Source organism: Dermacentor andersoni, chromosome 5 (assembly GCF_023375885.2).
Source record: "Dermacentor andersoni chromosome 5, qqDerAnde1_hic_scaffold, whole genome shotgun sequence".
NCBI lineage: Eukaryota > Metazoa > Arthropoda > Arachnida > Ixodida > Ixodidae > Dermacentor > Dermacentor andersoni.
The window spans coordinates 93,595,190-93,667,278 of NC_092818.1; the positions used below are offsets into that span (position 1 = coordinate 93,595,190).

General features: G+C 47.0%; 1 protein-coding gene and 1 long non-coding RNA gene across 2 annotated transcripts in view; both read left to right on the forward strand.

Annotated features, from left to right (window-relative positions):
• The window catches only part of LOC140218492 (uncharacterized), a 9,407-nt gene extending 2,111 nt beyond the window's left edge, over positions 1 to 7,296 (forward strand). Inside the window, exons 3-4 of the long non-coding RNA XR_011894768.1 lie at positions 4,293 to 4,437; positions 7,187 to 7,296. This is a non-coding gene — a long non-coding RNA (uncharacterized lncRNA). The remainder of the gene's footprint in view (positions 1 to 4,292; positions 4,438 to 7,186) is intronic.
• A 35,490-nt stretch (positions 7,297 to 42,786) lies between these two features.
• Positions 42,787 to 44,014, forward strand: Hexim (Hexamethylene bisacetamide inducible). The gene has a single exon (XM_050178207.3). The coding sequence runs from the start codon at positions 42,957 to 42,959 to the stop codon at positions 43,860 to 43,862; it is 906 nt and encodes a 301-aa protein (XP_050034164.2). The 5' UTR covers positions 42,787 to 42,956; the 3' UTR covers positions 43,863 to 44,014.
• Positions 44,015 to 72,089: the final 28,075 nt, after the last annotated feature.

Genomic DNA, 72,089 nt, shown 5'->3' on the forward strand with positions numbered 1-72,089 from the left:
AAAGCTCTGTAATCTAAAAAAAATGTTGTCAGTTACTGGTTTCAAGTTCGCTGCTGCTTTTCGTGCTGCACGACAAGTTAAATAATGGTTGATAATGTGTGTGTGACGTAATAGTTCTGCGCAAACACACGAGGTGTAGAGAAGTAATTAATAAAGGGAAAATCAGACATCCACCCGCTCGTACCATTTGCAACAAAGGAAACCTGTATGTGTTCCTCAAAAGGAAAGCCGCACAGTTGAAGAAAAATTCGTCCTGGTCCGGGACTCGAACCCGGGACTACCGCCTTTCCGAGGCAGCCACTCTACCATCTGAGATAACCAGCTGGCTAGCACATGGCAGGGTGAAGTCGAATTACTTGACAACGCGAAGCAAAAGCAAGGGTTTGACATAATATTTTTTTCTCCTTTATTAATTACTTCTCTACACCTTGCGCATTTCCGCAGAACTATTACGTCAGACCCTTGCCTTTGCTTCATGTTGTCGACAAATTCGACTTGGCCCGGCCATCTGCTAGCCGCCTTGTTATCTTAGATGGTAAAGCGGCTGTCCCGGAAAGGCGGTGGTCCCGGGTTTGAGTCCCAGACCTGGACGGTTTCTTTTTTTCAATTGTGAGGCTTTCCTTTCGAGGAATCCGTACGGGTTTCTTTTGTAGCAATTGCTACGAGCGGGTAGATGTGCGATTTTCCCTTTATTAATAATGTGTGTGTAGGTATGCAACAATGGGGGTGCTGAGAGCAAGCTTTAAAATAATGTGTGCTATGTCCCCAACAAAGAATTTAGTGTCTGCAGCATTTTTACAAAATATTATGTTCACAGGTTGGCAGGTATGACATAATGTACAACAATAATGTACAACACTTTTGCTGTAGATGCATTTTCATAACGTCCATTTTCTGTCTACTTGAATCGTATATTTAGAATTTGGCTCACCTTCAGTTTGATCAAGTTACATAGGTAGCCCCCTCTGAGTTAAATATAATTAGGAGCTATTGTAGATATGCATGATATACCTACTCACTGTATTGTGACAGATATTTTTAGGGACTGTGTTGTGAGGCATGCTTTACCTGTATGTCTTGCTGCAGCTTGCCCGACAAAAGCATAAATGCTTTGCCCACCTTTATTATTATGCTTTCATGTAGACTTCTAACATCTGTGCCCACATAGACTCCATGTTCTTAATTACATTTTTCTAAGTATTCACTGTTGTGCATTACATTATTGTGTTACATTACTGTGCATCACATGTTTTTCTTTGTTTTATTTTGGAGGGGGTATTCATTTCTATAATAGTACAGAGAATAGGAGTTCAAAACAAAAAGCCACGTAAGGTGGCTTAAAAGTGTATGAAGCTTGGAATTCTACATTCCATCCCCTAAAGCGCTACCAGTAGTAAAAGATTCCTAATTGTCTTTTTTAGAAGCTAGCTGCCAGATACATAGTCCCATTAGGAGAGTATGTTATTTTTTCTTCTTTGGTCTGACTTGTTTTGTTGAATGTTCTCCTTGTTCAGAATTTGTTTTCTTGCCACCTCATGCAATACTCCAACTGGAGCCTATGAGCTATGTGTATAATAAACAAGTAAATTCCTAAAGCATGCAACAAACCATGCAGCATAGCATTTAAATGTTGCCAGTTTATAATGCTTCTTGAGTGCAGCGCATCATGGAGCTTGAGGCTGATCTCTTCAGATGTAAAACAAATTGCAGGGTATGAAAATGTGGTCCTACAAACTGCTGGTTACGCATGTCAGTCAGCCTGTTGCAGTGGTCACAAGTGAGAATGTAACCAGAAGCTGGGCGTGCTCGGCCATTTTGCATATGGCACAGGATAAAGCTTCACCTCTGCCATTGCTTGTCTTATAATAATGGCCTCCGAGTATACATGCCGAGTTATGCTTCTGGGGACACCTATTAGTTAACCTTATCAGGTAATACCATTAGCCTTATGGGTGCTATAATGTTGCAGTGCCTGCAGGATGGCCAGCATTACAACACATTAAAATTATTGTACAAGTCATGCAATGGTATCGGGATTGGCCCACCAAGTGACAACCTTTAATTACACTATACCTGGGATCAGCTCACTCAGTCAGGGAGACATCCATGCATAAGGGGAGGGGTATGGCAAATAGAGGGCGTTCGATTAATATTTCTCTCATAGATAGCTGATACATATAATCTTTCTTAAATTGGATGCTTTGTTGCTCAAAGTGAAGTTACTTATGGGCATAATGTCAGCATTTCGATCCTATTTATGCTTAAGGGGGGAGGAGGGGATCAGAATTAACTTTTTTGTTTCTTGACAGAAAGGGCTGAAATTTGGCACACACACTGCACATTGCAATAAAGAGACAAATCTAAAATTTCATTAGGATATCTTAATTAGTTTTTGTTTTATAAGAATTTATAAGTTCCTTGCTTGTGGAAAGCCTGGCACAGTAACGAAACATGATAGGGAGCTCGGAATACTTTGCATGTTTGCCCAGATGTCTAATCTACATCAAGACAGTGTTCGATTTTTTTTTTAGTGCGCTAATAATTTTTTGCTCACCATAACATGCACATGACTGTGCTTCACTGCATGGAGCCATGTAGTAATTGTGAAATAATAAAATAATGGAAAGATAAAGAAACATTTCAGGACTGTCTTTAAGTGCAGCACAGCTTGTGGATCACAGCAAAACAAACTGGGCCAAAATCGGTCCAGCCATTGTTGTGCTACGCTTTCCACGAGCGAGGTGATTGACAAAAAAATGCAATTGAGAAAACTGGCTGCAAAGTTTTAAAAGCACTGCAAATTTATTAAAAAGCACCAGGGCTGTAATATTTTGAATCATTGCTGTCAGGCATCTTCTTACACCTTTGCCTCATTGTTTGGTGGGCTTTGGATGCCTTCTTCAGGCGTTCTTTATCCTTTTCTTGCGCCGTCTGGAGTAGTGCATGACCACCATTTTCACTGCCAGACCGAGCCTGGTATCGCACTGCACACCCACAGAACGCTGTTGGCATCTTGGGCACAGAGTTTTAGCGATCAAAGAGTTCATCGCGGAAACAGGCATAATAATGAATTCAGTCACAAGGGGCCGAAATTTGTTCTTGGCATTGCTGCTTCCGCTCAGTCGCGGACACTGCGCGAAGGGAGTCGCGAACACTGCATGCCTGCGCTTCTGCAGTCACCGCTGACACAAAACGCGGCTCGAGGCGCGTCTGAATCGTGCGACGATTCGTCTGGTGAGCCTTGAGTCACCATACAGTATGTAGCTCGTCGACGGTTGAAGCTTACTCGCAGGCTGCGTGTCCCTGTCGCACGATGCATCGGAAACGCACACCGTCTCTGCCGGCGATGGAGACCTTCGACCCGCGTCGCCTCCAACAACGCGATCTCGGTTGCTGACTCGCGCGGCCGTACGCACAGGTGCGAGAGCCTCCGTTGGCACGTCTTCCGGTGGCTTGGTTATCAGTATCGATGTCACAGGGCGATTGTCGGTATCGCTGCTGGAATCGCACGGTGCAAGATAACGCGGCACGTTATTCGCGTGTTCAGTCGGGTTCTCCAGCTTCCCCCGCTGGCCGCCGCCTTTTCTCGCCGTAGGAGGCTTGCGCTTCCGTTTTCCGAAGGCATGCTTCATTTAAAAGTTCTTTTCGAATGAGCGACGATCCATCACTGACCTGGGAGCTTTCATAAATCCGAATTCTGGAGTTCAAACGAAGAACGACGCCGGCGTGGTTTTCAAAGCAGACAACTGCGGTCCGCTGTGGTTGCCAGCTTGCCCGCTGCTGCAGCAGCAACCAATGGCGTGACGCCTTTCAGTACGGCAACCAATCGGAGGCCCGCTTTCATCGCAGGGCCCGTGTGACCGCCTCTAGCAGACCCGCGCTTCTTTTGTGTTTGTGTGTTTGTTACAAGATGGCGACGACCGAAGAATTCAGAAACGGAATGGCGAAACTTCGAGCTTTCGAACGATACCAAGATGGCGGCGTTCGGTGGCGGGAAAGACGAGTTAGGGCTCCGCGAACTGCGGTGATTTTACGCGATTTAAAGCTGTTTTCTCGCCCTACGCACTGATAAATTAATTTTTTTCGGGCACTTTTAGCGCGTTTTCAGTCAAACCATTTTGATACAATGTAGATTAGGCATTGCAGATACCGAAATGCGTCGTTGCCAAAAATCGATCTTTTTTGCGATTTTCGCGATCTGATCCCCGCGTCCCCCCTTAACGAAAGTTGCTTTGTTCAGTGTCACTTTTTATATTGTTTCGCTTGTGATTCTAAGCTCACTTGTTTTATAGCTGCTGTAGGTATGGCTGGACCTGGAGAAGAAGTGTAAGCAGACCATGCTATGTTGCTGATCTGCGCTGATCTCCACATCCAAGTTGGTCCCGCGACAGTTGGGCACCATTGTGCCTTGCTTCATTGACAAGGTGATATAATATGGTGAGCTTGTACTTCAATATCGGTATTGAAAATTATGTTAAGGAAAAAAGACAAGGATTGGTCTTTATGATAGATACACTCATGTTCTTTCTTTAAGGTGTTCTTTTGACACTGTTCTGCATGGACAAATTTTTAGAGAATTATAACAGTCCTTTATTGCAAAGTGCCATGGCGCTAGTTTATGCGTTAAACTAGCACTCTTTCACCAAAAAAAGCCTTATTTAGCACACAATTCACAAGGAAAGAAAGGAGGCAACAGGACAGAGTGCTACTAACAGTTCAGTATTATTGCTCGCACAGTGATATTGTGCAAAAGGTGAAAGGGGGAGAATAGGTCTGAATACATGCTGTTCGCACAGAAACATGGTGAGCGTGACACTTGTTTTACAATGATAAGAAGCAGTCTCACTGTCTAGTAATTCTCTGCATGGGGAGCTAGCGCTAGGTTCCTCGTCATACATATAAGAAAAGCCTCAGATATCTCTCCAGCGCTTTTGTCTTTATATTTTGTCACGATCAAGCAGCTTTCAAACATAGGTGCATGTGCGCCGAGAGCAGTGCACTACCACTGCTAACTGACCCTTGCATCAAGTTTGCTTGGTCACGCTGCCAGTCATTTATACATTGGCCGGTTTATCCGATGTAGCCTCTACTGCACGAAATGGTATGTGATAGACACTGCACCTGTGTACTGTACGTGCTTTGTTACATGATTTTTTTTTTCAGAGATAGTGATGCAGGCCTTTTCATTATTTACATGCCTACACAACAAACCAAGCCAGCATGAGGCAACTGTTCTCGGCACGAAACAAACTTGATTCGTTAGTTTTCGTTCATTGGTGCGATCACACTAAGGCAGACAAGCTTGTAGGCTGTGCTTCTGCAATTTGTACAGCACACTGACAGCACTGGTGTGGGCCTCATCTGTGGGCTGACTTATGGCACCTTCTACAGCGCAGACCACTTGTGTTGGGCGAGGCACCAATGTTGACGTTTGTTCCCTTGTGCAAAACAGCAGTCCTAGGTTTTGAGTAGTTGTAGGAAGACAAGGTAAACACAACTTCCATGGCTTGAGTGGGCTCATTTCTCTTGGGGCATCTAGCTTTTTTTCTTGCAACTGTGCAGAGGTGCTTCCCTAGAGCCTGTGTGAAAATGGCATAGAGTTGTGCATTCGGGAACTCCTGAACAATGATCTGCTATAGTTAGGGCTTTGCGAAAATGCACTGTCTACCAATTGGTAGAAGGTGCATTATTCAGCCACTGATTTCCTGTTGGCATGCTTGCACTTGTGCTGTCAGTAATTTCTTGGCTTGCCGAATTATCTTGAGGCCCCACGCTGATGATGCTACCGATGTCGTCATGTGCAGACTTTTCAGGATGAGGTTTTTTGCTTTGCAAATGTTGTTGAAAGGTAGGTGGTGCTTACAGGTAGCTATTCTAGATATTAGTGGAATGAATTGGCCCATCTTGCTTCATCAAACATCGTCACGCCGACATCAGTTGCACAAACAAAAAACCTGGCCTACTCGCAGCGTCATGCACGAAGAAACAAACAAATCAGCTGCTGGATTGTCTTGACATGGCATACTAAGCTGAGACCGGAACTGCTGTAGCTACAAACCAGGCAGAGACGATGATGATGAGCAGGGATTTGCAGTAGCGCCACTTCGTGGGGCAGCAAGGAGGCTCCGTTCAAAACAAAAATGTCGTTCAGCAAGTAGAACCATGCAACGGTCAGAGTCGTTGCATGGTGCTCTCGATCAAGTTGGCTCAAGGAGTGTCCGAAAAATCAGACGAGAGGTTGCAAGGCAACCTAACTTTCGGAAGTTGTTATACATTATGGTCCATGGGGAGAATGGCGGTGCCGTGAAACAGACCGAGTAATCAAGTCCGAATTTTCGGAGTCCGGAAAATCAGTCGGCGACTGTACCTATACCTATGTGTCTATGTATACCTAGGTGCAACAGTGTTTGCTATGATCTGTGCAAGAATTGCTGTTGCCCGTAGATGCCCAACATGTCGGGTGTCAAGTTGTAAAATACCTTGCAAAAGTGATCTACGGAAAAATACCGCTTCTGCTATATTTCGCTTTTGCAAGAAATTTTGCGGCTGCTGGCACCTACCTTAAAAGGCTTTATATGGTCTTCGCATGGCCAGGGCCTTCTACTTTTGTGAGTTTGCTTATCTCGAAATTTACCCCGGTTTTTATAACTTCAAGTTGGCGGGATCCCTAGTCTCCTTTAACGTGTACCCAATAGACCTTACATAGGGGTTTTGGCATTTCCCTGCCATCTAAATGCATCCATTGTGGCCGGGATTCAATCCCACGCCCTCTGCCTGAGCAGCGCAATGTCAAAGCCAGTACACTACGGTATTTTGCTGGCAGAAGGGTTTAGTTTCTGAATAATTTATTATCTCAACCTGTCGGTGTTGTTTTTAAAGGTATTTCATGTTTGTATTCAGTTGCTTCAATACTAGTAATTATTGCTAATCAAACGATGTGTCCATCTTTTTCCTATAACACTTGCTTCAATCGCCTGCTAATTATGACAGCTTATTCTCCCACAGTACTCCATGTTCCCTTGAAACATAGGCATTGCACGAAACCACATATTTTTCAATAAGATTTATTCATTATCTCCTATGACCGGAATGCTGAACCTTTCTTATCTGTGGGAACATAGGCGAATTTGCCTATGTGCCAACCTGTTGCATGAGTCAAGATAAATTATTGGCTTTACTTTTTCAGGTGCCCTGCTCGCTCTCACCCAAGCAACCCACTCCAGCGGTCTTCTCTCGGCAGACTGGATGCATCGAAATACCGTTAGAAGGTCCAATAAACAGTGCTTGGGACATTTATGACATGCTTTTTTTTAAGCCGGATGACTTCAGGCTTAATGAAAGCTCAAGTTGGTGTACAGAAATACCTACGTAAAGTATACTTGTCTTTTTCACTTACAAGTACATGCCAATACTTTGCCTGACATTTTTCACCCCAAAATTACGCTTTACTGTGGATTTGTGAACAAACCATTACAACAAAAAGCACTGCATTAAAACGAGTACAAGTAATCGAACAAATACTAAATCTGCAAGAATTACATTTGCATACTAGTAGTAAATATGAAAATGAGGTACAGTCTTCTTCAGGGTGCATTTTCTTGTAGGTCATACATAGAGAACGTACTCGTGGGTCATACATAACTTGTTCATGATGTATCACATCAGTGTTGGTAGTGCTAATCGATTTATGCCGAAAATTGTGTTTATCTTCGTATCAAGCAATGTACCAGGCAAACCTACATGTGAAAGTGGCATTCTTGTTGCAAACATAATGCGGATCTACTTCTCTTCAATGCTGATCGCAAATACACAAATGTACAAAATAGGTTTAAGAGTAAATTATATTAAGCAACATCAATCCATTCTGAAAGGACCAGGTATGAATGCAGCAAAATATAGGTCTGAACAGGGGCAAACAGGTCTGGGTTAGATAGGACGGGATTAAACGGGTCAGGATTAAACAGGATTTAAACGGGTCAGGATCAAACAGGATTTAAACGGGTCAGGTTTAAACAGGATTTAAACGGGTCAGGTTTAAACAGGAATAAACAGGATTTAAACAGGTCAGGACTGAACAGGATCAAACGGGGTCCCGTTCCATAACCCTATTTGATGAAACCCGTTTGAAAACAAATAGGATTTTCTAGTAGGGGAGGGCTTCATCGATTGGCAACGAGCCGCGCGTGCCAGAGAAGGGGCCGGCTACGCTAGGCCAGCTCTCTCCTCGCAACTACTCGGCTCCGCTGTACTCTCCCTTTCCCCTCCCCAAGCCCGCGAACGCCTCCCTCTCTCTCGCTCACGCATAGCAGAAACACCCGCAACGCGGAGAGGACCATCTCCCTTTGTGCATGTACGTGCATTACTACACACGACTTGGAGAACTCCGCATGGCTGGCATGCGTGCAGTCTGGCCCAGGACACGCAACCGTAATCTAGCGCCTACCCGGCGGGACACCCTTTTCCTTCCCGCTGAACAGCCGCGAGACCGCCGATTAGACTGCGATGTTGGCTGCGCTTGGCTCGCGTCTTCGCGGGCAGCGAACGCGCGTTCCGAGGGTTTGAGACTCCAGGCGGCCGCCCGCTGTAGCCTACCGCTGTAGCCTACCGCGCGCACCCAGTCCTGTCTACAAGGAGTTTCATTGGATTCGCCCGAACTTCCAGGACATTCCCGCGCTTTCGTCCGTGCGTTCTGTCTCCGTATTCCTTTCTGTGGCCCCCTCCCCCTACTTAGGGTAGCAAACTGGATGTTTCTCTTCCGGTTAACATACTTGCTTTCACCATCTCTCTCTCTCTCTCTCTCTCTCTCTCTCTCTCTCTCTCACTCACGAAGTTGAAGGGGCTCAAAGGGGTGGTGGGAGGGGTCAGTTCAAGGGGCTGTTGCACGTCGATATTTCGCTTCGCCGGTGCAGGTTGCCGTTGCTTCTCCTTTCGCACGCGGTGCAGACTTCAAGCTGGAGGAGCACGCCGGGGGCTCGTCTGGCACGACTACACGCAACCGGTGCTGAAATGGCGTGAACCAAGTCACGAAGCTCGTAGCGAATCGAGTGGAGCGATGCCAAGATCAAAGCGAGAAATCGTGCGTTGCGTGTTTCGTATCGCGCTACCTGAACTTGGAACGACCCTGATTTCTCGCGGAATGAAACGACTGCAATCGGCTGGGTGCTACGGCCGAAAGGCTTTTATACACGGGCTTAATTTTCCTGCCACTTCAGCATTGTAGGAAACAAAAAAGGAAGTTTTGTATATATGCAACAGTAAAGAGGTGGCACAGGTGCAGCTGCACTTCAGCATTCTGGGTGTGGGACCCAGAATATGGTCCCACACATTTACAAAAATTACGAGCGTTCAATAATATTACAATGTACAAACACATTGATCGATCAGCACCCAAACAAGCAATACAGAAAACTATTTCTTAAATAAAGGAAGAAAAAAAAGAGGAGGAGTAGCTAAAGCAATTACAGTGTTACCAATACGTTAAGTCACATGCACACGTGAGCAAAACTTTACACACCATGATATCGGCAAAAAACATATTTTTAATTTCGTCTAGTATAGCCGCGCAGCGTGGAACTGTGTCAATACATCGCATTGGGCGGACAAGCGCTCATGGATTGTGTACCACTTGGTTTCAGCCGGCGTGCCTGGGCTGCAATGAAAAAAAGAAAAGTTTTCCTGGCGCCTCTATTGGTATCCACGCTTTTAACTCGCGAGATTGCAGTTTGGTACAGCAGGTAGATGCACCATCATATACTTACGGCGTAACAGAGTGCACGGGTGACGTTTGTATTTCAACATATATAATATGTTCACAAATTGAACGACTCTATAAAGGACGCACTATGTTGACAACTTCTGTAAATGCGTGAAGTTGCGAATCCTACTGGCTTTGCACCGCCAATACCAGCGTTTACTGGCGCTTCTCGTGCAGTTGGTCCTGCGGTTCAGCTGAATTCCAGACGGTTCATGTCAAACAGCAAGGACAATTTGACATATTTGACCACTAATATTCCCGGAAATACCGCGACCGATGCAGCAGCAAAACGGGACCTTGGGGTACGACGAAATGAGAAGGTCACGCCTCCTTTCGTGCAGTGAAGTACGTCTGCTTCTGACAAAGACTTCCTTTTCACTTAGCGTCTGCTTAGTTAAGCACTCCCGATGTCCCGAATTATTTTCTACTGGCCCCTCTTTAGGAAGCGAAATGGCTGTGGTACGACCGACCACTCAATATTTCCGTCTGTGATCCTATTGGCCCCACCCTGGTACCACGAGGTGCCAAGTGACGAAGTGCTTCCATGCACCCTGAACATAACTCGAGAATCATGTTCTGCCTCCCTAAAAGGAGAACCTTGGTGCCGCCCCTGTCGCCACAACGTGATAAGCTTCATGGCAGAGAATGAGAGAATACCCAATGAATACGCGTTTGTACGCTGCTTCATACACGCCCGGAAAGATACTGTAGGTCACGGTGTAAGAAAAATAAGTTCTGTAGGTCCATGGCCAGCCGACAGTTTTCCAAACGAGAGATGAGAGGGCGTGCTAGTGTCTTTGCGCGCGCGTGTGTGTGTGCGGTGGGGGGGGGGGGGGGGGGGGGGGCGTACGAGAGGAAGGACCACGCTTCGTTAAAATGCCGATCAATATGTGTGACCAGTGCAAACGGCGCAATTCCTCAGCTTACAGGTTACCCAAGGCTCGTCCATTTTGACTCATAAGAGGGCCACAATGTCGAGATATGCCCGCTACAAATGTGTCGCGAAATACATCGTATACATCCGTGTTCCACTGGCCGAACGCGTGCGGCACACAGCTCATACAAACGCACGAACACGGGTTAGTGTACACACGTATACAAGCAATGAAGTGATGTCGTGTCTTCGTCAAACAGCACACGCGAAAACAAAATTGAGTGGGCGAAAAGAATAAAACGTAGCAGCGTGGACGGATCGGTAACTGAGCGATTGGTTCGTTCTTTACTGCGTCGCTGTCTTGACGAAGCGACTAGTTTGGGCAGATCAAGAAAAAAGAACCCACAGTTGCGTATTCTGCGAATAGCATTCAGTTGACGTTCTGAAACCAAAACGTGAGGTTCGGCTACGAGGTGGCTTAAAATTAATTATGGGATTTTACGTTTTGCCTATACATCTAAGTACACGGGCACTTTCGCATTTCGGCCCCATCGATGTGCGCCCACCGTGGCCGGGATTCGATCCTGCGACCTCGAGCTTATATGACAGCCTAACACCATAACCACTATAAGCAACCACGGCGGGTACGAGGCGTGTCGGCGAAGGAATTGCAGGCGACTATACAAGGTGTCCCTGCTAACTTCAGCCAGAGTTTAAAAATATGCAGATACCATGTAGCTGGACATAACAAAAGTAATGTTGTTTGCCGTTGCTTGCAGAAACTCAAACTGTATTTTTTTTCCATTACACCTAATTGGATAATCCATCTTAGTTAATTAATTATTTCACCAACTTCTCAAACATTATAATTTGATTAAAGGTGTCAATGAGAAAATTGTATACTTACTGTTCAGCTGGATCTGCATCCGTGACAGCCCTCTCCTCCTCCCTATGGCGCTGCCCTCTCCTCATTTTGTCGACGGAGAAAGTGCGGCCACCGACCACGAAATTATTCTGTCGCCGGCCAACGAAGGCGCTCGAGTTGTAACATTTTGCGAAACATTTCGTCATGGTACGATTATGCTTGTAAGCGGCGTGTTGCGGTGTTCTATGTATAGGATAAGTGTCTTTGGTGTACCGCGTTGAGTGAGTATCATTTTCATTTATATCTATCATCTGACGTAGAATGATATTGGGGGCGAGCTCCACCACTGGAAAAGCTGGCGCCACCGTCGGCGTGACGTAGCATGAGGGATCATGAGGACACAGCGGCCGCGTCGGCTGCTTCGGAAGCGCCGAAGCGAACTGAACACGAAAGTTTAAAGTCCCACCTGAGCTGCGGTTCTGATTAGATTGTGAAGTTTTCCCACCTTGGGTATCTTCTTTATAGCATTTGAAAGCACTACAATAGGTAGTGGCTGCTTTTGTAGGCGTGCACGCAGCATGATATGCTACTGCTCGGTGCCGCAGTGCCGGACGTTTGCAATGGAGCCTGGCGTCAGCCTTATTCACGAGCTTGGCCCGCGAAACTTAGAACCGACAAACAGCCATCGGCTAGAACTCGGGTATCCAGCAAGGACACACGCGAGGAAAATTTCTGCTACGGCGCCGGGACTGCGATGTTCGGTGAGTATAGCCGAAAACGCGCACTGAGACGCTCGCTTGCGCCCGGCTGCCCGGTTAGTCATGACGCTTTATTTGGCCTATGAAGTTGTTGATGCTAGATTCTGGCGAATGGAAAGGGAGCAGTAAGAAGCACATTAAAAAAAGGCATGGCACGTGGTCATGTTTGTGTTATGAGTTAATGTACTGGATTAAGAAGAAGAAGAAGAAGCGGTAAATCGCACGCTGAGAAGACCGATAAACATACAGTGCGACGCGACTTGAGAAATAATATCGAAACTTCCAAGAATTTAGAAAATAAAAAGATTGAATCGTCGCGACGGCACATATCACAGTGGCCGTGGCCGTCGAAGTCTCTATAACGAAATGATTTTCTAACAACTCTGATAGCGTCCACGCAGCAGTGGCTGCTTGTGTACTGACTGTCACATGCTCATATTCCGCGGCCTAATAAGCTCACGGCACGGTGCTAAAACGCGCTCGCAGCGAAAGCAAAACATTGTGCACGGACATGCATGCAGACGCGCAGTCGGTCGCAGCGAACCCGTGAGATCGCGGCATTGAGGCTTCATTCTGTTATGCCCCATTCGGGTATACAGGCAGCCCACTATAAGAACATATTTCACATAGTTTGCTCTCAGCGTTTGCCTACCTTTCACGCAAGAAGCCGGTTCGGGAGACTCCATCGCGGCGACCGAGCACAGTGGCGTTCGTTGTACATATTCGGTAAAGAGATAGCGTCTGTGAACGATTCTGTGCTTTCAGTTTGCCCAAGATTATTATTTTGACAGTAATAAACTTCCCTCGTTTTGCGAGTACTTACAGAAATCTCCAGGAGGGCCGCCGGGTGGTGTTTTTATTCAGCGCCGTAAGCCAAACCTATGAGGAGTGCGCCGCGTTATCCCTCATACTACGCAAGGGGGGCGCTTCCGACAGATGGCGACTCCGTAAGTCCTCGTCCCCAATAGGCTTGTCGCGATGCAAACCTATCTAGGTTTCTCTAAGGAACCGCTATCTCCTTCTCTTGATTATGAGACAGACCAGCTTGCGAAATACAGAGGGCATACTTGTTGCGAACGACTTCGCAGGCACACGACTTAACTTCAGATCTCAAAATTTGGTGATTGCAACATCACATTCGCAATTATTATTATTATTATTATTATTATTATTATTATTATTGATGTTGTTGTTGTTGTTGTTGTTGTTGCTACCGTTTCTTTCGCGAGGATATTTCTTTTTATTTATATTGTGTGCCGCGGCTAAAAGATGAGGGGAATTGCTTTCATTACCTGCCCAAACTCAGTGGCAATTAATTCGCTTATGCAGCTTCCACCGACAGCGCAGCTTAACTAATCTGTAGTGGTCACTTTGTGCAGGCTTCTCCTCTTTCTATCTCTTGCTTTCTTTCTTTCGTGTGCATTATTCAATACTTCATTTTTTAGTCAGCGCCCTCCTTCGCGTACTTTCTTTCTTCCTTTTTTTTTTCGTGCGCATCCGTCTTCCTTGCGGTGCTCTCGAAACGAACGTAGCGATCTTTCACCACGTTGAAAAGGAGAGAGAGAGAGAGAGAGAGAGAGAGAGAGAGAGAGAGAGAGAGAGAGGCTGCATGCGGAGGTGTTGGAGGCGTCGCAAGCTTATTTTGGGACACGGATCCCACTAAGGAGAGAGCTATATACCCGTGACGCAACCGAAGACGACGAGTCATCTCGTGAAGCTGACGAGTCGAGTTCGGACTGTCTCACTCGCGGCGCACACCTTGCGTGAAGAGAAATAATAAGCGGGGACGGTCGGTTAAGTTAACGCGGAGTTGGGCGACAGGTTTGCTTCTTTGAAAGACACGTCTCCGTCTGTATCAGGGTTGTAAGGGACAATATTTAAGCTCTTTAGTGAATTACGCTCCCATGTTGAAAAAGAAAGACCATTCTTGCCACCAGAAGAGGCTCGACAAGCCAGAAAAGATGCCAAAAAAAAAAAAAGAAAGAAAAGAGAGGAAGGACGGATGGCGGCGCTATCTTGACGTTTCCGCTACAGCTTGCGTGATGTCATGGATTTTTTGATGGCGTCTCCCCGGCACTATGTAAATTTTTATTGACTTCTTTAAATAATACTAAAAATAATATTACTTCTATTGGTAGTAATAATATTAATACATGTACACTCAGTATTCCTGATTAGTGTATACGTCCCTTATTTAACTGACGTACACTAGAATGGGAGGCGGGCATCAGCAAGTACCAAACAAGTACGTGTTGCTTATAGCTTATAGGTGATGCATCAGAACTGGGTCCGTGCATCAAAGGGGGGAAGGCTACGGTACCCATTTTCAGCCGCTAATAGATTTGTGATTCTGCCATTGCACTGGTATTGCTTTTCTTATGCGCTTTATTCTTCGATTTGTCCAAGATTCTTTTGTGTGTTTGTTTGTTTTTCTTGCCGTTCTTTAGATATTGTTCCGTATAGCACGCTGCGATTTGACATTCGCATGCCACCTGTACACCGCGCTCTGATATGGATGTCGTCCTCCACTCCTTAATTCCGTCTGTTTCCTTGCTTTTTTTTTCTTTTACTTGATTCGTTTTTTTTTCTATGTTCCTTAGCCGCCGGAGCTTATCCTTGATCATTAGGATAGCTGGCTCCTCGATGGCTTATTTTTCAGCTGTCTCATCCTTCAATAAAAAGAAAGAACATCGATGTAGGCAACCGGTCCTCTTCCTGATTAGCCGAAGTGACCCGGAGCTATATAACCCTTTTACATCACCATACCCAGGGGCGCCGCCATATTTGGTCACATGACAGTGCCTGCCATTGAGCGTCTTCTTACGGTGTTTGCTTGCTTGTCTACAATAACCGCAGCGGCCACATGACCAGTGAGCGTGACCACGGTGAGCAGTGAGTGTAGACGACACAAAACTTCTGCACAAGCGGCAGAGGTAGTGCAAGTGTACCGTTTATTTATCCGTTCCGTCTGTACTGCAATCTTATCGTGCACAAGTTACGCACGTTTTACCGGATGAAGGCGACGAATGTAGCAGCCTGGTGCTTACATTTACCCTTATGTTCTAGTCTTTAAAGCGGTTAATTTGTAAGGCTGTTACGGCCGCCCGCCTGCTGGCGTTAACTGTACGTGCAACAACTTCTTTAGGAATATATACGTGAGTGCGCGCGCTGAAAAGGCGTTTGCGACCTGCTTCGACTACGTGGTAGTTGGTTCCGACCACGTCATTCTTGTCGCCAGCGCGGATCAGATAAGTTAATTCCGGAAAGGTTTTCTGATTATCTACAGCGCACATTAAAATGTATTCGCATACGGGTGGACAAAAATGTTGCTGAAATATTTCTTTTTGTTTTTATTGTGGGGTTTTACGTGCCAAAACCACTTTCTGATGATGAGGCACGCCGTAGTGGAGGACTCCGGAAATTTCGACCACCTGGGGTTCTTTAACGTGCACCTAAATCTAAGTACACGGGTGTTTTCGCATTTCGCCCCCATCGAAATGCGGCCGCCGTGGCCGGGATTCGATCCCGCGACCTCGTGCTCAGCAGCCCAACATCATAGCCACTGAGCAACCACGGCGGGCACTGAGATATTGCTAGCCTGCTGTTTGATTCACGTCGCTAGAAAGAAACTGCTAACTTACTCGCTCTTAACTGTTCGTCCTCCTCGCGGATGGGGAAGTGGGACATCTCAGGGTGGTAGGGGGGCGATGGAAGAAGTGCGAATTGTCTGATGTTGTCCCGATCGTGACAGGGCTCTCCTTCCCAAATCCCGGAAAAATACCAACACGGGAATTATGATCCTGGATCCACCTGAGGAAGCTTTGCAGAGTACATACATACATACATACTTGACGATGGAATTCGCCCGGTTTCACCAATTCCGGAGTATTCGCATGATCCCGACTTGCGAAAACAGATGCCGACCGGACACTCCCGTCGTGAAACAATTCTTTAGTGGCCCGCGTGAGGTGAGCGTCGCATTCACGAGCGCCTTTTTCGTGCCTCATCACCGACGACTTCTTTCGCCAATGGTCAACAGCACCACAAGTCACTCTTGCGAGGATATGATGAAACTATAACGGCCGCGCCACTGTCCATTCTTCGATGAGCTCTCAACGAGATGCGCTGCGTACTATAGTCTCAGCCGCTTACTATGGCCTCCGAGATGGGGCGCCGCGCGACGCCCGATCTTGAATGTCATAGTATACTCAGCAATCTTGGAGGCCATGCGCTTACACGACAGACCGGTCTCGGAAGCAAACATCCACCAAAGGGCGCTAATGCGCTTCTTGAACGCAGTGAGTGAACATTCATTTGCACACTGACATTACCTGTTTCTTACCTTTCTTTCCACTCGAACCCTTTCTCACGTATTGGCGGCGAGGAGTTACGGAGTCGCCATCTATCGGAAGCGCCTCGCTGGCGTAGTATGAGGGATCGCGCGGCGCGCTCCTCATAGGTTTTGCTGTCAGCGATCACTGAAAACACCACGCGCGAGCTCTCCCGGACATTTTTGTAAGTACTTTCGAAACGAGAGAAGTTTTTTACTGTCTAAATAATAATCTTGGGCAAAGTGAAAGCACAGAATCGTTTACAGACGCTATCTCTTGACCGAATACGTACAGTGAACGCCGCTGCGCGCGGTCGCCGCGATGGTGTCTCCCGAACCGGCTTCTTGCGTGAAAGGTAAGTAAACGCTGAGAGCAGACTATGTGAAATATGTTCTTGTAGTGTTGGTATAACTAAATGGAACGTAATAGAATGAAGCCTCAGTGCAGCGATCGCCCAGATTCGCATCGACCGACTGCGCGTCTGCATGCTTGTCCGCGCACAATGTTTTGCTTTCGCTGCGTGGCGCGTTTTCGCACCGTGCCATGAGCTTTAGGCCTCAGAATATGGGCATTTGACAGTATACAAGCAATCATTGTTGCGTGGATGCTATCAGAGCTGTTCAAAAATAATTTCATCGTAGAGATTTCGACGCCTACGGGGACTGTGATGTGCCTTCGCGACGATTCAATCTTCTTTTTTTTTCTTCTAAATTCTTGGACGTTTCAATAATATTTCTCGAGTTGCGTTGCACTGTGTGTTTATCGGTGTTCTCAGCGTGCCATTTCCCGCTGCTTCTTTTTTGTAATCCATTGCATTAATTCATAACACAAACATGACCATATGCCATGCTTTTTTTTTAATGTGCTTCTTACCGCTCCCTTTCCACTCCAGTGAACTTGCCAGTATCTATAGCATCGACAAGTTCATAGACCAAACCGTCATGACATTAGTCGGGCAGCGGACTCGGGCGAGCGTCTCAGTGCACGTTTTCCGAACATCGCAGACCCGGCGCCGTAGCAGAAATCTTCCTCGCGTCTGTGCTTCCTGCATACCCGACTTGTAGCCGATGACTGTTTGCCGGTTTTATGTTTCGCGAGCCAAGCTTCACGCAGCTTCTTATCCTGCGGCTACGTGTGAATAAGGCTGACACCGGGCTCCGTTGCGTACGTCCGGCACTGCGGCACCGAGCAGTAGCCTACCATGTTGCGCGCCTTCAAAGGCAGCCACTACCTATTGTACTACTTTCAAGCGTTGTAAAGGAGACACTCGAAGCGGGAAAATCTCGCCACTAAATGAGGACCGCAGCGTACGAGGGAATTTAAACTCACGTTTTCAGCTCGCTTCGGCGCTCCCGAAGCAGCCGACGCGGCCGCTATGTCCACGTGATCCCTAATAGCACGTCATGCCGACGGTGGCGCCAGCTTTTCTAGTGGTGGAGCTCGAGGCCAATATGTAGTATAGCCAACCGGACGTGACTATACCATGGTTAACCTCCTTGTCTTTCATTCTTTATATATATATATATATATATATATATATATATATATATATATATATATATATATATATATATATATAGTCATTTGTGGAGATGGCACACACTCACTCTGGGGATTGGCCAACAAACGGGTTATTATACCAGTGATTACAGTATAAGCGCAAATTAAACACGAATGATTCGATAACTGACTGCCAATTCGTCTTACGTTTTTTTGTTTTTGTTTTTCTGCTTTTTTTTCCCCCTCGCTTCCGTCTGTGTCGAGCGGGCCCCGCGTAGCGCGTGCCAAGTTTCTGAAGCGGAACAAGGCCGAAAGTTGTAAAAATAGAATAATCTATTCTGTTCGCCCCCGACTACTAACCCGACGCGTTCTTAACGCGGCGTCGCTGAAGCGTTGTTGTAGTACGACGTGTCAGATGTTTACGTACGTCGAAGGGTTTGGTGCATTCCGTCAACCTAACTTAGAAAAAAAAAAAAAAAACTTTGCAGCAAGTCATTCTCGGGCACAAGCGTCACACGAGTGAGCGAAAAAAAAAATTATGGGGCTTTACGTGCCAAAACCACTTTCTGATTATGAGGCACGCCGTAGTGGAGGACTCCGGAAATTTAGACCACCTGGGGTTCTTTAACGTGCACCTAAATCTAAGCACACGGGTGTTTTCGCATTTCGCCCCCATCGAAATGCGGCCGCCGTGGCCGGGATTCGATCCCGCGACCTCGTGCTCAGCAGCCTAACACCATAGCCACTGAGCAACCGCGGCGGGTGCGAGTGAGCGAGCGAGCGTGGGAGTGAGCGAGCATAATTTACGCTAATATATACATCCTGCGAAGGTACCTAAAATATTTTTCATCATAATAAAAGAGTTAATCAAACAGTCAATCAAATCAAAACACAAATAGGCTAATGTAGGTATGGCTCAAACATCTCTCGCTTGACTTAAAGCATACACCACGTTGCTGGAATGTAAGTTTCGCGCACAACTGCGTATGTAGGTCAACCAGCTTGCGGGTGTTGGCGCCACAAGAGTGACGCCTCTCACGCGTAGTCACCCTGCGTGAGTGAGAAAGGAGTGCTCGGGACGTGTTCACTTCCACAGCCAGCGAGGCCTTGGCTATCAGCATTCACGCGCACAGCAGCTTTTTATCAGTCCGGTTATCTCGGTCCAACACTCGTGCTTTTTCACCGATAGAGCTGTTATTACTTAGGCAGCGTAACCGACGCTGAAGCCACATTCAAGGGCTGACAGGAGTTATATACGCCTCGCTGCGCGGCAAAAGAAAGAAGGAAAAAGAAATCCCATGGCGATTTAACGGGAAAGTCGAATGAGATGCGTTAGCATTACGTCGCACCTCATTGGGGTTCCCTGATCCATAATTTAAACCGCGTTCACAACATTACAAAGTGTTGCTCAGGGGCTTACTCGACACTTCAGATACACTCTTTTCAACTATGGCACTCATAATGCTAACGAATTAAAAAAAAAAAAGAAGAAGAAGAAACGCACATCGTGTGCAACAATCATAGTTAGCACATAGCTGGCCTGCAAGTTTCCGGAACCGACCACGCGCTACTCTATATATCTTGTCTCAACGCTGCATCGCGAGGCTTCCCGACGCTGAATATATCCTCGCCGGAGTTAATAAGAGACTGCGAAGTGACTGAGTAGGGTGTCTTCGCTTGTCACGAATATGAATTTCACTGACGCACTCACGACAACTGCTACGTGGGAGAGCAGCAGGAAAGTTTCTTCCTTTCCTTTTTCCCTTCGTTCTTCGTGTGTACATTGTTCATGCTATCATCTGTTATCGCTCTGTTTTGCTTCCTTTCTTTTTCTGAGCGTAGCCGTCCTCCAAGACAGAAAAGCCTCATTAGGGGGAGGAGGCGCACTATTCTGCCGCCCTACAGGAGGACGCACGGCGATGCACTTCTTTCCCATCTCTCTCTCTCTCTCTCTCTCTCTCTCTCTCTCTCTCTCTCTCTCTCTCTCTCTCTCTCTCTCTCTCTCTCTATCTATCTATCTATCTATCTATCTATCTATCTATCTATCTATCTATCTATCTATGTATCTATCTCTAATTCCACTTCCTCAAGCGTAGGGTAGCCAACAGAGCGCGTGAACTTCTTCCACTCTCTCTCGAAGCCTCAGAGGAAGAAGTTCGCCTGGCCGTGTTCGCTGACTGCTTTGTCATGGCTTTCAGGCTGCGACTTTCCAACAGCTGTAACGTTTCTAAATGCGTTTAATGACTTCGGATCAACCGCGTACACTTATGACACAGAGATGAAAATGTAAATCTCAAACGTGGCGTCGACCTCGATCAGGCACTCCAAATGCAAATGCCAGATGTTCCTAGAAACGTGTATGCACATGGGCTCGCGTAGTGATATTTCTGACATATTGCACACAAGCGCCTCTTTGAAAAGACTTGGCCCGATGACAATTGTGTGCTGCATTTTCGGCGATAAAGTGCTCCGAAATCCTTAATTGTCCAAAATCTCATTTGTGGACGCATATATTCTTTGCGCAAATCACGTAGGGCCTTTATTTATACACGAAACTAAATGCGCGTTTTCTGCGATTCATGCTTTTAGAACAATCATGTACGGGCGGAATACGTAATTCGCCGAAAATAAAATTTCGCTTAAACGGAACAAAATTTTGCTATTTTCTTTTACATCTGCACGCGATCGGCCTGGTGATCGGCATCAAGGTTTCACCTAGCAAAGTTAAGGCTTGTACGTGACGAATTATATGTAATTAATTACTTGAAATCAATTACGTTTTTAGGTATAATTTTGTAATTTGACGTTTATTTATTTATTTTTTTTACTCGGTAGCTCACTATAATTCAATAACTTTTTTTTTTCAATAACCAACTAGATGTAACCAGTTACAGTTACCATACATAGTAACGGAGAAATCGTTTTTCTCGGAAAACACTGCACCAAATGTGATGACGATTGTTGCATTTAGACGAAAAAGGTAAACCTAGCGACTGTAGGAAGCGTATTTTCATTTTATTGTGGCGATATTTTTATAAAGATTGTCGAAGAGTGCTGATCCTTAGAAAATAATATTGTCGAACTTGGAACTCCGCAACTCAGCAAGGAAACTCGATATCACCGTTTTTTAAACCGCATCTAATAGTATATCTAAAGCGGATAATATTAGTCTATTATATATGGCTTTCAAATACTAAATGTGAGTATGACTTTTGTAGAACCCTCGTAAGCACTGCAACAAATTCACGTAAGATGTAAATTGGTATATCGCATATGTCCGCTTCAGACGCTCTAACGGATACAATTTACAGAACTGTTATATCTGGTTTGGTGCAGAGTTACGGATTTGAAAACCTCGTGGTTTTCTTTTTTTCTTTAGCTTACCGATTTTCTCAAATCTTTCTCAAATCTTTCTAAACAAACTCCAAGCTATAAATAAAAATTCCGCTACCAACAGTCACTATACCAATCACTGGCCCTATCGGGAGCGCCTTCCCTACGGCGCCAGCAACATTGAAGCGCTGCGCTTCATAGAGGATTCAAACCAAACCATCGCGGCATTGGGTATAACCACAACCTTGCGCGCAACCTGTTCGTACGTTACACAACACAACCCTTCTCTCGAGCGCTGACAAAGAGTGAGTTTTCGTTGTCGCTGCACATGTCTTCGCAAGCAAGCGAGGGAAGATTACCGAAGGAACTTCTTGAAAAGCAATTGTGTTATCGAAGACAAACGACGTTTGAAGGGCTGCAGAGGACGCAGCTGATAGTGCCAGCGGCTACACCTCGTTCTGTTTGCTGCATTTGTGCAATGTCAATAAAAGTAGGGATGAAAGTAACGGGAAAGTAATCGATAGCCTCTTTACTATCTGTTAAATTGCTTTCGTGTGACCGCGATTGGTGACTATAATCAACTATATATTTTTGAAAGAAGTAATTGTAATCCGTTCGTATTTTTTTCTGTAACATGCCGACTTTAAGCATTTTCTGCCTGCTATACAATTATAGTATACTCAGGATCAATAAGCGCCGCGACTCCTTAACCGTACAAGAAAGGGGGTTAACCGAAAGCACGATATTTATTATTCATATCATAAGAAGCCAACAAACAATGACACCGAGGACAACATAGGGGAAATTACCCGTACTCACTAACTGATTTAAAGAAATTATAAATTAATGGAAATGAAAGCCAATGAAAAAACAACTTGCCGCAGGTGGGTAACGAACCCACGTCTTCGCATTACGCGTACGTGCGATGCTGTACCAATCGAGCTACCGCGGCGCCGTTTCCCCATCCACGCTAACACTCCCAGGATTAGTTCTAGTAGTAAAACACAAATACCCAAGAAAGTGGATGGGGAAACGGCGCCGCGGTCAATTGGTTAGAGCATCGCACGCGTAATGCGAAGACGTGGGATCGTTCCCCACCTGAGGCAAGTTGTTTTTTCATCCACTTTCATGTCCATTAATTTATCATTTCTTTATTTCAGTTAGCGAGTACGAGTAGTTTCCCGTATGTTGTCCTTATATCCATATATATATATATATATATATATATATATATATATATATATATATATATATATATATATATATATATATATATATATATATATATATATATATATGCTGTGGCTGCAAAGCCGCCTTCGATAACTGTAAGATTATTTCTATAGAAGCAAATCAGCGCTTACTAGGTTGAAACAGCACGTGCGGGTGAATATTGCATGTGACGTGCTTCGATCCGTAGCCTTGCGCAAGCGAGAGCCGACTTTTTTTATTATTATTGTTATTTTTTAGAAAGCCACCTTCGACATGTGCGATAACGACATGAGAAGCACCGTGTGTGCATGGTTATCTCGTTTTGTTCTGGCGATCAGCATAACGAAAACTGACGTTTTGCGAAAAGTGCAGTGCTGCGTGTGCCTTCTTTTTGGCTCTCTTCGCCAGATTCCTGCGTTGTTCCCCTGTAACGAAGAGAAACCAACGCGCCCGCAATAATGCTCATTGTATCATATATGCTATACACGGAGAGCTTGATGCCTCAATATGCTGAATTACGCGCGGGAAGCTTAACGCACAAAGCCCAAAGTTATGCTTTTGATATACGCATGGAGTGAAGTTGCACCTGTGGATAGTATACAGTAAATCAACTAATCACTGATTAATTACTACACTAATTAGGTTAAAACTTAAATAACGTTTCATTACTTTTTTTCTCTCTCGCACAAATGTGCTCTCCATGGCCAGAAATAAAGCTAAAAAGATTTTTTTCTATTTTACTTTACGTGGCACGGTGGTTGGGCATTGCAGGGATTAAAACACAGTTAAAAAAAAAAGAGGCTCAAACTTAATGCGTTCGCGAGTAATGAAAATTCAGCCGTGCAGGCAATAATTGCTGACGCGAAACCGTCTTTGCACTGAGATGACCTTCAGTGCAGGGAAGCAGCCTGGAATTTCAATCCCGAACCTTATATTCCACTGCTGCGCCTGCTGCAGTCGCAGGAACGCAAATCGCGATCAGTCAACCCGTTCGAACATTCCTTGAAATCGACATGCTTCAACCCTTACACCCTTAAGGTTGCATAAGGGTGTAAATCGGCCTATAACTCGCATCGTTAACATGCCTTTTTGAGTGTAGCGGTGTTAGTTATAGACCAATTTGCACCCTTATTCACTTTTTTGAAGGGTGTAAATTACTTTACAGTGCAGAAGCCGGATGTATTCCGTTTCCATGTAAATCGGCGCGCACGGGCCCGTGAGGGCGTGTGCTTACAAGTGTGAGAAAGACATTAATGAGATACGAGGATGTTAGCCTATGGCGAAATGTCTGGCATGGTACCTCCGGGTGGCTATGAGCTCTTAGATGAAATAAAAGCTAAAGATAAAACCCGCAGAAACATCAATTTAATGGAAAAGAAAAAAAAAGAAAGGAAAAAGAAAACACGAGTCAACAGCGGTTGATCGACATCGAAGAAAGACGACGTCTTTCTTCTCGGCCTAATTGGTGAAGCAAGTTGTAAGTTTGTTGTTTATACTGCACTATCTCCGGGATCGGCCCACATTCTTTTTTTTCTGTTGAGTAAAGTCACACTTCCGACACCGGTTACATATAGGCGCGCGCACTTTGAGCGATCGCATGCTATATAGGTTTCGTGTAGAGCTCTTTTTTTTTGCGCTAATTATATTGATTATTCCTGCTACGTGTATAGCTTTAAGCTAACTTGGTTTTATGTATAAGGCTTCAAATCGTCTTAACTTGGAGAGACGAGAGTAGCCAGATATATAGCCATATCGATCTGAAGTCGCTAAAGAAGCCCTTAACTTCTAAAAAAACGGTTAAAAGAATCTGATTAAAGGTATACGTGAACGGATTAAGGCCATACTTAAAGCGTGTCGCGTAAAAAGAAAAAGCAAGAATAGGCGCTTTGGTCGCTCGCAAAGCAGTACGTGTCGGCGTATAAGTGAGAGAGTCATAGACCGGTGTAATTCGCACGCAAGCATTTGTAGTGTTTACTATTGAGGCGAGAGCGCAATTAACTCCCAGTCACACCAGTTGCGCGAATACACGCCCAATTATTGCGGCGCGACTGGGCCGCTCGATCGAGCCACCTTTCGTGCATTCACGGGCTGCTTTAATGCTCGGAATAAAACACTTTTACGTAGCACGTATTGAGCAACAGAAAGCTGTATCGATCGGGATATTTTTTGTCCATGTTGCCCTACAATTTTCTCATTGACAGTTTTTGCATCTAACTATAATATTTGAGAAGATTATTGTTAATTAAGACTAGTTATGTAATTAGGCGTAATGCAAAAAAAAAACTCGGAGTATCTCCAAGCGACGGCAAAGAACATTACCTTTGGTTCTGTTCAGCTACGTGGCATTTGCACACACACACACACACACACACACACACACACACACACACACACACACACACACACACACACACACACATATATATATATATATATATATATATATATATATATATATATATATATATATTAAGTTTGCCTCAAGTCACGTGGGACACCCATGTATGCTGTATGCACCGCCGGTGTGGTTAGCGCACAGCTGCTCAGTATAGGAACGCTAATGTGTACTATATATATATATATAGTGGATGCCAGAGCACCCTTTTTATGCTTACACACTTCCCAGAAGACTTCCGGTTAAGCCCTATATATAGAACACCGCAAGTTACAATAGCCTATACACATATACAGAAACCTCATTAAAACTTCTTTCTGGGCGAGTTGGTGCATACTTGACATGAAAACTGTTTACAGCGCAAACACATGCAACCACAAAGCGCTTGTGTCCTGTCCCTTATACTTTGTGGTTGCATGTGTTTGCGCTGTAAACAGTTTTCATGTCAAATACAGAAACCTCCACATGGCAGCAGTTTTGCTGTAGAGTTGGAGTTTTAGACGAGTGAATTTTATTGTCAAGTGCACCAACAACAACAACAACAACAACAACAAAAATGCCCATATATGAGCTCGACGCATGGCACATGTTCTTAATAACTGAACACATCAAGAATATGTGCCTACAGCATACTGGGCGACAAAATACTCCCTTTTTCTTGGCTAACCTTGCTGAATAAAATAAAAATAAAAGCGCGACCGGAAGTATTTTCTGGGGTCACTAATGCACTGCTGCCACAGCGTGGAACAACAACAAAAAAAAAAGAATCTATTACACCCCAGCTCCGGCAGAGGCGATAGAGCAAAGCCGGAGAGCGATCCATCTTGTTACACCATGTAACACAGACGGAAGCTTGCCCGGTCTCGTACCCTGCGCGAGGGTGACCTGCAGCTTCGACGCTTTCTGTTGCTATAAACGCACTCCGCGTCTCTAATAACCCTACTAACCTGCATGCATGCACTAAACACGCATGCATGCGCGTCGATTCTGTGACAGCACGGCGGCGCCGGCAGCGGCGCGAAATATGAAGTAACTCCCGTTTCAATGTTGACCAACCACTCTGTATTTCCAGCTCGTTTAGTGTTTATTTTATGCGCTGAATGTCTTGTGCTCTCGAATGGGAGCAAGGAGGGCGCAGACTCCTTGTCAGGCATGCACTTGCCTTTTGGTCTGCGCCCTAGGCAACTCTACCATACGTTGTCTGAATAAACTCTTTGACTCTAATTGCTATCACAATAAAAATGGCTCTTACAGCAAGAAAAAGAAAGTTCGAAATTATATCAGGTGGCAAAGGCAGCTGAAAGTTCAAATGAGCCTATTCTATAGGTCACGAAAAAAAATTGTGGGAAATATACGTTGCATTATGCCAACCATGCTTAGCACCACGACGAAGAAATTCTCATGGATGAGCTGAAGACCGACGAAGAACACTGTCAATCATCTTAAGGTGGAAGTCATCGCGTACTGCAGTGACCACAGAGCAATTGCCAATGGGGTGCATTAAATAAAATAAAGAAAAGCGGTGAAATGACGCAATAAAGAAAGAATCGTATCGAGGTCAACGAAATAGCGCAATCGCAAATAACGGTAACAATCAGACCGTATGGAGAACGTCTTGTGGTATAATTTCACTTTCGCGAGAGCAAAGCCTCTTTTTGTAGCTGCAAAAAGGATTAGAACACACACACACACAAAAAACAGAAATAAAACTATTTTCAACTATTTGGTTGCTATATAAGGTAATCAAAAACCAGTTTTTCCAACTTGTCACGCGGTCGAGGTTTGCGCAGAATGCTTGGATCTATGCAGAACGCCAGCGTGTGTTCGAAAATGCCCGACTTAGGCTCATCAATGGACGCACTCGGGCGTGGCTTAGGCCCACGGCTTCGAGCCCGGCCCAGGCCTGGGCCCGTCATAAATAGAATCGCTTTACGCGCGGCCAGGCAAGCCCGGGCTCGTTCACTGCTCTAGTAGACTCACCCCATACCCACATGCTCGCCACAAGCTGTGGCTGTGCCCAGGGACAAAGGCCACGAGGGAGAAAGTATACTTAGAGGTGCCCAGATACGGAAGGACTTCACAGACTACACGAACGGTTAACTACAAAAGATCAGTTCCACAGGCCACTTGTGGAGCTCCTTCACGAAGAAAGGCCTGCAAGGATTTCTTCAGCACGTCGTATATGTGAACCCTGGCAGTCAAAGAAAGGAGGAAAGAAAGAAGGGTGGGAGGTTTTCTTTACTCAGTTCCTTCTCACACTACGTTCCTCCGCCCCACTGTGAATAAATTTTACCCATAGTCGATCTGTTGTAATATATTTGCAAGGACCGCGACGTATAGTGGTGGGTCGCGAATTGCAAACCAAGATTGACCGAGATGCCTATCTCTCGTTAAGGACTTCGAAGTGCGTTGCAGCACGTTGCGACAAATGCGCGACACACACACGGCGTGGTGCTTTCACTACGCGACATCACGAGCTACATCGAAGAAGCTACAAGCTTGGATATAGTTAATGGCGAGTAAGTACTATTTACTCTATGTGCTCTGCTATCCTCTCTATCCCTGTCCTTTTGCCATTGTTATGATTGGGGGTTCAATCCCATCGCTCGTGATCCGTTGTCAAGATTGGAGTCGGGCATGAATTAGAAGGTAGCTGGCCCATGCCGTCGTCCAACTTATCCACGCTGAGGACATTGATGAAGGGAAGGACTGCTTATCATCGAGAACGAGGAATAAGGGTTTATTTACAGTATTTATATCAGTCTAACATGACTGTTTGAGAAAGTACATCAGTCTAACATGACTGCTTGAGAGAGAGTGACTTGAGCAGCCGCACAACAGCGGTTTTTAAACACTCGGTCCTCTCCCGATAGAAGGTGACGCGAACGTTCGTTCAGTCATTTTAAACAGGCCGCCTCTCTCCGGGACGGGTTACACACACACACGCACACACGCATACACACAGGTGCGATGGTCCGGAGCCGACGTCAGAGGGGCTTCGTAGAACTCGGAGCCGTCCCAGGTAGTGCGTTGTCTTGCGTCTTGGTCGGTGCGTGGGAAGGAGCCTGCGTCGGCGTTCCCGCGTCAACTCCCCCACCCGTAGCAGATCAGGTCGGCGTTGTGCTGCTGCGCACAAAGCCTGCTTCGTCGAACTCCTTCAGTCACAACGGCGACGAGGCTAGAGCGCAACGGTGACGGTTTGAGCACAAAGCCTGCTTCGTCGAACGCATCCTAGCTGAAGCGACGGAGAGTGGAGGATGCGCGTATTGTTCATGACACAAAGTCGACTTAGACACGCCGTGGCTAGAGGTTGGCGGCGGAATTCCAAGATGAGGTTGCCACCAGTGGCGTAAATGACTGGCAAACTTGCACTGCAGCTGGCCGTTCTTAACACCATACCATACCCGTATCCACTCACTGCTAACCACCGTCCGCAGACTGCGCCAGGTATAGTTACAGTGCGGTAAGCAGCAATTACTTTCCCTTTTTTCTGTATTTATTTGTTTGATTCAATAAACAACCCAGTTGCTGCCACTGTACCTATATATATTCTACTCCATCTGTAATCCTACAAGTTCATGAACAACTAACTCATATTACTACTACTACTCCAAGAACTACTACTACTACTACTACTACTACTACTACTACTACTACTACTACTACTACTACTACTGCTACTACTACTTACTACTACTGATTAACTTATCCCCGCACCTTTCCCCCGTCGTGGATCTCTCGTGGAACAACCCTGCCTCTGTCGAAGACAACCTCTCTCTCTCGAGACGGAAGTGGCACCCGCAGACGGGCACCAGCGGACTCCCGTTATAACGCAATACGATTCCTTGACCAGGAAAAGGAAGCGTGCTCGAAAGGCCAAAATGTGTGTCCCGCACCTCAGGCGGCGGCGGTGCATGCAGAGTCCTGCAGTGCACAGCAGCGGCGGCGGCGGCTTCCGTTCTCCTCTTCTTTCTTCGTCGTCTTCATTTTTTTTTTTTTTTTTATCCATTCGCGGCGAAACCCGCACATCGAGGCCGTGCCTGTCGGGACACAAAGCCGAGCAGCGCAGCCGAGTGGCACAGGTGGGCGCGGTTCACGCACACCGCGCGCGCATGCGGTCGCGCCGAACAAAGACGCCGCGTGCATGCATACGTACGCGACGAGTACGCTGCCGCCGCGCGCGTCGTTCGTGTCCCTCCCCTTCGGAACGGGACTGCGACGGCGCAGCACGCACTGCCGGCCGCTGCCGACGACGCTGCCGGTGCGTGGCCGGCACTGCGTAAAAAAAGAAAGAAAGGTCGGGGGGAATAACAACGGCGATATATCATATCTTACAAATAGAGAATACGTTTAAGTAAGCGATGGCTCGATTACTATTTGGAGAAACGGCTGTGGCCAATGGAGGACTAAGCCATTGGAGCCAATGGGGCTAAGCCATTACCCCCTAAAGCTGTTCAGGGTGTGTGCATATATATATATATATATATATATATATATATGGGAAGCCTTGTCCCCTCTTGGTCCCTCACCCAGCAGTGGAGCCTGTGCGGAGTCCTGCGGTAGTTCGGTAGTTGCCAGTGGTCTGTTCAATTTCTTTAAAAGTAATTTCAAATTTGTCCCAAAAAGCCTTAAAGAGGATCTGTATGTCACCAATGTGCGACCAATCCTTGAATATGCCTGTACACCGTGAGATCCTCGTGGCCAAAGGCTAATCTGTAAGCCTGAACTCACGCAAAACCGTACTGAATGCTTTGTCGGTTGTAGTAATAACATTAATTCTATAGTACAACTGACATTAAGAGTGGACTACGTTGGAAAGCTCTTCAACAGCGAAGAAAATCTTGGCGATTAAAATAGCTCCACTCTATTCTTTCGTGATGAAACCGGTATGACGAGTTTGAGCGTGACGATTCCATACTACATATGGCACGGAAATGATCATGCTAAAAAAGTTCGAGAAATAAGATGTCGTACGGACGCAGTTGCGCATTTCTTTCTCTGTTTCATTTCCACGTTCTTCTTTTTTTTAAAAATTGATTCGATAGTGGAATCAGCTGGATACTAGTGTTGCAGATGTTCCCGCAAGTATGTTTTCTCCATCCTCGCAAGATGCATGCCTTAGTCGAATGTGCAAGTGACAACTGTGTCTGTTTGCTTCCGTGTCTTCATTCTGGTTGTTGTTTCGACCCCTCTATGATAATGCCCGACTCGGCGATGTAGGTTCCTGAATGAATAAATAAATAAATAAATAAATAAATAAATAAATAAGCGGACGCGCGCTAACCACTGCGCTATTGCACAGCCTCGCATCCCTAATAAAGCCCGTAATAAAGCTAACACGCCCAGCCATACGTTACGTGTACGAAAAAGAAACCCAAGAAAGTGGGGCCAAGGGACGCAATGGTTGCATGCGTCACGACAGGTTGCGGGCGTGGCTCCCACCGCGCGCAGACACTTTTCTTCTGTTGTCACTTCCTTCCATTCCCGTTATTAAATTACGAAGTTTGTAGCAAATTTGCACGCACAGGCTTTCATATAGCCAAGAGCAGGAGGCAAGAAAAAGAAAGAATCTGTGCAGAAAAAAAAAAATAGAAAGATATTCACTTTATCAAAGGAATAATCCGTTTTAAGGCGTACTTTTGTAGCAGCGAAGGCATTCGGGTTGGCACTTGCTGTTTCATCGCCTCATTCCAAGGACAACAGAGCCCCTAACCAGAACATCTGTAACGTTGGTGTAGGTGGCTATGCATACGTATATCGACTCGTCATGTGTGTAGGTTGTTACAAGCAGCGCGCTATAGGTTACTGCCATCCTCCTCTCCCGCCTGCCGGAACCCTCTCTCCCAGCGACCACAGCCGAAAATGTACGAAGGGGCCAAAAAAAGCTATCCGCTTAAAGAAAGAAGAAATAATAAGAAAGCTTACCCTAGCGGCAACGGTTCTTTACCGCGTGGCTTTATTTCTGAGCGGATCCCACATGGCGCCCTCTGCCGCAATTCCTGTAACCTCATCAACTCATCAAGTCGCTCTTCCGCTCGTCGACTTGCCGCATCGATCAAAGCGCGGACACTGACATTTCTCCGCCAGACATTTTTGCAAGCGTCAGTTTTTTGCGTCAAGCGTCAATTTTTGCGCATACGAAAAGGCAGGCGACAGCCTCGTAAGTGCGTCGGCGCTGGCGCTCTCTTTAGTCAATAGCTTTTTTTTTTTTCAGAAATAGAAAGGGGTAAAAAAAATCAGAGCGGCGCTCCAAAGTCTCGCCATTGTTTGTATAGGCTTGCAAGGCTTGTCTCTGTCCGACCCGACAGCGTCCAATTTTTTAACATTGAAGCATCTGTCCGAGCAATTCAAGTTTTTATAAGCTTCTTGCTGCGGTCCCTCATCTTACTTATTATGCCTCACACGGCTTATTCGAGCGTGCCACGAACCCGGCAGTCACTTTGGCTTCCTGAACTGCCAGCTTTATTAGGTCTTCACAGACAGGATCTGCTGCACGGCGTAGTCAACTAACAAGGCGTCTCTCTCTCTCTCTCTCTTTCTCTCTCTCTCTCTCTTTCTCTCTCTTGAGTTTGAGGAGAGCTTTAGCTCTCCTCGAACTCAAACTAGGAACACTCGAACTCAAACTAGGAAGCTTTAGCCTGGGCCCAACTCCGACGCGGCCTATTCGAATACATGTAAAACGCAAAAAACGTTTTTCTGAGATAACCCCTGGACCGATTTTAATGAAATATGTTGCATTTGGGAGAGATGGTTAAACTATAGTGACTGTTGGAAGCGGAATTTCGATTTAGGTTTTAATTTTGTTTAAAAGACTTTCAAATATTCGACAGTCTGAAAAAAAAAAAAAAAATAGAAGCCCGACGTTTACAAATTCACAGCTCTGCATCAAGAACAGATATCGCGGTACTCTAAAAAGCAACCATTAGATCATTCAAAGCGGACAAATTCTACATGTCATTTTACATCTTACGTGTATTTTTTACGTTGTTTACAAGGGATTTGCAAAATCTGTATTTCCATATTACTAAGACTTTTATATTCATGTGTAAGATACCAATTTTGTCCGCTTTAGATGTGCTATTAGATGCAGTTCACAGAAGTTCATTATATTTTTCGTTGTTGGGTTACAGAGTTGTAAACTTGATAGTATCGTTTTTTGAAAATGTCCGATTTTTGCCAATTTTTAATAAAAAATTGACGACTAAATCAAAAGTTCGATACCAACAGTCACTAGAGTTTACGTTTTTCTTTTAAATGCAACAAACCTCGTCAAATTTGGTGCAGTGGTTGCCGAGAAAAACGAATTCTCCTTTCACATGTATTTGGATAGGAGCGCCCGAGCTAAAGCTTCCTCTTAAGGCCTACGCGAGGAAGCATATCATATCCGTTGCAGTCATGGCGCACCTTTATGTGTATATCCAATGCGTACGTTTGTTTGCGCCACTTGTTTTTTGCTTGTTCTGTCTAGTAGGGTGTAAAAAAAGAAGTTGACAGTCACTTAAGTATCCTTACGTGATTTGAATGCGAGAGCACGAGGTCTCGTCTAACTTATCACCTTAAATAAAAACCCACCTTAATCCACCGTAACCCACTTTAATTCACCTTAATCCAATTGGGAGTGGGCCAGGTCGTTCTTTTGGGTGTGCGCCACGGCATTTCGCAGTGCGAGCCCCGGCAGTTCCATCACCGGAAACATGACGTCATAACTTGGTCACGTGGGTTTTGGTACCATCGGATGATAACGCCGGACGCCGGAATTTCCTCTTCACGGGGCAAATAATGTTTTCGCATTAAACACACACACAAAAAAAGCACTGACGTTGCGTTGCTAGTAAATTGAAGCCCCTTCATACTCAATGTGGCTAAGCGCGCTCAGTATTTCGTACGCACGTACGACCGCTTTGGTGAGGGCACTACTACCACGCTCAACTTGATACTCGACGTATATAGTGCGTTGCCTTAGCAATTACACGACATAATCGGTCTTTTTTTTTTTTTTTTTCTCGTAAGGATTTCAGAAAGTGGTCATGTGCGTTCATGTTCCCGCATATAGGAATCACGCTGGCCATTGTGAGGTAAAATTTCAGCGAAAAGAGTACGGCATGCGTTATTGCGCAATATATTTCTGACGTTTTGGCACGGTGGACCAGCGCCTTTGTCAAAGACTGGCAAACACTGGTACACAAGCCGAAACGTCGGAAATATATTGTGCAATAACTGGCGAAGGCTGGTTGCACCTGCCGAAACGTCGGAAATATATTGTGCAAAAACTGACGAAGGCTGGTTGCACCTGCCGAAACGTCAGCAATATATTATGCAATAACTGACGAAGGCTGGTCGACCTACCGAAACTTCAGAAATATATTGTGCAAAAACAACGCGTATGTCGTACTTTTTCATCGCCCAGACTCGATTGACGGCAATCACGTTCGAGCGCCCACCTCCCAGGGTGTAGGTATACATGACAAACTATACATATATATATATATATATATATATATATACAGAGAGAGAGAGAGAGAGAGAGAGAGAGAGAGAGACAGCAAAACGTGTGAAAGGCTTATGAGTCCGCGGTGCACATTGGCGCGCGGATAAAAATAACCGGCAATATGCCTCACGTGACGCACTATAAAGAACCGCCCGCGCGGGCCGCACATGTTCGAGATATATGTTCAGTCGGCCGGAACGCCGGGCCTGAATTTCGTTTCTTGCGGATTTCACGAAGCAGCGGCGCAATTTCAGAAGCTCCTTCTCTCACTTCGTCGAGTGTATAAAGTGCATTCACTGAAGAAACAACGCTACCGAAAAGAGAAGTGGCAGCATGCAGAGCTCTTGAGCCAAGAACACGGCGCGGAGGCTCAAGAGGCGGGAAAGCCGTGTTGCGCGCAAGCCGTTTGAAGCGCTGCCAGAAATGCCGACCCGTTCTGTTTCTCTATATACGAGTCCCATTCTGTTTCGTCATTCTATGTTCCGCTATATTTTCTCCTGTCTCTCTCGTTTGTTTCGTTATTCTTTCTGGGAGAACGGGCATTAAAATTAAACGTTCAGACGAAAGGAAAAACAATAACGTCATTTACTTCTCTCTATTCGTTTGCCTTAAGCATCTGAAAAGCCTACAGCAGGAATGCCGGCTGTTTCGCGAAGCTCGAAGGATAAAAAATGCACGCGATAACACGAAGAACGCAAGTCCCCCTTCCCATATACTAGCTCACAAAACACGTGCGTGACGTTTCGATCCATTTTCCCGTGTGTGTCTGTACCGTCCCTCGCAACTTTGCAAGGGCGGATTAAGTGTGGCCCTCGTCCAAACGGAAGGGCTTCGTCATTTTCAGTGCCACTTGCCCCAACTGAACAACCCTATTTCCACATTACCCGGTACAGGCTATAGCCAACCGGAGATTTCCTCTGCTTAACCTTCCTGTCCTTTCCTATGCCTTCATCTCTCTCTCTCTCTGGAGCTCTGTATGACACAATGCGCTAAGTGTATTAACCCAGGGACATATTCTCGGACGACACCCCCCCCCCCCCCCCTTACGCGGTATATACTCTCTCTTTCGCGTGACGTAGTGCTCAACCAGCCAATCGGCTCATCCGGTTTTCCTCAAGCAGCAAATCAGCGAGCACTGAAAGGGATATCTCCGGAAGTGACCGTCCGAGAATACGCTTCCCCTGCTGTGGACTTGCACAAGCACGGGGCACATATATCCTGGAGCACCTTGCTCTGACTATATATATGGCCTTCGCAGTGACCGCCACGATGAGTCTGGAGCATGGATTCAATATTACTCGCTACAGGGCCTTACGTTGAAGTTCCCGCACGATGCCTGGTTGTATCAAATGATTTTTTTTCTCTGCTGTGCCTTATAACGCAGCTCTGTCAGAATTAATGAAAGGCAACCCCGCACCTTTGAAAAAAGAACAGCAAGAAGAAATTTGGAAGACATAAGCTGATAAGAATGAAGCGCACTACAGATACCATTTAGTTCGTATCAACAGTAGTACAATTTAGCAGAGAACTAGGTAGTGTGATGAAATTAGGAAATTACCAGGCGAAGGGATGGCGTCAGCTGGCGCAGGACAGAGGTTATGGGAAATCGATGGGAGTGTCTTTCGTCCTGGCAGTGGAGATGAAAACAGGCTGATGACGATGGTGATGCGGTGAAATGTACATTTCTTTTACAGCGCTACAGAGGCAGCGAGTCACAATCAACGTCTGCGTAGCTATGTTTACCCACTACACCGAAGGCATGTTGTCTCTCTCCAGGAACAGGGCGTCCAGAAAAGTTTGCAGTACACACTGACATTTCCAACGCAGCCTCCGAGATCGGGCAGCGCGCAGCGGCGAGTGATCTCGGGGGATCCTCGATCTATATAGCAACGAACTTTCGGACATCGATCGGCTCTACACCGTGATCGGCAATTATTGAGACGCGGTGACGGCATCGATTTAGTGCGGCTCCCACCTCCGACGGTGCCCGACGCAATAAGCAAGCTTTTACCCGTTCCGGGCTGCATGTCTATGCCTTTTATATATATACTATACCGAGAGTCACACGCATGTGTGTCTGTCTGCCCGACGACACCCACGGATGTAACAGCGAGCTATCGAGGTTTCACTATATTGCAGCCTGGCGTTGTGGCTATCGCTGCTTGATGTTGTAAAGTTATACCCACGCCCACGACGACCGGCCCCGGCCGTCCCCATCTATGATGCCAACACGCGGAAGCGATCGAAGCAAACGATTTTCTGCGGCCTAATGTACTCTGGAAACAATGACACGAAGATGTTTGCTATGCTTGTCGTAGATACAGATTTTCTTTTCGGCAGAAAAAAAAAAAAGCGAAAATTAGTTTTAGGCATAGATTAAACATATACCTGGAATGCGGCGATGCAATTTGACCGCCGCACTCACCTGCGTAGCAGGCATGCTATAGGTATATCTATCATACCAACCTCTTTCCTTTCTTCTCTCCTCAATGGAAGGAGGAGGAAGAACAATGTAGTCAGGCGCGCTAGCTAGTGTAGGTTCAAAAGGACTGCGAGAGATATGCGGCTGGGAAAAGCGATCGAAAAGGATCGATTGCTTTAGACCGGCGATTTTATAGAGTGAGGCGCATATATCAAATACTCTCTCTCTCTCTCTTGATTCGCGGCGAAGCTTCTGCAGCCGGACATCAGCGAAATCAGCTTCTTTAAATTTTAAAGAAGGTTTCGGGGGAATATGTGATATACACGCGCACATACACACCCTCTCACTCGAGTCACATACCGGTGAATTCTATCGCGAACGCTTTGAAGGGGAAAAAAGAAAAGTGCATGTATGCGAATTCATTATGCATGACGGCACCAAGGATCTGCGAGGCAGCCAGCTAGTGAACTGTTGCAAGAACGGCTGCACGTATAATAAATGTGGTCAGTTTTGATCGCTCCGCCACAATACACCCCCCTCCCCCAGATTTTATTGTCATTCAGGCCTAGTGTACGGTTTTTACGCCACTTCCGTTCAGGAAATTATAGGTACATATACTTCCGCTTACTCGAAGCGTGTTCGTATATGAGTGCGTGTTTGCGAAGCGGTAGTCCTTGTGCAAACTTCCGACGAGCCTGATGGCCAATGTCAATCGTGGCTTCCCGGCTGAGTCATTTCAAAGTTTCGTCATGCGTCTTAACTCTTAAGTCATTTCATACCCGGACGTATTAACCAGTCTTCGATGTTTTGTAACGGGGATGCTGGAAGTAGATATACTATATGTGCATACAGAAACATTATTATTTCGTTTAAAAACAGGTGAAAGAAAGAGAGACGTGGAAAAAAATATGCAGGAAGCAGGCTGGAAACTGGGGGTTCAACCTGAATGTATTCACTGACATACAGTCAAGACGACTCACCAAAAACATTTGCGCACCGGGCCGTGCCCAACATCGTCCTCTTCTTGCGCAACCGACACTGACACAACCGCATCACCCCGTCCTTATTCCGTCATCCGCGCAACCACATCGCTTGATTCCTCGCGCTCCGAGTCTTACTTTGTTTTTTCTGGGCACAAGTTCGCCCAATAGAAAATTTAGCTTTTTAAGTTGCGCCTTTGGCAGGTGCCTCAGTTTCAATTGTCACGGCAACGCGACAATATTAAACTAGAACGACACAGAAAGGGACGGCCGACGTAACCTGTACGAGAACCGCAAACGAATATTGAGTGGCGCTCACATGGTGCACATATGATACGTTAAAAAGGACCCACGGTGCAGGCAGATGTACATACGCCAAGACACACGCAAATAAGAATGTCGTCCTATGGGTCAGAACCACAGGTGCGCGCATGCAGCCTAAGTATAGTCGGGATGCAGTTTTCGGTTATACTGGAGGAAAGCAGGTCGTGTAAATACCGTACTGCGTCTGTCACCATAAACGAATGTTGCAATTATTATTTCGCCAACACTCATAGACACCACACAAAAGAGATACAGATCCATCAAGTACACAGATGCTCCCGTCTTGGTTTATATTTGTTTTACTAGTTTACTTATTGAGTGAATGGTTGGGATGTGCAAAGTGATTGTGCTTGTACACATTCAACCAATTGTTGTGTGTACAGCTGCCGTAACTTCATATCTGGACGTGTCAGTGCCATACAATTCGTCGTGGCTGATATCAAATCTCCGATATATACACCTTCCGCACGTATGTACGTGTCGAGCATGGATTCGACTTCCCAGCGTTTGTGCAGAGGGCATATTTTGCGTAATCCTCGTTCTTTAGTTTTGTCTGTTCATAAATACGACGTTAGGCCTTGAGTAAGGTTAAGTAATTGTTCGCAGTTTTTTTGCCGCGAGTGGTGGAGTCATAAGGGTTGCTAGTCCTACGCGACACATTAGTGACGCAAATAAAAAAAAAAGAGACATTAAAATGACTATACCGCTTCTCCGAAAGCTTTTGTTGCCCTTTCAGTCGCCGCGCTCACATGAAGATCTCGTTCTGGTATGCACATATGCATGCCATTTCTGAAAGCTTTGGCAATTCCGTAGACACCGAACGCGTACAGTTCTACAATCTCGTGAAATATCGGGAGAGTGAAAGATATATCTTTGAAAGTGATCGTCCGATAATACCGGCGATGCTGCTCCGGTGTCGGTGCACGAGCAACGCATGAAACTCTACAGCACCCCGCGTACATGTAAACAAACGGCGGTAATGTGCTACCAGGGAGCGGACGCAGCGTCGACCTGCATTCCGAACGGCATAGCAGCAACGTTGAGAGGAAGGTGCTGCTTTCAAGGAATGATGGCGGCACATCGCACTATAGTCGGTGTTTCACGTTGCAAGGACTTACTTATAGCGCGGTGAAGTAAAAGAGGACGATAACGACCAACAAAGCTCTGACAGGTCTGCATACATGCTCAAAATGCACACGCTATTATAGACAAGAGCTTGTAAGATGAGGAAAATCACCGCACCTCTTGAGAAACATGCCCGTGTGCACAATCACCTGTCCTCTTTCTTTTTTTTTTAAATAAAGAGAAGAGTGCGGATAAGAAATCAAACAAAGGATCGCTAAGAACGCTTGGATTTTTTGTTTATGTAGTGTTTTTTTAGTGCAAACAATTGCCTGCCAGCGAGAATTTCTATAGAGAAATTCTTCACATAACTTGCGACCAGCTCTCTTTGTCTTTAAGTGTTCCTGTCACTGATTTTGAATATTTAAGTAAAACGCTTGTATCCAAAAGGAGGCACCATTGCCCCTATCAACTGTTCCTGAAAATTACAAGGAAACTCCTCAACTTTGTGTTGGCAGACAATCCTATCCCGTGTGCGTGCGTGTGTATGTGTGAAACTGTGTAATTGCCAACCAGTTTTAAACGGCAGAACCACAAATCATCATCACATTTACTCTTTAAGATATTCATATTGCCAGACAATGCCAGCGCATTACTTTTGTGTCGTTTGTTTATTTGAGGCTGTCATTCAGGCCATTTTGGTGGCTAGTAGGAGGTTCCTTACGTTCGTTTATTTGTTTTTATTTACACTTTCGACTAACGGCTATTTCAATTTGTGTTCATAGTACCGTTGTTCAAATTGTGTTTTATATACAGATATATAGGTTTGTTCAATTTTGAAAGTAAAATAATTAATTGAACGTAATATCTCTGGTAATAAACTTCAAACTACCTCAGCTGCAGCGTCGCCACAGGACGCGCCAACGCCAGAGTGCTGCTGAAACAAGGAGAGAGAGCGAGAGAGAGAGCGCTGGGCAAGATAAAAGCTCAGTAAAAATCAGTGGGGAAGAATATTTTTTAATGCACGGCCTAGGCTGCTTTCCCGAACAGAGCCCCATCCCCTTCTCAACACTGGGCGTGGCGAAACGCCTCGTTTGTCTGTCAGTCAGTCAGGCGACCACGATATAAATACTCCACGATTTTTGAGGAAGAAACCGCAACAGCGCGCGCTTCTTGTTACACCCATCGCTTTCGTCAAGTACAGTATAAAGGCCGTCCCCGTTCACCACAACTTCCGCTTCTTTACGTAAGGCTCCATCCAACACACGTGGGCAGAGCCCGCGCACGCCGCCTGTCCGGTGCGATCGAATCCGATAAATAAACGAAGGAAGAACCGCGCGATTATTGGGCTCTCGCAATCGAAATGTTCACGACGCTGTGACAAAAAGGTCAGTCGGCGGCGTCACACGCGGAAAGCGGCGGCCGCCTGCGACAACAGCGCCGGGGGCCTACGTGCCGCGCGCGAGAGCAGCCGAGGCAGCAGCAGCAGCAGCCGCCACCAAGCCAGGCGGCAAAATCCCCCCCCCCTCCCCACATCCTCCCCCATTACGGGCGACCTTCCGCTGCTCCGTTCCCGCACTGGAAGTCGCTGGCGGCACGCTTTCGCCCGGATCGCGTGTTCTCCGGGTTTGGCGATAGCCGCGCTTCAGCGGTAGAGCATAGAGAGAGAGATTGGTAGAGCAGCAGCAGCAGCAGCAGCAGCAGCCAAACACTCTACAGTCGGACCACCGGTCATCAACAAGCAGTTCGAGGTGCAAGCTCGTTCTCTCGGAAACGCATGACGAGTGAGCTCCCGTTGCAGGCGCCGCACCCCGTAGGTATTAACATGTCACATTTCTGGAACGCTAGAGAGTCTATCTCGTTCAACTATCACTGCGGGGCTGCTGGTTCGTATCAGCGTGAAACAATATCTAGAGCAAGCCTTATGAGCCTGCAGCATTATCTGCATTCTATTAAAGAGCTTTCCCTCTCTGTCTCTAGAGCAAGCGTAATACACACGAGAGACGCAGGACGAACGCCTACATCAGCCACACTTACGGTCAACTTTATCTGCCGTTCAAGGCAGTAATGTCCCTAGAGGGCGCAGGCTTAGCCAAAAGGCTCGAGTCAGGCGTACTTCCTACAAATGGTGAGCCCGCCTGTTGTCGTCGATTTCACGCACAGGTGTTGTTGCAAGCGAACAACAGCCTTTCACAGACTATACTATCTAAAGTTGCCAGTCGGAGACGCGCCCGTTCATGCAATACAAAGCAACCAGCGCTGTAGCTGCGAGTTCACCTATGTAGGAGCGGCGTTTACACCGAAGCATTCGCTTCCGCTCATTTCAGACCGCATACGCAACGCATACGATGCACACGCTACTGCAGCTGCACGGAGCCGCTGCTTCGTTAAAACGGTGCAGCACCGGTGTAAGGTGAAGCTGGCGCAAAACTGAATTCTCGGCGATGCGAATTCAGAAAATCTGGGAGCACTGACGAACTAACTTGTGAATGGCCGGAGTTCGAACCCCGGCCTATGACGTGAACTGGCGAATAGATGGCTAAATAACGAAATGTTCTCCAAGCACGACACCAGCCTCGCGAATTTGGTTTTACGGATTAGCCTGACGCCAACCATATATAGCGTGAAAGTAAATGCCGCTCCCACGCGGCACGCAAATGCTGCTATCTTTTAAAAAAGAAAAAAAAAAGTCGCAGTGGCTTCAGTTATGAATCGAACACACGACCTTGAGATCCGTAAGTAAACTTCCGTATGATACGGCTTGCCGCAACGGAGCGCAGCTGAGCGGTTTGCGGACGCCATGGAGGAGAAAGAAAACGTTTAGAAACAAAATGAGGTCATGTGGGTATTTCGCCACGAATTCGGTGATAATATCCTGGGATCCATTTTATGCATTGCAGCTTTCCTACAAGCGCGCTGGATTGCCCACACACAGGTAAAACCGAGGATTAATATTAGCACCCGGGATTAGGAGTAATGAAACCTGCAGCGACGTTTTATTTATTTTCCAGAAGTCGGAGAGGGGAATGAACAGAGGCGTTCCCGAAAACATTGGTGGGAGAGATAACAGCTGCGAAAACTGAGACTAACACGAGTCCCGCTCGCCCCGCGAAAGAGAGCATCTATTCAGGGCGCAGCTGAAGCGTCTCGGGCGATACACACCGCGCGTGCCCGGGGTCCGCCAGGCCCGTTCAGCGGACCGAAGCGAGCACGACGACGACACACGAAGGCCACGAACACCAAAGCCGTTGCTGCGCTGATCATCACCAGCAGCTCGCTCGCCCCGCCCGATAATCGCGGCCGCCGTGCCACATATGACGCGGCGAGGGCAAGCGAGAGTGAGAGAGAGGGATACGAAACAAGCAGGGATGTTTATTGTCTTCGCACGGTTGCGACGATGCGATACCTGCACCGAAACGTAGGTCGTTTATTTATAAACATTTTTTTTTTCGTCGACCAATTGAGACAATCGGCATATGGCTCTTGAACGCTTCCAGAGTTGGGTCGTGACCAGACTACTTGGCCGCGTCTCCACAGCATTAGCAGGACGAGGTGGCATTACAGTATCAAATGCGGGAAAGCCGTTAGCCCCCAGGTTTGGTCCACGGTCACGGGGTCCAGCGGAGCTTGAAACACGATAGGCATCGAATAAAAACACGCGAACGCGCTGCCTACGTTGCACTTCTTGAGGAGCGCCCAGTTGAGGCGACCACGGCAACTACGCACACTTTTTTTTTTCGCTTTGTTCTCCCATTGGCCTCTTTCCTCACCGACATCAACGACACACCCTTTCCCATATTCCGCTACGGAGACTACGTTCGCCCTTTCCCTCTCCCTATGTTGCAACCGCGTCCACACTGAGCCTTATCAAGTTAAAACACAAATTTACACTCACCGCGACTGCGCATCGAGCTCTAATTTCAACTACTATACACAAATACGAAAGGCAGTTTACGTTACTGTAGTGTTAAATACGGGAATGGCTTATCTGATAGAAATTTTCGACCGTCGCCGCCGCCGCCTCGTAAAAATGTCTGCCATCTTGGCTGTGCCGCGGCGGCTGGCTGGTCACTTTACCCGGCGGATGGCGCCCCCGGTAATCCAGAACAACGCACGACGCCGGCGCATTCGCAGGTGTCCTTCCCGAGTAGAAAAATACTGGCGAGGCACTTGAATCAATCGCGCAGAGACAAAATTCCACGCACCATTGAGAGCTGCTTAAATGGCCACCATCGCAAGAAACGCGAACAATTCGCAGCTTCCTCGTCCTCAGCGCGTTTGTGTTCTTGCGCAGTGAAATTGCAATAAAGCACGCCAATGTTTACTGATTGTGCATATTAAACCTCTTGAGTGTACAATTATTTCGAATATGGCATAACAAAGTGGACTAAAGCTTTCAACAATCAAATATTGCGCACCGTTTTATTGGAACTACTTTTCGCAGCGGCGGCGGTGCGGTGACAAAACCTACCAAACTAGACAACGAACGAGGCGCATGAGTATTTGTGCGCCGCGCGTCGGGCAGTGCGCATCGTGTGGCTGGTGCGAGGTGGGCCTGTATCGGCATCGATTTTTGTTTTGCTCATCTGTTCAGATGACTGCGGACTTTTCATTTTCGGATTCTAACGTGTTAGATGTGAGCATTTTTTGAGCGTGTCATGGGCGAAGTACAAACGCCTTGCGAAGACCTTGTCGTTGGGGGCGCTCGGGCGACTGACGGCGAGCAGACAACCGGAAACGAGCCCTCTGCCGGAAGTTGTCCGGAACCTGTGGCTCCACCAAGTGACGTGCAGGAGAACCGCGGTGACGCCGTCGATGCCGAAGAGCGACGCCAGGAGAACGAAGCCGAAGCTTCGGCTGGTGGACCCACGAAGCTCGTTCGTTCCAACTCGTGCGGTGGAAAGAAAAGGAAGAATCGCCGTGGGAAGAGCAAGAAGCGCAAGTGGAAGCCCTACTACAAGCTTTCGTGGGAGGAACGCCGCGAACTGGAGGAGCGTGAGGCGCGTCGCGCCAACCGCCTTCGTCAGCGAATGTTCGCTCACGGCCAGCCCGTGGCGCCGTACAACACGACGCAGTTCCTCATGGAGGACCACTGCGTCCAGGAGCCGGACTACGAGAGCATGAACGGCGTCCACCACCGGCACCGCGAGAACAGCATCAACGACAGCGTGGACTCCTCGGACGAGTTCTACAGCTCGCCCGAAGACGAAGAGGACTTCCTGCAGAAGCAGTTCAGCGAGGCCTACGAGGACGTTCACGCCGAGCGGCTCAACTCGATGAGCAAGTCGGAGCTCGTCCAGGAGTACCTGCTGTTGGAGGAGCGGGTTGAGGAACTGGAACACAAGCTGAAGGCCGCGCGCGCCGCCCGGGCCGATGCACAGACTCAGACGTGCGCCGAAGCGCGACCGCCGGTGACAGACTCGGACGAGCAGGCGCAGCAGAAGATGGCCGTGTTTCGCGACGAGATCCGTAAGCTCGCCGACGAGAACGCTCTAGTGCGGGCGCACAACCGGGCGCTTCGCGAGGCGCTGGACCCGAGTCCGGCCGACCTGTCGGCCTCGTGATTGACGTTCGTGCTTGTTTCTCCCGGTGTGTACATAGAGCACTTTCCCACTTCTCTCATTGCTCTTTTTTTTTTTTTCGTGTCTTTTTCTTCAGATGAAAAAAAAAAAATCTGATCGCACTCATAAACATCTCAGCGCGCACCTTGTGTGAACAGGCCTCTGTCTTTCTCTTTCCTCCTGTGGAGCCGTGCGGGCAGGAGCGCTTTACAGGGGCACTGCTGGCGGTCTCTCGGGAAGGGTTTTGCTTGTTTGTTTTGTTGCCAAGCTGGCACTCATCGGCGTCTGTTTGTTGTCCTTTGCTGTGTGCTTCACGTCTCGCAGCAGTGGAGACATGGGTTCTCGATGGTTAGGGCTGTGACATAGTGAGATCAGGGGCTCACGCAGCCGATTACGCTTTTTTTTTTTGTGCTGTTTTTCGAAATGTCCACGCGACGACTACCTGCACACCTGTCCTCCATTACTGGGGTTTTTCTTTTTGCCTGCTGCTCGCTATCGTGTTTATTAATTATTATTATTATTATTATTATTATTATTATTATTATGCGTTGAAGACCTGCCATTACCGTTGTGCCTAGTTGCATATGTTGATGGCGATGGACCTTCAAAACACGGCAAGTACATACAATCGAGGATGGGCCAAGATTCGGGTGGTTGCACGCACAGATAATGACTTCACGGAAATAAACCTGGGAAGGTTTAGCTGTGCGTAAATTTTCAATTGAGAGATGACACCAGATTAATGGGCTATTATATTTATAAAAAAATGAAACTAAGGAGTCGTAGCAGAAATTGGAATGGAAGCAATTAAAAAAAATGGTATTGTAATTGCAAGGAAAGTAAGAATTATGCCACGCTTTGTTGCTTTCGTAAATACGCGCACAGCGTCAAACGCACTAAAACCTAGTGTTAAGGCCTCGAAGTAGTGCAATACCAGAACAAAAATAAAATCAAGCCACGTTTACTAACTCGCGCTTTAAGAAGCGTCTTTGTATAACCAACCGGTGACGACTTACAAAATAAATAATGACCGTAAGTAGATGGCGAATTTGATTAGGGAAGTAGCGAGCATGAGTGCTTTGTTGGGCTGCGAACCGACAGACTGCACGAGGTATTATTTTCGAGTGAAAGACGAGCAATCATCATCGATCCTAGTCGCATACGTTGATGTCAAATCTGGTAACACAGGCAGAATGCCTAACGGACAAATATGATTGATGTTGCAGTTTAATGCAAAAACCAGTAATGGTACGGCGGCCAGTAATGGCGAAGCAGCACATGACAAAGGGACCTGCGGGTAAAAATATATACACGTATATATCGGCGGAAAAGTATGCGACAACCAAAGGTGTTCGCTCGTGTTTGGGAAAGCTAGATGTATACGGTCTCCTCGACCACGAACCACTATCTCCATCTTGTCATAGCTAGTGTCCACGTAGGCCAACAGTCCTGACAAAAATCTTGCAGGGCACTTTCAGAGCTTCGGCAGAAACGAGTCGTTATCCTTCGGCGCGAAAAGTGTGCGAGGCGGCGATTTATGTGACGGACGGAGAACGTTGCTCTGCAATCCAGACCGAAGACTGTAAGCTTGGACATCCAAGTTCAGCTGTATACATCAAAGTCGAAACTTCTCAAACAGGGCCATGAACTCCGTGCGCCTTTTAAATATGTGCTAACCTTGCGAGACGTTAACAGAACTTCGTTGTCCAAAGCCAGACGAACATGACCTCGCCATTGCGTTCAATGCAACTCGAAAGATAAAGCAATGTTGTTAGAAGAAAGAAAACGAAAGAGACGGAGGGGAAGGGTTAGGTTAGGCGACGTCGTGGCAGTAAATAAGAGTTGTTCGTTCTCCTCCTCGTCGGCTAATGCGCTGCTCTGCTGAGCATCCTTTCGCTGGTGAGAACGTGCTTATCGCGCGGGTATCGTCCATATCTGTGCAATTTGCTCGCGAGCGATTTGGGCGCGGTTTCGGTGATCTGCCGCTGCTGTGAATTTAGGTTGGCAATAATTATCGTTTGGTACTATTGCGATAGCAATTACATGGACACTTCAAGCGCATTTTTGCCGTCGTCGTCGTGATGTTCCGTGTAAAGTCCAAGGGTGATAACACCGTAGCCGCGCGTCGTATGCTGTATGTGCGAGTGAAAGCACGCAAGAGAAGCCGACGATCGTGGCTCGATCTGGAGCGCGCCAAGGAGAAAGCGAAGAGCGAACGCGCCGTCTTCCGTCGCGCTAAAGGCCGTGGGGCATGGGAGGGAGGGAAGCAGGGATTGGGGCAGGCGTTGTGCTCCAGCAGCAACTGCGCATTTCGCAACCGGGCGCAAGGGGAACTGACGATCGCGGCCACGTGATCGCGGCTTAATCTCGCGCGCCATATTGTGTATGGAGGAAAGCGGAGAGAAAGCATGGGAGGGGGGGGGGCTTCGACTCCGCCAACAAGTGCGTGCTTCGCAAGGGAACTTTCCTCCATTGTGTATGGAGGAAAGCGGAGAGAAAGCACGGGAGGGGGGGGGGGGGGGGCTTCGACTCCGCCAACAAGTGCGTGCTTCGCAGGGTCGCGCGCGCCGTATCTTGAACGGGATCTGCAGACGCCTCAATATACGTTTGTGCGCGCTGTATTCACGCTGCTCTTGCGTTGAAGCGATAGACCGCCCGAAGGTCACTTCGCTCGCTGCTGCTGCCTCGCTTGCTCACTCCAGCGTGCAGCGTTCTGACAGCGAGTGTCCGCGCTTGCGTGTGCGATGTGTTCATGTTTGCTTATGCGCGCTGCCACCATGCTTGTCATTAGTAAGCGAATGTTTCTAAGTTTATACGACCGATAATACAACTATTGCTATAGCAATCGGTGCTTCACCTTTCGGGCGAAACTGCAACTTTTTTTTTTATCCGCTGCTGAGATCGGTTAGCCAGAGTCGGAGATAGTCCATCGACCTTTGGCAATGACACTTTGTGCAGCATGCCTCTCTGTCCGCGACCATACATTCTCATCACAGTGGCGACGAATGCTATGCGGCGCAGAACACGCGCGGGTGAGTGAGGCTGTCGGGGAGTTCTGACCGTCGTTTACGCGCGGGATCCGCGCACAGCCATGAAATCAGAGTGACCTCTTCTTCAGACGCGCGCAAGTCTTTATTCTTCGGACGTCTTCCACGCGGCGATAATTATCGTTTCGTGTTTCTCATTTTGTTTCCCCCCCGCTCCGCGTCCCGGGACAAAGAGAATGCGAAATAGCTTTTTTGGCGTATGCGTGCGCGCGCGAAGAGGCTTTAGCGCGTCGCTCTGCGCATGCTCAGGTTTAATAGAGCAAGGCGAGTAGGGGGGGGGGGGGGGGGAGGGGGCAGGAGGCGCTCAGCAGGGCGCGGCTCCGTTACGGTGAGTAGTTTGTTTTATTCATTCATCGCAGAAGAGCCGAGGCCTCGGGGCCTGATGTACTTAGCGCTTTCCCTCTGAATACCTCCCGAGAGACGGTGCCTCATTTCAAATTCGTTTATTTATTTATATTACACTCAAGGCCATCGGACATTATTGAGAGGCGCGGCTACAGATCAACAATAAATAAAAGGAACGCGGGGAAGTTGAAGTAAGACGTTACCGCTGTGCTGGTCCACCAACATGGCGCCTAAGCTGACGTCAGTTCAAGCAATCGTATACGGCAGAGCCATGCAACCGCGAAACCATCACGTAGTAGTTTGCGGTGGACACGTTCCAGTACAATATTGTTCGCTGCGCCAACGATTGAGGATGCCATCGTCTTACGGGTGACGACCACGTTGAAAGCTGGAAAATAATCGGAAGCGTGGTATACGTAGGCACCACGTGTCAGTTCACGCTGCGTTAAATTTCGCAAGGTGTGAGTCCACTTTGGCAACATGTTCGAGATGTCCGCTACCTTTAAACTTATAGACGTTTTAAAGCTTTTAAAAGAAGGGGCATTTTGTTAAACAAAAATGTAATAAGCAGAAGAACAGTGCGTTTTTCAGCAAGTTCGAAGACGAGAATCTCAAAGACTGGTGCTGCAGCTTCTCGCTCCGAGCAGATAGGCCGCCTATTGCGACCTCAACAGCTTATATAGTGATTGCTCAGCAAATTTAAATAGCGAAATTTTGTTCTAATCGGCTAACACATACTGCGACTTCTCGTGCAATTAATATCCAGATCCTCGAGAGACCTACCTCATACATCAGAATTCTGCTATCTGCTTAAGTGTGGGCGGGTGTAACGAATAAGGCTTGCAAGCATTATTATGCCATATACGTTATGTATGACAGCACGTGCGCTAAAAGATGAAGAAAAAAAAGTGCTATCTGTCACAGTGTGTCCTCAGCTAAAAAAAATTAATAGATTGGAAAATAACAGTTGTCAGAGGTCTGAGTGGAAATAAGGTCGTCAGAGGTCTGACGACCAGACGCCGTTGTTACAAAAAAAAAAATCGTATCTCGCAACGTGTTTTCTTAATTTTTAAAAATCATTCTGTCTTCTTTGAACACCTTGGCCATAACGTTACCTGGGACACCCCTGCATATAGTAACTCCAGGTACACAACGGCTGGGCTGTCCGTTCCCCTGCGCTTTTATGCCGCAGACACCACTTTCTCAGACTCGACACGCTCCGAAAGAACGCACCCGATTATACAGACTACGTGCCGCGAGCAACGCTTGATTTGCAAAATTCTGCGAGTCGGCTACCACGCAACGCTTCAATCCGACCGAGCGCTCTCGTCCACAGAGTGCGTTTTGTAATGGGGTCACGGGTGAAAGCGCGTGTACCAAAGGCGTTGGTCACTTGCACAGCTAGAATCACGCCTTCTCTCTCTCTTTTTTTCTTTCTTTCTTTTTGCTTTGCTTTAAGGCCTGACACGGACCAAACTCATGCACTGTGAGATAATTTACACCCTTTAAGGTCAATAACTAAGTATGTAACTCACACCCTTACACCCAAGAAAGGGCGTAAGGGTCTGAGTTATAGACACATATTCACACCCTTATTGGCTTTTAAAAGTGCGTATTATGTTTACAGCGTGCGGCAGCTGTACTCCATATTATGGATGATATCGCCGCATTCGTGCTTAGACTTAGCGACGCTCGCAATACGGGCGATTCGTAGAGGCCGGTCTCTCGACGATAGCGGTGGTGAGAGGCCTCTGTGTTTCTTTTCTTTTTTTTTTTTTTGCAGGACATGTATATCCGGCTCCAAGGCCGCACACATCTCGTCACGCATGCACACCGACGGGTGGTTGCATGCAGCACCCTTCGCTAGGCGCGTGAACACATGGGATGAAGATGATGAGTCTACCTAATTTTATTGGCCATAAGATACTTTGAAGTTCGATGCATTGTTAGGGCTATGGTCACGGATATCGAGAATCGATAATAAACGAAGTCATGAGAGCTAATATAAATAACGAGATAGTCCACGGTGAGGTTCGTGGGTTCGGTTGGTTATCCATTTAAAACTTGGCCGGCAAAGCTCCGCTCTAACCATGAAAATCCAGTATACACAGGCACTGTTTTCATTATGAAGTTCGTGTTAACGCACCGGCACATGGCAAAATCGCCTCTCTGTGGCAAGGACATGGTGGGGAAAAAATACGGATCCCAGAAATATTTCGTTAAAATTTAATGAAATTAAAACATTCTTTTTAATTACGGCAAGACGGACAACAAATTATTTTGGTGAAATGGCAGAAAAACAAGATAACAGAAAACAGAAGAGAACCGTAAAGATATGTTACGAAAATTGCCATACTAGTATTGTTGCTTTTCTCATTTTTTTTCTGTTTTCTTTCTTTTCTTTTCCTTCTTTTCGTTTCTTTTTTTTTCTTTTTTTTTTTTGACAGTGTTCGGTTAGATGCGCAGGGCAGCACCTCCATGCACGCGGAGACAGCAACCACCTCTCTATGTTTCTTGTCGTCAAAAGTTCTTTTTTTTTTTTGCTTGCCTGGATAGAGAAAATACAGAGAAATCAGCTTGGACCGATAAGGTATATTCTTCGAAAACTCTATTTTCGTTGATTTCGTGATAAGATGTTGATTACTAGAAAAGAAAATTAAGATGAATGTTCCGTTCTTTCTTTTCTTTTTTTTTTTTTTATTTCGCAACGGTACCCCTAGCGCTGGTCCGTCCGTGTGACGTCGAAGATTCCAAATTATTTTTATTAAGGCTAGGCGAATATTCGAAGTTTCGAATACGAACACTAACCGTTTGTACTAATGTTCGAAAAAAAACTGTCACGCTAACAATGTTCTACGAGGCTGGTGTGCTATACAACGATAAAATATAAATTTGAGTACAGTTCAGTGCAGTGCAGAGTATACATAGTAAAATTTCAGTACAGCACAAAAAAAAAATACACAAGTTGATGCCTCGTTCTGAATTCTCCTGTCAATTCTCGGTATTCGAAACGCACTTCACGGTGGGCTTTTCGTCGTCCGTGACGACAGGATGTTCTACAGATCAAATTAGTGTCAATATGTACGAAATCGATTATATTGTCGGCATATTTCCGCATCTACGAAATGCTTAAACCATTTTCGTAGAGCTCCGCGTGCGTCCGACTTTATTGCCACGCATGAATATTTTACGTCATCGCGTCCAACCTGCCGCCGTAGCCCAGCGGCTATGGCGTTAGCGCTGCTGAGCTCGAGGTCACGAGTTCGATACCGCCCGCGGCAGCCGCATTCCATCGTGGGCGGGATGCAACGAATGCCTAGGTGTCCTTAGCTATCGCCTAAGAGACGCGAAGGCGAAAGCCTTGTAAAGCCTGACGTATAGCTTTACTTTCGAGGAACCCGTATGGGTTTCCTCTGTAGCACTTGGCTACGCTTGGGTGGATGTCTCATTTTCCCTTCACTAACTTGTAAAGGCTACTGTAATTCACCTCAACCACCTTAATCCTCATTAACTCACCTTAACCCTCCGCAGTACACCCTTATCCGCCTTAATATACCTTAATCCACAGTAATATATATTCGATAGTTAATCATCAATTAACTGTGTTGATCATTAATCCGCTCTTATACATGACTGGACATGCTTTGGTTCGCTTCTGGCTTTCCTTGGGTCACGTGATATTTTCTGTACCTCACAGCACGACCTTGCAACATAAAGCTTTAAGGCTTTCGCCTTTAAAAGAAGATAGAAAAAAGCGCCCCGTGTATTGCGCATTGGACGCACGTTAAAGGACGCCACGTGGTCGAAATCACTCCTGAGTCCCCCACTACGGCGCGTCCCTCATAGCCCATTGTGAAGTTTGGGGACGTTAAACCCCACAATTTAAGAAAAGAAGGAAGGAAAGAAAATGAACGCCACCAGCAGGCGGTGTTAGCAGCGTGCCGCAATGACGTCTTGTCTCCCGCGAGGCTCCAAGAAAAAGCGGCGAAGATTCCTCGTGCTGCTGCACGAGTGGCCGGAAAGCTATAAAACATTCGGCGCATTCGGCTCCGGGGAGGCGCTCCCCGCGAAATACGCATAGACGTCGACTACAATGGCGTTCGGCTCCCGCGCGCCAGCTTTGCGGGAGCCGAAACGTCCTTTTATTAGCTTTGCATGGCGGCTGGCGCTATGGCTTTTTTCTCCTTTTCTTTCCTCTCTCTTTTTTCCTAAGCCTTTATCCGACTGGGAAAGTAGTGATCAGCGGAGCCGAGCCCGAAAGGTCGGCTGCACCAGGCTTCGCTACGCTGCACGCAACTGGGCCAGAAACGAGGCATCCGGGACGGCGGCGTCTGTTTGGCGCTCTCTGTCTGCTCTGACGGCATTTCGTTTTCTTTTCCGAAGGCAGACGGACGGTGCGTGAGCGCATTTTCTTTCTTTTCTTCTTTCTTTCTTTCTTTCTTTATTTATTTATTTGTTCACGCTTTTAGTTTAAAAAGTCACGAGCATATATTATTTGTAAATGACCGCCCATCCCACTTACTACAGGAATGTGTCCCATGCGCAATCGGCACAAATGCACTTACAGCAGCTGATAATGAGGAAGACCTACATAAGAACGCTAATCGAACTCGCAGGCGGCATTCTTAATGGATGTCGAAATAAAATAATTCTAAACTTTTCCTAAAGTAATATCGTATCTTTCTTTCTTTTTTTTTTTGTAGTCGCCGGTCACTGAGCGTGGAAAATTGCTTTTAGATGTAGTGGCTCTCTGGAAAGTTAACCATGCTATTCTTTTAATTTGTTACAGACCAACACCTTACATGGCATAATCACGTACATGCAGTAACGAAGAAAATGAATAAAGCGTACTATAGTATTTTAGAAACCTTTGCACTAAGTTCCCAGTCAGTATATAGGAGGCTATGTCTCACTACACAGGCGCTTCTAATCATATTTCACAGTTCTACAGACTATCACGTCTCATATATTGTATTTCAGTTTATGGACCAACAGCTTTACAACCAATTCAAGTTGGCTCAGAAAGTGTAGTGCTAGAAATAATTTTGTGCAACGTATACTGACTCTGTATCATTTGACTATCTCTATTAGCCATTCTAACCAATGCATGCTCACATTCACTTCCCTATGTCGCAGTTCTAACTTTCAACTTTCTGAGCAACCCTATACACAGTCCTTCTATTGCTTCTAATGTTCTTCTATTGCATTACTCCAAAAAATGAAGAAAAGAATTTTGGAGGACGCTCAAGCTTCGCCTTTAAGAGTGGAACACGATAGCATAAAAACATACCTGACTGCTTCTCACGCTTGCCGGCAACTGCAGCTTACGTAACCGTAATGCTTACCGGGAAATGCTGGCGGCGAACGCTATGCACGAAGGCGAGCGGGCGAATCGAGCTTTCTCGTAGAAACGCGTGGGCCGCGGATGCGCGGAGGCGACCGCCATCTGGATGTGGTTGTTGGCGTTGTTGTTGCGAGGAGCCTGTGCTGTGAATAGCAGAAACACTGGAAAGGGGGTTTACGTTTGAGTTTCCGCGTATGGTATGGTATGAAGAACTTTATTTAGGTCCTGAGGGATCAGTCTGGGACTGATGCGGGCCGCTCCCACGTCGGTACAGAGAGGCCGAGCCCCTCTGCCATCACACGGGCCCTGTGGACAGCCCTGATGAGTTGGTCCGCCGGCACTTCACTGTGCAGCATCCGCTGCCACCACTGTTCACCTCGAGAACCATCACCGGCCAACGCCAAGCAGCGCCACAGCATGTGTTGTAAATCGAGCAAACCCCCACACTTACTACAATAGACTGAAACCCCGCAGTCCGGATTAATTTTATTCATGATGACCGGGTTAGGGTACGTTCGTGTCTGCAGAAGCCTTAATGTAACCGCCTGCGGCCTATTTAATTTAGGATGTGGCAGCGGGAATGCCCCGCGCCCTAAGTAATAGTGCTTGATGATTTCGTTGTAGGTTAACAGTTGGTCCCTGTACTCAGGAGCGGGAGATCCAGCCCCTTCAGGGAGTACACGGCACACTAATCCTCGTGCCTCCCTGTGCGCCACCTCGTTGAGGTTACGCGGGGCTCCCTCCACTGTCCCCATGTGCGCCGGGAACCAAGTAACTGTATGCGAAGTGATATCCCTACCCTGTAGCAGTCTGTTAGCCGGTTTCGCAACAAGTCCTCTCGAGAAGGCTGTAATCGCAGATCGCGAGTCGCTAAACACCAAAACTCTTCTTGAATCAATTAGTGCTAGAGCAATAGGCACCTGTTCAGCAACCCCCGGATCTTTGGTATAAATGGAAGCAGCATTTCTAACGCTCCCTTTGCCATCTACCACCACCACCGAATAAGCATTTTTACCATTAATCCATGCGGCGTCAACAAACGCAGACTGTTCCTCCTGATCCTTTGCCTCTCGCAACAAAACCCTAGCTCTCGCGACCCGCCTCCCTACATTGTGCACGGGGTGCACATTCCGCGGAAACGGACGAACCATGATATTTGCCCTAAGGTTCACGTTCAACTCGTGTAGGGGCGCCCTATCGTGCAACACAGCCACCGATTCTTCAATTGACTCTAAAATATACCTACCCGCTGGTGTACCTAGCAACCGCTCCCTCTGTGCGGTACGTTGAGCCTCAGCAATTTCATCTAAAGTATTATGCAAACCCAGTTGTAACAACATATCGTTTGACGTAGTCATAGGCTGACCAAGCGCAGCCTTGATGGCTTTTCTGATTAATGCTTCCAATTTATTTTTCTCCCCCCTATTCCAATTTAGCATAGCTGCCACATACGAGAAATGACACATAATAAATGCGTGAACTAAGCGCATCGCACCTTCTTCTCCTAAACCCCTATGCCTATTAGAGATCCTTCTTATAAGTCTTATGGCCTCCTCCGTCTTCTTGGTAATACGCTGAATGGTTCTAATGTTCGATCCGTTTGCTTCAAGTACAAAACCCAGGACCCTGATTGCTTCAACTTTGGGTATCACCGACCCTTCCCTAGTATGAATTCTAATGCAAGGCTCAACTTCCGGTACCCAACCCCTCGGCCTACGACCTAGCTTCTTAGATTTGAAGATCAACAACTCCGACTTTTTAGTGGAGCACTTGAGCCCCATGAAACCCAGATACTCCTCCGTAAGCGTTACCACCTGCTGCAGCCTAGCCTCAAGCTCTCCATCACTACCACCGACACTCCATATAGTAATCTCATCCGCGTAGATAGAATAGCCAATATCCTGGACAGTGTCCAGTCTATTAGCCAACTTCGACATCGCCAGATTGAATAACATAGCCGAGAGTACGGATCCCTGCGGAGTACCACAGCAACCCAATTTAAAGACTTCCGACTTTATCTCCCCAAACCTGAGACATGTCCTTCTATCCGTAAGGAAAGCCTTGACAAAATGGAAAAGCCGCTGCCCCATATTCAAGTCCGATAGCACCCGTAGAATGAAGGAATGTCGGATTTTATCGAAAGCTTTTTCCACATCAAGTCCAATTAGTGCCTTAGTATCCCTTGTCCGCCGGTCAAAGATCTGATGCTTAATCCTGATCATAGCATCCTGAGTCGAGAGGCCGGGCCGAAATCCTATCATCGAGTGCAGAAAGACCCCATTGCCCTCAACATAACGCGTTAGCCTATTTAAAATGGCATGCTCAGCGACTTTCCCCAAACACGACGTCAGGGAAATGGGTCTGAGATTTTCAAGCCCTATGGCCTTCCCCGGTTTGGGTATCAGAACAGTAGTTGCAAGTTTCCACTCTTCCGGGAAAGAGCCTTCCTTCCATAGGCAATTGATCTGCCGCGTAAGGAACTCGATTGACCCATCGTCTAAATTCCGTAGCATTTTATTCGTAATGCCATCCGGCCCTGATGCCGATCGACCATTAAGATTCTGCAGCGCCATCCTTATATCACTTTCAGTAAATTCCGCGTCCATAGCTGCATTTTCGTCTCCACTATATTCCCAAATCACGTCAGGTGTATCGTGCCAGGTCTCCAACGGAAGGTATCTCTCAGCCAAATCCTTCAGCAACTCCTGCTCCGTGGAGTCCCGACACGCCTGATGGACCAGCTTACCTATCACAGTCCTCTGATTAGACTTAGTGTTTGTCTCATCTAGTAAATGTCTGAGCAAACTCCAGGCGCCTCCCCTCTTAATGCGACCATCAATAGAATTGCACACTTCATCCCATTGCTGCTTGCACAGTACCCGACAATGGTCTTCAATTTCCTGATTAACCACTGCTATACGCTTTCTAAGCCTTCTATTCAATCTCTGACCCTTCCATCTCGCTAACATCGACTGCTTTGCTTCCAACAAATGTGCCAGGCGACTATCCATGTGTTCCGTGTCAATATCGGTATGAACCTCTTTAGTGGACGCCTCAACGTCACTTTTAAGCTGACTAGTCCACTGTTCCAAGGTCAACTCATTTCCCTCATCTTCGATTCTCTGCGCTCTTCATTTCCTAAATGCATCCCAGTCAACCATCCTGAACGTGCGCTCTTTTTTATTAGCCACTACCAAAGTAATCATAAGTATGTAATGATCGCTACCAAAATCTATATTAGAATTGGACCAGGACGAATCCACCACCCCCCGAACAAAAGTGAGATCAGGTGTCGAATCTCTACATGTCGACGTGCCACATCTGGTGGGATACGAGGGGTCTGTAATCAGAGTTAAATTCAAGTCTAGTGCCTGCTGCCATAGTCTCTCCCCCTTAATAGTGCTATAAACATACTTCCACACATGATATGGTGCATTGAAGTCCCCTCCAATAAGCGACGGTGCATCCTTAGCCAGGTTGGTTGCCTTGGTCAAGAGAGATTTGAAACTCTGCTTCGTGTCCCGGGGGCTACTGTACAGGTTAAGCAGGTAAACGCTCCTCTGGCATGACCTTTGCCGACCTAAGATTACTTCCACCATAATATATTCAATCTTGCAATCTGCCATGTGAAGATCATGTCTAATATACACCAACCTCCTATTAATGAGAGTAGCGAGTCCTCTTCCCTGTTCATTATCCTTAACTTCCGCTTTGAAATTCGTTAAGGTCACGTTAGACGTCAGTGTTTCCTGTAACATGATAACTTGAGGCTTGACACCATGCGTTCTAACAAACTGCTGCAGAGACGCCTTCTTATGATTGAACCCCCTACAATTCCACTGCCAAATACTAAATGAACTATTTAATAGAGCCATCTTGACCACGGAAATTTGGTGAACTAGTTTTGAGCTCAAGTCCACTCGGCGGCTTACCCTGCTGGGCTATAGCGGCCGAGTGCACTCCCGCTCCATAACAGGGACCACTGTCTCGTTTAGATATATTTCAATTTTGCCTAATCTCTGATTCGTGATATTTTCCCGTTCTTCTATCCGCTCCAGTCTACTAATGATCTGATTTACACTTTCTTGCAATGTCGCCATCATTGCATTAAGCTCGGAACCGACTTTGCCCTGAATCCGTACGGTCGAGGATAGGGCCCTCTTTTTCGGAGCAGGCGTCTCTTCGTCCGCCATGTTCTGTTCTGCGACCTCCACAGACCTTGGTACCTCAACCGAGTCATCATGTTTCCTAGCCTGTCTTAAGCTATCGCTGTTACCGGAAGGTAAGCCGTTCCTAAGTTCAGCTATCTCTTTGATAAGCCCGTCAATGGCTGCTTTTAAGCTACGATTCTCTCTCTCCAATTGCGCAATCCTATCCCTATCCTTATTACCATCCACATGTTCCTGGCGCTGCTCGCTCGCTCGGCCGGCGCTGATGCCACCCTTGACCTTGTCAGCCCAGGTGGTCTGGCTCCCAGCTGCGCCGCCGCCGCCACCAGCTGCAGGAAAGCGCACCCGCGCCTCCATAGAAACGGATCGGCTCCTGGTCGTAGGAGTCCCAGAAGATGGCCGCTGCCTCGACCTGGAGCGGCTCCTAGAGCGCGAGCGTCCCTTAGAGCGTTGGCGGGCGCTCACCAGCTGCACCATCTCGGCTGCCTCCTGTTCCGCCGTTAGTTCCGCCCTGGCTCTCTCCTGTCGTCGAACACGCACGACGTAGGGAAGCTGGTATCGTTGTCTGCATTGTTTGTCCGCGGTCAGGTGTCGTCCGCCACAAAGCTTGCAACAAGGCACACAGTTGTGATCCTCTTCAGGGTTCCGAGCCCCGCATCCTCGGCATTCAAAACAATCGGGCGCTGGGCAGACATCCGCCCGATGTCCAATCTTGCCACACACATAACATACATCCAACTGCTTTCGATACAGGAAGCACCGTACCAGAGTTGGCCCATATCTGACGAAATTGGGCACTTTTAACCCGTCGAAAACAATGATGACTGATCCTGTGTTTTTGATTCGTTTGACCGCCATAGCCAGCGGATTGCGATCGTTAACAATGTTCCGCTCAAGTGTCGCGGGGCCATCAATAATGTCTACATTGCGAATGACCCCCTTACACGTAGTGTGTGGGGCCGTCTCGTACGCACTGTCTCGAACGTGACAGAATTATATTTTCTGGTATATTCAAATTGCAATCCGATGCTGTCATGTCTGTAAGTTGTGTTTAGGTTGTGCGTTACGATTTTACTGACGCATCTTACTTTGAGGAATTGAATTAGTTCAGTAACACCTCTGCGCCACGAGGAGGGCTTGCGTGGTTGTGGTACGGAATGATTTTTTTCGCCAAACGACGTCCGACGCAAGGCGCCGACACCGGATTTCTTTTCTTTTCTTTCTTTTTTTTTTTTTTTGCGACGCGAGGCTTTTAACGCTTTCGCGTTAATATGACACGCAGAAAAGCCATCCGAAAAGCCACCGGGCCCCAAATATTGGCTGGGGTCGCTCATTCGTCGCACTGAACAAGGTCTTCCCTCAGAGATCTCCGATCCATGTTTTGTCAAACGAATCTGTCCGGCGTCGACGAATTTCGCAATCGCATCACTCCATTTATAAATACTCTGCCGCCCTCGAGTGCGCGTTTCCTCGGTCTTTGCCGTCCTTTCGATTACTCCAATTGACGACGTAAATGGTCACGTATTACACCGCTTAGTCAACCCGCTTACGTGTTACTCCTCATCTCGGCTATAGAATATCAGCCTAATTATGCCGACTTCAGGTCAAATACTCCGCTTTCGGTCCCGCAGTAATCGACGTATCGTGCGCATGCGATGTGTGTAATTTTGGCCCATATACACTGCGGGCTGCTTGCGTCTCACTTTCGTCACTCCTAATTTCTTGCCAAGTAAATAAACGGTTAAATGAGTATAACTAAGTCGTTCTGTGTCGACGAGTGCGCTGAACAAACGCATTCGAGTAACCGGCCATTTCGCGTGATCTCTCATTTCTCGTCTATTTCTCATTTCCGCGTGTGCGCCCGCGACGTATAGAGGCGCTTTCCGCCGACGGCGAGTTCGCAAAGTTCGCCCTCGCCCGCTCACCGCACCAGCGGACCCTCGGCGCCGCACTGTCCCTTGGACCCCCTTTCCCCAATTACACACCCGAGAGACGCATCCGCTTGAGGTCGACGAACGATGAGCGCTGAAGGACGGCGTCGCGCAGGCCCTGTGTTCACGCGAACCTATAGCTACGGGGCCAGAGTTTTAAGGACATTGTTAAGCAGCTCGAAGAGAAGCGACGACCACCGAAAGAACGGGCGGAAACGACGCAGGAGGTGGTGGGCGTTCCGGAGCAATGGTGCAACTCACCTTCCTATATATAGCGCGTTACCGCCGTTTACGTGGACGAGTGAGATGCGCCGTAAGTTCGATATATACGATGCGCAACTGTCACGAGAAGGCAACCGCTTTAAGAAAGGGAAGCAAAGAAGGTGAGTGAGTCTGGGCAAGCACCAAACATCCTGCACAGCAGACCTATAGGTCGGAGGGCTGTCGCTGTAGGGTCGTCAGTGTGTAGTGCGATTGCTATGTACCAGCCGCGATGATTCAGTGGCTATGACGCTATGCCGCGGAGCCCGAAGTCGCGGGTTCGACTCCGAACCGCGGCGGCCGCGTTCCCGCGTGAGTGTAAAATGCGAGAAAACGCTCGCGTACCGCGCTCAGAGTCCTTTGGGCGCACGCTAAAGAACCCCGGGTGTTCAAAATTAATCCGCCGACCTCCACTACGGCGCCTCCCGTATAACGATCCACTATGCAGTATCGGGACGTTTAAGTGTTGTGTGTCACTGCCTCCGAAGAACGCACGTCTAAGCACGCGCAACCTTCACCCACCCCCCTCACACCGCGCGCGGAATGTGTTTGTTTTCGTTGTTGATGACCTCACCACGTGTTTCGCTTTGTGCGTCCTTTGTATGCGTGGGTCGAGTTCGACGACACCAGCGTGGGTAAGCGAATAGCTCGTGCACTTATGCGTGTTTCTTTATTGTCCGTTCCTAAAGCCGCCCGAAGAAACGAGTGCGTCCGTGTGGGAGACGGCGGTTTGTTTCCTTTGCCGAGTGTCACCATTGGCCCCGCAGAGATTGTTTTCGAATGTGACAAAAATGTATAGAGGTCGTCGACATATCCTATTCTACAGCAGACCCACCTCAACTCCTCCCCGCCCCCCCAAAAAAATAAATAAGAAGTAAAATAATTAAAAATAAAAAGACGCTTTCACCCTCTGGAATGAGCAAACCGATCTGTCCATGAGGGAAGCCACCGCCTAGCGACTCCCTAGACCAACCGCTGACAACACCTAGTGACGACACCTAGGTTTCCCCCCCCTCCCCCCCCCCCCCCTCCCACCGCCGACGCAGGAAATGACCTCAACAGCCAGACCTTAACAGCTGCTCCGCCACCGTGTGGGTGCGTAGGGATCGTCACACTACATTCTTTCTTTCTCTCTCTCTCTCTCTCTCTCTCTCTCTCTCTCTTAAATGCGTGGTTGCTCTCTTTTTTTGCTAAGCTTCGACGTGCTCATCCCTTGTTCCCTCCTGCGCTCTGCTGTGCAACAAATAAGAACTCCCGTTGTGGCTGGACTCCTTGGCAAAGAGGGAAAGGGGAGGAAGCAAAGGTAAGGAGGAGTGGTAACTAGAGTTTGTCCAGTTTGTCCTGGGCTGAAAACAGCTCGACGGCGCTCCAAGAAACGGTATACAATACTACCGTGCGACATCTGGATAAATCACAGCAGCAATGTAAACTTCATGCGACAGATAAATATATTAATTGCACAATATTATCCCAGATATTACGCGTAAGTTAAAATGTATTTAAAGAAACGACCAGTAGTGGAACAGAAAAAAATCGCGAGAGACGTATTGTATCACAGAAGAAGCATGAACAGCATTACGTGAAGCGTTGCAACTAAACATTAATTCCGCATATATTAATATAATCAAGGGTCATGCGCTAAGCGGTGTGTTACATGATTGAAGTAACGGCGCACAGGAAATCAGAAAAAGAATAATTTAACCCGTTACGTCGAACATAGCAGTTTAACGATGAACAGATATTGTACACAAAATGAAATTTAGAAATGAAGAATTGAAGAAATGAAGAGGTAATTGACTTACCTTCAGTTTGTGGAAGTGTCTATATTTACTTATGCTATATATGGAGGAAATATTATGTTTCAAGGACTGGCGTTTATGAAAGATACGAAAACGGGGCATAAACCCCTCGTCCAGGTTACGCCTTTGCATATACCACGATTATTCCATTGCAGAGGTACAGTTTAGTTTAAATTAGGTGTAATCCGTAACCTCTCACTGTGTCGTATAATGTAGTCCCTGTGCAGCTTTGAGACATTAAACCCTATCAATCGTAAACATGAGCTTGATAACTGTACTTTTATCGGGCTTGCGTGACATGGCGATGTTTCTGGCACTGCTGCACCCATGCGTGGGCTGCCGCTCTACGATGTAATTTAGTTGTATCGATACCTGCGGTTATTCGCCTTAAAGGGACATTCGAGGTAAGCAATAAACCAAATTAGACTGATGAAGTGTTCTAGCGAAACTCTGTTTTCATTGATTTGGCGGTAAGAGGTGGGTTATTAGAGGGCAGAATAAAAGGAGACAGTTTCTTATTTTTCTTTCTTTCTTTTTTTCTCCCATTTCGCGTCAGAACCTCAGCGCTTGTGCGCCATAACACGACGTCAACGATTTCAAAGCATTTATTCGCACTTTGGTCGTCGTGGTTCAGCAAAACACCATCGAAAAAAAAAAAAAAAAACGCACCTCCAATAACGTCCCACATAACAGCCCGTGCGTTTCCCTATTTCACATGGGGCGCATGTCCCGTATGATTATGTAAACGTATGGGGACCCCATCCGTTAGGCGTCACTCATAAGTCAGACCTGCACAGTGTTCCTTTTCACAGGTATTCACAGTCCTCGCGGGCACGTCCAAAGCAGATGACGGGCATCCGCTGCAAACGCAGGAGCTGATCACTTCAGACATGGTGGTGTTCTATTGGTGAACATCAGTTCCGAGTGATTACCCCACCTGAGAGCATTGCGGGCAAGGGAACAGCCGAGGCCTCAACAGACATGCTACGTGATTAGGCACGCCTGGTGTCGTCGAAAAATATATTTTTTGGAGCGACGAGGACCCCTTAATTCGCTGAGTGTACTTCACTTAATCGTCCCTCTTAACTCCAAAGGTCGTGGGTTCGAGTGCCTTAATTAAACTTTATCTTAATTAACTTCGCCTTCGTTAACACCAAAGGTCATGGGTTCGACTCCCACCGAAGGTAGATAGCTCGTAGCCTTTATGTACCTTTGGTGTGGGCGACGCGTTTTCGCTCAACGTCGACTGACCGCTGAGACATACAAAGGCTCTCGCCTTATAAATCCGCAGTCTGAGCATGCAGGCTGGGCGTTTGATTTGAAGCCCGCACCCCAGTTAGTACATGCGAGCAGCATATCGTTGCTGCACGGTTTTATATACTGGCTACGGTCACAGACTGCTCGATAATTCAACGTTTCCTCAGATTCCGCAGCCCGCAAAAATTTAGCGCCGATTGTACAATATATATATATACATATATATATATATATATATATATATATATATATATATATATATATATATATATATATATATATATAATATATATATATATATATATATATATATATATATATATATATATATATATATATATATATATTTATATTACAGTTATATAAGCGCGGATTTCGTATTGTTCGTGTAAACCTGCATCGATCATGCAGGAAGCGCGATTTCACGACAAAAGCGAGCGAAACAGAGGGAGAGAGAGAGAGAAGAAAGGGAAAGGTAAGGGAGGTCAACCAACCACTCGTACGTCCAGTTTGCTATCCTGCGCTGGCGGATGGGGGAGGACAAATGCATTATAGGCGCGCTCGCACGCTAACGTGCACGTCGAATCTATTATATAAACAGTCGGGAAAACCAGTTCTTGTTGCTTTAAAAAATTAAATGTCGAAGTTTTACGTGCCGAGATCACGATCTGATTTACGAGGAACGTCGTATAGTAGGGTACTCCGGAGTAATTTGGCCAGCTGGGGTCCTTTAACGAGCTCATAAATCTAAACACACGAATCTTCTTCTTTTTTTTTAATTTACAGTTCGCCCCATCGATATGTGGCCGCCGTGCTCGGGATCGAACCCGCGACCTCGGTCTCAACAGCACAGCGCCATAGGCCACGCGGCACCGGGTTCGCCGCTTTCTGAACCAGCGACACGCAACAAGAACAGTTCACGACAAAAAAGGTATACAAACACGAGCTGTGCGCGCGCGTTGTGTCGAGGTCGCGAAAAAAAAAAAAAGAAGATGGCTCAAATAAATCGGCGACGTCGTGCGAGAGAAGGCGCTCGCCGGCGCATCCCGCCTACCGTTGTTGGCCCATTTGGCGCCCAGAGAGCCAGCCGCCGCCCCGCTTCGAAGCAGCAGCAGCAGAAACAGCGGCTTCGGCGTCGATCCCGTTGCAGCGTTGCTGCGACGCACACATGGGCGCCCGGCCGAGAACCGGTTCCGCGGTGTCTTCTTCGCTCTCGGCTTGTTTCTTGTAGTTTCTTGATGCTCGCCGCGCCGCTGGACGCTGCGGTGCCGACCGAATCTGTCGAGCCCGCGCGCGGAGGCCACGCACTGCCCTTATACTGGCGCCGAGGGCAGGCCCTGGTGTGTGTGTGTGTGCCTTTAGTTATACGCGTGGGAGGAAACGAAGACAGCCCCGATATTTTCCCGTTGAAAAGGACTAGAGACAACGCCGGGAAAGGACGAAGGATTGTGTGGAAGTACAGTGTATAGCAAGCCGCGAAGCTGACCCTTATATTGTATCCGGAAACGCCCCTGGGGTTACGATGCGTGCCTGGCTGTATATATATATACGCTCGTCGCGTCAACACGCTGATGCTTCTCGAAGACGGAAACGCACACTCATGCGCACGCGGAAGTGTGGTGTAAGACCAATAAGATACCACAAAGGTCTGCTTCTGAGAAAGCTATTTAGTTTAAATTGATTATTGACTTAGTCAAAACGGTAGCACGCGATGAGAACACGAGAAACGCGCGCGTGTACACGACACAATTAGGACTGTCGCGTCACGGCCACGTTAGTTATTGTGCGGACCCATATATATATATATATATATATATATATATATATATATATATATATATATATATATATATATATATATATGTGTGTGTGTGTGTGTGTGTGTGTGTGTGTGTGTGTGTGTGTGTGTGTGTGTGTGTGTGTGTGTGTGCTGCGTTCTGTACTGTTGTGTTTGTGAGATGCGGCGTGCTTGAGAGTTCGCGTGGCTGCCATTATAAAGCGCGAGCTACACTGAGGTGCGCGTTAACACGGGCGCACAAACGATGTGGGCGGAGCGCAAAACCTCCTCTTTGTGGCATCGCGCGTTACGAGATATTGCAGCTTTATGTAGCCGCATGGCCCGAATACGATTTGACCGACCGCTTCGCGATAACGTCGACGCGAAGACCTCCTTCCAATTCTGCTACGAGGATTGTGCAGGCCTCTATATAGCATAACAGCTGGATCAACCGTACGTACAGTTAACAACAACAACAACAACAAAAAGGTCGTCTCTCGCACCGATCACACACCACGAAGATGCGCGAGCAGTCGCGCACGTTAAATCGTATATTCCCATATCCAAATCCATTACGAACGAGGCGCGCGCTATAATTGCTCAGTGTATACAATTGAAGGAAACGCCTCCATGCTGCAGGTGGCTGCAGTCAAAAGGATTCCGCGAATATAAGGTCTTCCACTATCTATCTATCTATCTATCTATCTATCTATCTATCTATCTATCTATCTATCTATCTATCTATCTATCTATCTATCTATCTATCTATCTATCTATCTATCTATCTATCTATGTCGCCCTGCCGGCCGTTTCGTATACTCTCCCGCGACTTTGCCATCCTATTGTCTGCGGGTCCGCGATTCACGTATACGACGCGCATTAATTCAGCGCCCGGGAATGCGGGGAGGCCCATCCATTCCCCGATCAGCGCGGGCTGTCACCGCCGCGCGCGCACTTTCGATCCTTGACATATCGTCGTCTCTCGGAATGATCCCCGCTCGGCCACGTGTACCGCGGCCTGCTGCGTGCGTAGGGCCTATTTTTATACACGAAAGCGCAGAAGTTCTCGTACGAAGTGTCATATACACGGTCAACAGCGCAAAGCGTCTTTTAACAACAGCGCGAAACCCCGAGAGACGCGAGAATGACGCGTATAACAACAGGAATGTGCCAGTATACAGTGCGCGTCAACAGTTTGGGTATATGCCGCGTGATCACGGTATGCGAGCAGCTCCCGGCGCTGCCTGATTATCGGTGTAGCCGGCTATATATACAGTGCATACATAGACTATACCTTCCCACTTATCTGCAGTCAACAACAACGCGTTGCTGGTAAACATTTGACACGTGCCGACGGAACGTGTCTGTGTCTCTTAATTACCGTGTCGAGCAAGTTGTCTGACAACTTGTCTAGGATGTGTTTGGCCCGGTTTGGCTACCATATACACGCTTGAGGAAGGAAAAAAAGCAAAGAAGAATGGAGTCAGTAGCGACGTTTACACAGATCCGATAAAGTCCCGTCGAGTCGGCCTTGTCGTGCCGAACGGCCTGTATACACAATCAAGAGCACTTAGAACAAGGTCCCTCGAATAGTTTTAGGTAATGCGCTCCACTTTCGCACATAGAGGACGCCACGTGCACCGGCATTCAATGAATAAATTACAGATATTCGCCCGCTCCTAAACCGCGTTATTTTCAAATCACGACGAAGTACTCGTTATTCGGCACGAAGGTCGAGCCAACATAGCGGCGACGACAGACGAGTGCCCGAACGAAAGCCTGCCGTCGGCGACTATGAGCCAACGTAAGCTTACTTAATTCAGTCCCTGATAAGTCTCCCGAATAGGTAGGTGCATTCGGGGCACCTAATTATCGGCGGAGCACCTTGCATGGCGCGCGGGAGTGGCGTCGCGTTGATGGCGATTTCGACAGGCCTGCAGTCATTCTCGGTTATTATCTCGGATTCGCAATCATCGAAATCGAAGTTTAGGCCAATATGTAGAGTTACGTAATAGCTGTAGCAAAAAGCCCATTCGCTTCTGCGGCTGCAGGGTTCAGCAACGTTGTCAGCAAATCACGTTGTCATATTAACGGTAGCGCGAGAAACTGGCACGTGAAGAGACACAGGAACGTCTTCAGTCGGCGCCAGAAGTTTACGAACAACTTGTCGTTGACTGCAGATAAGTGGGAAGCAGTCTACACATCGTATACAGCCGGATACGCCGAGACACAGACCGCGGCAGGATCGGGGAAAACGCTGCTCGATCGTATCAGGCGTTTATACGCGAACTTTGGATAGCCACGGTTCCTCTGCGTTCCTGTTGTTACGGCGTTCTTGCATCTCTCGCCGAGTTGACCGGGCGCGCGACCACGGTTAACTTCCTTTACTTTCCCTCTATTTCCCAACGAGGTAGGGTCGAGTCGCCTTGTCGTGATGAAATGCGGTCGTCGGGTCCGATGCAAACGCTAGCGCGTCGGGTCGAGTGAGCGTCGAGGTGTGAGCCCACCCGGCCCACGAATTGACCCACCCGGCCAACGATGGGTGGATTAATTTAGTCTCCCAACACTCTTGGCAGGATGCATGTAGAAACGTGGTCGGGTAGTATATATATATATATATATATATTATACCGTCGTCCACTGATGGGCCTCCGGAACAAAGCTCCGGCGCCCGAGATTGACCCTGGCTCTTTCACCTCGTCACGTGTCCCAGACAACGAACTTCAGGTGACCCGTACCCAGTGAGGCCTGCGGTACACTTCTAGTATTTCGTCCTCAGTTTTCTTACTATTTCGTACACAGAGTGTTTGGGCGAACACTTTCAAAAATCCTCGAAGGTTGCCTCTGTAGTTCATGAGCTGGTCTATACTCGAAGCGGCGGACACTATACTTGCACACACACAAAAAAATTATATGCATGATCCACTAATTAACAAAAGCACTAATTTAGTTTTTTTAACTAATTATCTTATGGCCCATATTGCAGTTTACAAATTCTAGCCGGGGAGTTCGCAAGGCGGATCCACTTGGAAAGAATTCTCAGGATTTCTTACTCCAGTTTATTTCTTACCAAACGTCGTTTTATGCATTCAAGCACAGAAGTTACTGGAACGCCAATGCATTTCTCCGCAAAGTTCGAGTACGCTCTCCCACCCCGATCCTGATTGTTAACATGCCGGGTTATGGGGATAAAAATGAGAACGGGTTTAAGTAATGTTGCATTTATTTATTTATTTATTTATTTATTTATTTATTTATTTATTTATTTATTTACATTCTTGCACGCACACCCAATCGAAAACGGCATGTTAGCTGTACACCGTGAGCTTTTCATCTGAGCAACTGCGGCGCCATCAGGCAACATAATTGTACATTCGTATTTACGCATGCGGTCCAGTGCTGGGCAGTGTCGAAGATGCATGCATTTAGATACTATCTTAGATAATCTTTGGGTATCTTGTATCTGTATCACGATACGTCTAGCAAGACGTGTATCAGTATCTGTATTTCCGATACACAAAAGAATTTATCATGTATCTTAAGATACAAGATACTGCTATCGCAACATCACCGCGCGACACTATAAACGTTGGCTGAACTAAAAAAAAAAAATCGCTGCGACATTTTTTTTTTTTGTAAAAACATCATAATACCAAGTACTCCGTTTTTCTCAAGAGCGCCCACACGTGCCGTTTTAAGCTATTTTGCTCAGGCACTGAATTTCTATTGTCTGGCCTTAACAGGTAAGTTGACGATACTTCATGCTTAAGTGTGATATCTACTAGTGGTGCCGCCTGCATCATGTGTCTACGTATTAAATGTTATTCTGTTATATCAAACCGCCTTCCTATTTTACTTAGATGTATTTTTTCTTTCTTTTAGCTCACCCTTAAATTTATTACTGTTACAACTCACCAGATAATCGGGGCTACAAGTGGCAGTACTGTGAATAGCGGAGGTATCCTGCGACGTTTTGTGCCACTACAGTATACGTATGAAACGTTTTTTGGGCTGCGCAAGGTTTTTTGTAGAAGAAAAATAGTAAAATGATTGCACGTCAATGAGTACGTCGCTAACGAACGGTTTACGCCAGCAGGTAAGTAGACTGTGAAAGGTGATTAGAGCTTTATCTGCTCTCTGTATACTCGATGCGCAAAAAAAAAAAAAAAAAATTGCCGTACCGTCGTTGTTGCTGCTGTACAGCTGTCCGGCGATCCGGTATTGTGTAAGCGGTAACACGTTTGCGGAGAAGGTTAAACTGCACAGCGGTATTTTCGCCATCGTGCAGGTTCTTCTTATATTGACGTTCATGTAATTACATGACGACCCGCTAGCTGGCCGGCAAGCAGAGCAGCGACTCCCATAAGTTAGAAAAGCGATAAGCAGGAACCGCTGACAGCGCCGCGTGCGTATAAAGAGCTTTCATGTTAAGCAGCTAAAGCAACCCCAGTAAATTGTTCCGGAATGAAAATACTATACTTTGAGCAAGAGAGACAAAATTTTTAGATACCAAGACATTTCATTGAAATGAAACAAGGTTGGGCAGAGTTAAGACATTTCCAAGCAAACATTTTTGTGCACGCGTGTGTGTATATATATATATATATATATATATATATATATATATAGTCATATCATAAGAAGCCAACAAACACTGACACCAAGGACAACATAGGGGAAATTACTTGTGCTTAATAAATGAAATGAAGAACCGATAAATTAATGGAAATTAAAGTGGATGAAAAAACAACTTGCCGCAGGTGGGAACCGAACCCACAATGCGAAGGTTGTGGGTTCGGTTCCCACCTGCGGCAAGTTGTTTTTTCATCCACTTTAATTTCCATTAATTTATCGTTTCTTCATTTCATTTATTAATAATAGCATAAGTAATTTCCCCTATGTTGTCCTTGGTGTCAGTGTTTGTTGGCTTCTTATGATATGACTAATAAAAATCGGGCCCCTCGGTTAAGCCCCTTTCTTCTCGTTTATATATATATATATATATATATATATATATATATATATATATATAGTAAGATATTTGCGAGTGTATCGGAGTATCTTAATATACAAATCGAAAGTATATTTGTTAGTATACTCAGATACTTGTTGCCCGAGTATCTTGTGTCGTATCATGATACAATTGCATAGTATCTTTGCGCAGCCCTGATGCCGTCGATTGACGCCTCTCAAACAAATGCCCAGGAAGATCTCCTGCGCATACGCAACTGCATGGCTGTTTCATTTCAGCTGTTCAATAAACATCCCAGACATGAAGAAAAAGCGCGCTGCATGTGGCGATCCCAACCGATCGACCTGTGCCTCTTTGTTGTTATTACAGGTGGGTACGTTACGTCACTATGGGCTGACCCGGCAACCAGACGTCACCATGATGTTCAAGCCGAAGTCAGCACTCAAGGTCGAAGCAGCCTGCAAACGTGATTAAAGAGCCGTTCGCATCTTCTTGGCGGTTTGGGTGAGGGAAAGGATGCTTGTTCTGCAGCCCATCGCAGGAGGTCAACGCGGTGCCACCACACCACTAGTTGCACTACGCCACCGCTGCTGCCAAGGGTGCCGGGAGTTAGCAGGGTGAAGGACAACCGTGACGAATAAACATGTTTGTCACAAAACCGTGACAAACAGGGTGTGGAGTGCAGTAGAAGCAGTGGCATAGCCAGAATTCCTTTTTTTTTTAGGGGTGCGGGGGCAGCGGGGGAGGTGGGGGAAACGCACTTCTCCGGAGACGTGGAGAGTGACAGTGACAGGGTGTAAGGGGGGGGGGGGGGTAGGAGAGAAGCATGCTGCATGCCAATACCACCTAAGTGGTGTTGTGCCTGCTAACGCAGAAATTTTTACGGAGAGGGGGGGTGGGGACGTGGCCGGTGTGACACCCCCCGCCACTCCACCTCCACTGGCTACGCCACTGAGGAAGAGCGAGATTGAGGAAACGCACCCTCAACCTCCTTTTAAACTCGCTCGAAAAACTCAGCCTTTCCCCTCCAGGTTTCTTTGAACCCGGGTGTACTCGGAATACAGCAGTCATGGCACCGCAGAGCAGGTGCCCATGCGCACGAGTGTAGACACCCTACCCCTACTCCCTAACACACCCTCTCCGTCCAGGAGGGACCGGATAACACCTCCCCACCCCCCGAAAAAAAGGAAAGAAAAAGAAGAAAAAGCCGAAAAACACCCCTTCCCTTCAACTCCTCTCCTTCTTTCTCCTGCGCAGCAGGTATCGCGAATTGCCGGATGGGCGAGAACAGACAAAAAAATTGAAAGGCGATTCAACCTCCACTTGAAGTCGATGAAAGACAAAAACTCGCCCTGAGCAAGTCTGAGGTGATACAGGGGCGCAGTCACCGCGCACCGCACTCCCCCCCTCAGGTGACGGAAGCAGGAGGAGCGTCAGACTGCACCATTTTCGGGATCGGGCCATATTTTGAAGTATGATGACGTGTTAATTAATTTTAAATAATTCCCTTCGTTTTACATGCCAAAACTACGACGTGTTTTTTAGGCACGCTGTTGTGTAAAAAATGAAAAAGCGTCAGTATTGAAATGGTTACCGTTTGGGGCTTCTGTGCTAGAGGCTCTCTGTTCGAATCCGACCACTGGACAACTTTAGTGAATTATTTATTTAAGAAGTCAGTTTCGCCATATAGGCCAAGCGACGTGAATGCGATGGCAACACGTTGAAGTATTACACGAAGTGTAAGGCCCGTAGCTGTATAGCGGCAGAATGAGTAAACACAAGCCGACTAACACGCGTGGTGTGGTATATGTGTAGACACACGAACGTAGAGAACTCGACGACCGCGATCAGTATCGATTATAACTACAGGGTCTTGGCGTTGTCGCCTTCGTGTCGACCTTGCGGCAGGCTCACGGCACAGGCACGAGGTGTGCGTCCGCTTTGCGCTTTCGAACTGTTGGGTTTAGTCGACGTTGTCGCTTGGCGTTGGCATCCTGTTCGCTCGGCGCCACGTCTGGTCGCCTCCGGCGTTCGGTTGATGCGTGCGCCGCCCATGCAGCGGCAGCCCATGGTTTTTTTCGCGTCTGAACCAGCGGAGTGGTCTTGGCTCGCGTGTGGGGCCGCCTTGCTTCATCGCGAATAGGGTTTCATTGAAGCTCCTCGGTCGGCGACACACACACACACACACACACACACACACACACACACACACACACACACACACACACACACACACACACACATATATATATATATATATATATATATATATATATATATATATATATATATATATATATATATGATAAGATCATCGGAGACGTGGGTTCGTATGCCACCTGTGGCCAGTTGTGTTTTCAACCACTGTCATTTCCAGCAATTTATCATTTCTTTATTTGAATTAGTAAGTACAAGTAACTTCCCCTATCGTGTCCTTGGTCTGGTTTTGTTGGCTTCTTATGATTCATAAAAATCGGACCCCTTGGTTCCCTTTCTTCTCCTTAACTATATATATGAGTGTGAGTGGTGGCGCTGGCTAACACTCCCAGGGTTCTACCAGGACACATAAATACCCAAGAAAGTGTATGGGGAAACAGCGCCGCGGTAGCTCAATTGGTAGAGCATCGCACGCGAAATGCGAAGGTTGTGGGTTCGGTTACCACCTGCGGAAAGTTGTTTTTTCGTCCACTTTAATTTCCATTAATTTATCGTCTGTTTATTTCATTTATTAAGCACAAGTAATTTCCCCTATGTTGTCCTTGATATGACTATATATATATATATATATATATATATATATATATATATATATATATATATAACCACGGCGAGCAGTGGTCCTTGCGGCACATAACACCACCCCGTAGCACATATGGGCCCAGTTTATGAGGTTGCAGTAACTCCGAGATCGGTCCGTGAAAAAGGCTAGAAGCAATGCCCGATACAGCAAAAGTGGTGGTAACTCGCTAAGAAAGATTTTGTGTTTAAAACGTTTGGCACTCTCTTGGCCGCCATTGGAATCTGAACCTGGCAACGTTTAACGTTAGAACGCTATCTAGTGAGGCGAGTCTAGCAGTGTTATTGGAGGAATTAGAGGGTAGTAAATGGGATATAATAGGGCTCAGTGAGGTTAGGAGGACAAAAGAAGCATATACAGTGCTAAAAAGCGGGCATGTACTGTGTTACCGGGGCTTAGCGGAGAGACGAGAACTAGGAGTCGGATTCCTGATTAATAAGGAAATAGCTGGTAACATACAGGAATTCTATAGCATTAACGAGAGGGTGGCATGTCTTGTTGTGAAACTTAATAAGAGGTACAAAATGAAGG

Excerpts from the sequence above, each read along its gene's own strand:
- Hexim (XM_050178207.3), top strand. The coding sequence starts at position 42,957 with ATGGGCGAAGTACAAACGCCTTGCGAAGACCTTGTCGTTGGGGGCGCT.